This window comes from Trichomycterus rosablanca, chromosome 9 (assembly GCF_030014385.1).
Source record: "Trichomycterus rosablanca isolate fTriRos1 chromosome 9, fTriRos1.hap1, whole genome shotgun sequence".
Taxonomy (NCBI): Eukaryota; Metazoa; Chordata; class Actinopteri; order Siluriformes; family Trichomycteridae; genus Trichomycterus; species Trichomycterus rosablanca.
Window position 1 is genome coordinate 4059522 of NC_085996.1, and position 60000 is coordinate 4119521.

General features: G+C 42.3%; 4 protein-coding genes and 1 long non-coding RNA gene across 5 annotated transcripts in view; 2 read left to right on the forward strand and 3 right to left on the reverse strand.

The window, feature by feature from the left end:
* Positions 1-534: 534 nt before the first annotated feature.
* On the reverse strand, positions 535-16733 carry LOC134320330 (dynein axonemal heavy chain 8-like). Its single transcript, XM_063001683.1, has 22 exons — positions 16550-16733; positions 15645-15817; positions 14913-15039; positions 14356-14591; positions 14161-14265; positions 13052-13165; positions 11805-11867; positions 11081-11181; positions 10785-10922; positions 10458-10698; positions 9620-9819; positions 8092-8245; positions 7849-8012; positions 6642-6744; positions 6461-6565; positions 5044-5205; positions 3709-3881; positions 3459-3637; positions 2403-2590; positions 2058-2144; positions 1866-1973; positions 535-930 (listed from the first exon to the last, which is right to left on the reverse strand). The coding sequence occupies exons 1-22, from the start codon at positions 16683-16685 to the stop codon at positions 679-681; spliced, it is 3309 nt and encodes a 1102-aa protein (XP_062857753.1). The 5' UTR covers positions 16686-16733; the 3' UTR covers positions 535-678.
* Positions 16734-18825: 2092 nt separating this feature from the next.
* LOC134320329 (dynein axonemal heavy chain 8-like) lies at positions 18826-29793 on the reverse strand. Its single transcript, XM_063001682.1, has 19 exons — positions 28940-29793; positions 28722-28856; positions 26756-26840; positions 26227-26378; positions 25948-26137; positions 25236-25399; positions 24525-24701; positions 24290-24403; positions 23360-23467; positions 23158-23259; positions 22933-23079; positions 22649-22846; positions 21386-21462; positions 20544-20643; positions 20338-20457; positions 19880-20015; positions 19615-19799; positions 19436-19516; positions 18826-19089 (listed from the first exon to the last, which is right to left on the reverse strand). Exons 1-19 carry the CDS (start codon positions 29066-29068, stop codon positions 19084-19086), a joined length of 2406 nt encoding a protein of 801 aa, XP_062857752.1. The 5' UTR covers positions 29069-29793; the 3' UTR covers positions 18826-19083.
* Positions 29794-35536: 5743 nt separating this feature from the next.
* On the reverse strand, positions 35537-56618 carry ints7 (integrator complex subunit 7). Its single transcript, XM_063001686.1, has 20 exons — positions 55760-56618; positions 52501-52630; positions 52204-52350; positions 51860-51997; positions 51354-51400; positions 49566-49765; positions 48301-48423; positions 48079-48196; positions 46876-47010; positions 45773-45870; positions 44995-45234; positions 43483-43620; positions 42695-42901; positions 42406-42600; positions 42128-42231; positions 40313-40381; positions 40085-40217; positions 39004-39102; positions 37434-37619; positions 35537-36514 (listed from the first exon to the last, which is right to left on the reverse strand). Exons 1-20 carry the CDS (start codon positions 55851-55853, stop codon positions 36239-36241), a joined length of 2877 nt encoding a protein of 958 aa, XP_062857756.1. The 5' UTR covers positions 55854-56618; the 3' UTR covers positions 35537-36238.
* LOC134320337 (uncharacterized) lies at positions 46911-48472 on the forward strand. The gene is made up of 2 exons (XR_010013691.1): positions 46911-46987; positions 48330-48472. It is a non-coding gene; the product is annotated as an uncharacterized LOC134320337 (long non-coding RNA).
* A 1182-nt stretch (positions 56619-57800) lies between the features above and the next one.
* The window catches only part of dtl (denticleless E3 ubiquitin protein ligase homolog (Drosophila)), an 11145-nt gene continuing 8945 nt past the window's right edge, over positions 57801-60000 (forward strand). The window contains exons 1-3 of the mRNA XM_063001684.1: positions 57801-57953; positions 58954-59079; positions 59444-59536. Of these exons, the coding sequence (XP_062857754.1) occupies positions 57902-57953; positions 58954-59079; positions 59444-59536 (271 nt within the window). The 5' untranslated portion in view covers positions 57801-57901. The remainder of the gene's footprint in view (positions 57954-58953; positions 59080-59443; positions 59537-60000) is intronic.

The window sequence follows — 60000 nt, forward strand, 5'->3', positions numbered from 1 at the left end:
ACACACGCGAGACAGATCACATATACAGTATATATTTATATACATAATATATATATATACTGTACATACACACATACATACACACACACATACATACACACACACATACACACACAGACACACATATACAGTATATATATATATATATATATACTGTACATACACACATACATACACACACACATACACACATACATACACACACACATACACACACAGACACACATATACAGTATATATATATATATATATATACTGTACATACACACACACATACACACATACATACACACACACATACACACACATACACACATATACAGTATATATATATATATATATATACTGTACATACACACATACATACACACACACATACACACACACATACACACACATACACACATATACAGTATATATATATATATATTATACTGTACATACACACATACATACACACACACATACACACATACATACACACACACATACACACACAGACACACATGTTCAGGTGAGTTTACCTGTATGAGCTTGAGGTTCCACGGCGGGTGATTAACGATTCCTGCTTGTTGCACTTGTGTGGCGACTGCAGCCTGCAGCTCAGCGTAGGTGCTGTTATCCAGCTGAATCCCAGGAAACAGGTCACTGATCAGACTGAGAAACAGAGGCTCGTCTTCATCCACCTGTAGCAGCACAAGCAGGGTGCATGAAGATCCCCAAAACCAGGAGCACAACGTGGGTCCTTTCCGTGGCGTCATTTAGTACTGATACTGCAATGGTTACGGTTCTCACCAGTTTGGAGAGGTTCATGTCACGCAGAACCCTCATCACGATGCTGGACTCAGAGTCTGAGGGTCGAGCCCGTTTCTCAGCTCCCAGAGTCCTCAAAACCGACAGAATGTTCCTCAACCCAAAATCATAGTGAACCTACAGAGAGAGAAGAGTTTATACATGAATATTCTGATTTACATTCTTAACAACAAGTGAACAGAATTATATACAATCCAGTATGAAAAAAAAAAATCCTTATTTATATTCTGTAACTGTTCACTGATCAACTCTAACTGACCAGATTTATTTGATCTTCTGGCTGCTCCATATTCGTGGTCACCACAGCAGATCTGGTGTGTGTACAGTCTTTACACTGGATGCCTTTTTTTATTTTATCTTGGCTTGGGACCGGCAGTGAATGCACCCTGACGAGTGCACCTCTCAATGGCTAGGCTGTTCAGCCCCCAATTCCAAATCCCCCAAGGCATAGCCAATTATATCTGTATCTGGATGCCCGACCGGCCGATAGCACCAAGGATCTCAGTGTTAGTGGCTCAGCGCAATTTACCACGAATGCTTTAATCACTTTTATCATTATTGTTTCTTTTTTATTATTTACCACTTTATCCTTTATCCAGGTCAGGGTCACGGTGGGTCCACTTTTTTAGGAGTCACTGGGCGCAATGCAGAAACACACCCTGGTCAGAAACGAACCCTCGGCCACCTTTAGCTTTGAGACATGGTCAATCATGTCTGTATGTAGACGTCCAACAGCAGCGCCGATTTAAACCCTGGATCCCAGCGGTAGTACGCTACGCCCGCGGAATTTACCCCTGCACCACCTGAGCGCCCATTTTGTTATTAATTATAATACAAACTGTATGAAAATATGTTTGATTTAACTACAAGCAAGCATTCAACATCTGAATTTGATCTCACAGATACACCACTGATCAATAATGAAACTGGATGAACTGCACATGCTCAGTACACTGCTGAGTCAGGAAGGCTGCGCGTTCCATCCACCTTTAATAATTAGGATGGGTGTTTCCATACTTTTGGCCATTTGGTGTGTGTTTGCTGACATGTACCTGCTTCGTGAGCTGCTCCTCACACAGTTTATAAAGCACAAAGAACTTCTGAGCCAGTATAACGTTCTCGATGAAACCACAGCTGGCCAGTTTGACTCTCATGATGATCTGAAACACAGAGGGTTCGCTTAGCTGAGCTTCTACAGAAGGGAAATGAGTTCACGTACCAGTACCAGTGTATAAAAACCTCACCTGTCTGTCAGGAACCATCATAGAAACGGTCCTGAACTGCACCTTTAGATTTTCGGGCAGTTCCTGGCGACCGGCGTAGCCCGGGTTCTATAACAAGACACATTAGTTTAAAGTAAAGGACGCCTTTAATCCTGCCCGTGTCATTCACTGTGTTTCTTATATTACTGTTCTTACATGACTGAAATGTCAATGTTGTGTTGAATGTATTTGGGCAAGATGTTGATGACACAACGTTCACTTACTCCATGTCCATTTTTATCTAATGATTGGCTTTTTATACCAAACAATCAAAGGTGCTAAAATATGGACCACACGTGTATATTTGAACATCTGTAAATACGTTACCATGGTAATAAAGAGTCCGAATTCGGGGTTCAGATCCACACAGTCTCCGTCGGTGAAGAGGAACTGAGCTTTGCGCTCTTTGCGAGCGCTCAGGACGATGTGGATCTGCTGTGCAGCGACCGACAGCACGGGCAGGTCGATCCTGTTAAACTCATCGAAGCATCCCCAGGACCCAGACTGAGCCAGACCTAACAGAAAGTCCTTTATTAGAGTGGATATACGTGATCGTTTTATCCTCAGTACCATTCTGAATAAAATCTGGACTGATGGCACACTCAGATACGTCTCTTTAATACAGACTTATTCTGCTGTTACACACTATATGGTCAAAAAGTGTGGACACCCCTCCTAATCATTACGTTTACATGTTTCTCTATACACAATACTAAGAGTGGTAAAAATGCTATATGCTATAATGTTATGCTATAAACATTTAGACAACATTCTGGGGAAGGTCCCTTCCTGTTCCAGTATGACTATTCTTCTGTGAACTATGCACAAAGGTTAAAGTCTCTGGTGTGGAAGAATTCAAGTATCATGTAAATCAGAGTTTTTCAAACTTTTTTTTAAACGTCTCACATGTTCTCTATGTCATGATTTTTACAGCAAGCCAGGCCACACAAACAATGCATTAAAACAAAACACAAAACAAATAATACTTCATTAATAAAAATGGTAGCAATCTGGTCCCACTGTGGTTTACGAGATGTAACGTAAAGCCTTCACAAGGGGGCGTTTATGTACAAGTTAATTTCTGTTAATCTTTTCTCTGCAACCCATTTTTTTGGCTCCCCCGATGTAGAACACCCTGAGCTCAATCTCACTGAACACAAGTGAGCAAAAACTGGAATGTTGATTGTAAGCCAGGTCTTTTCACCCAACATTTACCTACATGGACACAAATTTCCACATGCACACTACCAAAATCGTATAGAAAGGCAAGTCCATATTAAATCTAATGAGTTTGGAACGGGTAACCAATACGCTCAGGGTCAGGTGTCCACATACTTGTTGACCTATAGTGTAGCGCCGTGTTGACTGACTAAATAAAATCACCTTTATAAATCCTGCCCAGTCCTCTGAAGTCCATCTGGTCGGAGCAGTTAAAGACCACGACGTACTTCCCCAGGCAGCGGCCCATGTCTTTGGTGGTTTCGGTTTTGCCCGTCCCAGCCGGACCAGCAGGAGCTCCGCCCATACTCATACCTAACGCCTGAGCTAAGGTAATGTAACACCTGGGAGAAAAACATTATTGTTATTTCTATTGAATGTACACGAGGACCTCCTAAAGGACGAGTAGAAGCACCTGTCTGTAAGAGGAGTGATGACCAGCCTGTCCGTGCAGCCTAAAAACTCGTTCTGATAGATGAAGTCGACGTCCGTGATCGACACTGCGACGTGATCCTGATCCTCCCGGAAATAAAATCTGCTCTGCTTCAGCCATTCAAAGTCACCGAGGGACCTGATGTTCATTTTCACCTAACAAGCACAGGGCTACGGTTAATTCTATTCCTGATACAGACTACAACTGCGCTTTAACCTTGTATTTATTAGTATATAAAATAATAACACGCTGGTAAGGATTTACTGACGCTAGACAAAGTAAACATTCATGTTTGTATGGAATATAAAATGGGTGGGTAAAAAAGTGTGATGCTTTTTTGAACAGATAACATCACAGAGAGGAAAGAGATTTATTTCATCGTAAACTACGTGTGTGTGTGTGTGGTGTGTGCACACAACCCAAAATTCCTTATAATGGTCCTAACAACAACTGGCCGGTCAGAAAATGATCCAGAAGGAAGATCTGAGCCACCGTTTGTTCCGCACTGCTCGGTTGGGTGGAAAATCTTCTTATACACAGAAAAATTCATGAACGGATTTCAATGCTTGATATAAAACTCAAAGTAACATGTCTAGATGATTAAATGTTTTCAAAACATCTTCTGACTCCATTTTTACCTTTTTTGCCCAAGACTGTACAACAAAAATATAAAAAATGATGATAAACAATGATGTTAATTTAATAACTCTCTTTTTATAAGCCAGAATATAAAGATATAAAGATAAAATGAAAGGACTGGGTGCTCGGGTGGTGCAGAGGTCTATCACACTCATGCTGAGATCCAGATTCGAACCTCAGCGGTGCGAGGCGTCTACACAGATATAATTAGCTATGTCTAAGGAGTGTGGGGATAGCTGAAGTCCTGAGATGGGTGGGTTCCGGTGAAAGCGAGCCCACAGCGACCCTGACCAGGATAAAGATGCTGATAAACATGCCATAAAAGGAATCACGTGATTACAGAAGTCATATTCTTACCAAATCATTAAAAATGTCTCTCTGATGGACGTGGATTGTAACCAGCGTCTCAAACTTAACACGCTCGAACTTGGACAAGTCGTGAGTCGTCTGTGCTATCAGCGTGTTCAGCAGATCCAGAAACTTCTGGTTTGTCACAGACATGACCCTCTTGTCCTTCTTGGCATTCTGCAGTGCCTCCTCTGAGTCTCGAGTCCAGAGCATCTGAATGCCCAGCAGGCCCACCTGAAGGAGAGGAACATCACCGGTGCATGTATTTTTAAGGCTGTGCTATATGTTATACGCATTGTTATGATACGCACGCTCTGAGCTGTTGCGTACCTGAGCTTGGACCTGGTTAAGGAAGGTGAGGAGCTGGAAGTCGGGCTCATTAATCTGCAGCTGAGCTGCTTTTATGACTGAGTGCAGTGAGGCTTGCTGTTGCACCAGTAACTCTCCCAACCAGAGTTCCACAGGACCGCGCGCCATTACTGGTTTGTCCAGCTGGTAAACACACACAGCACATCAGAGCAGCTCCATCCAAATCAATTATCATAATCAACACAGAAATAAAAACTTTATTACTGGTTCTTCCTCTTAGTGAGTAGGATGTATATATAATGTATATATAAAATACCACACCACTAGAGGTGCACTGTTTATCTCTATCATCAATTTATTTCATTAACTCACAGGTTGCGAGAGTCTTTACTTCAGATCGTTCATTAAAAAATGTCATAACATAACATCAAATAAGGTAAGAGGCAACTGGATCTACACTGTATGGCCAAAAGTATGTGGACACCTGACCATGAGCTTGCAAAACGCCTCACTAAGGGCAGCTGTAGCCTAGTGGTTAAGGTACTGGACCAGTTACCAAATGGTCACTGGTTTAAGCCCTACCACCGCCAGGTTGGCACTGTTGAGCAAGGCCCTAACCCCTAATTGCTTAGACAATACACTGTCTAAAATAAAGTGACTTTTTCAGGTAGAACAGTCGCTTTACTAAGAAGCTTCTAGGGTTAGACTTTGTGGTATGTCTATGGGAATTTGTGTCCATTCAGTAGTACAGATGATGGCAGCATGTGAAGTTTCATTAAATTGAGCTTTTCTTCATGTAGGGGGACAGTCATGCTGGAACAGGAACAGGAAAGAGAAGTCCCTAAACTGTTGCTGCAAAGTTGAATTCATGACTTCTTGTATAATTGATTTATTACACATGTTATAGATTGTTGTGCCTAAAACACATTAATTAAAAGATTAGAAGGGGCGTCCCAATACTTTTGTCTATATAGTGTTTTTAACACAACAATAAAATAGAATAGAATGCCTTTATTTGTCATATATACATATACACACGTACAGAACGACTAAATTCTTTCTTCGCATATCACGGCTTGTTTCGGAAGCTTGGGTCAAAGCTGGGGTCAGCCATCGTACAGCGCCCCTAGAGCTGAGAGGGTTAAGGGCCTTGCTCAAGGGCCCAACAGTGGCTGCATGGCAGAGCCGGGATTCGAACTCTCAAGCTTTCAGTTGACAGCTTAAAACTCCACCCACTAGGCTCCCACTGTCCCAGCCTCACCTACCGTTGCCCTTTATAATCCTGGCTGATCACTAACTACGACTGATCTCTATTTGACGTGATAAGATGAAGGATTTTGGAAACATCACCCACCCCTACTTCTCATCTGTACTCTGTTCCCCTGTGTGTGTGGAAATAAATACAACCGCACACTTCTGAGCTCCAGCTGATACGTACGGGTACTTTCTCGCCCTCCTGAGAGATCACCGCCAAAATCTTGTCGTAGTCCTTGACATGAAACTCCACCTCACTGACGTTGTCGAACACTCCCAGGAGATGAGCCTGCAATCACGAGTGCAAAGATGGTTATGAAGCTGGACTGACGTGGAGAGCGTTTATACTGGTGCGCCGCTCGTACCTGGATGGTGTGAGAGTCACTGGCTTGTCCGAGGATTTCCAGTAAAGCAGGATCGGACACAAAGAAAAAGCGGGGGAACTGCAGTCGTTTCTTTTCCAGGTAGCTGTACAGAAACAGGTGAAGCCTGATGATGCAGATGTTTTGAGACAGCTGCTGTCACATGTGCTTAGATAAAGCCTCACTAATGCACGGTAATAATACAGGGTTTTGGGATGAGGGATGTGTGGACAGTGAGGAAAATAATAATGTGAGTGTTTTTGTTTGTTTGTTAGCATCAAATCAGTGATTTGCTGACATTTTCTACATTCAATTAAATAAATAAATAAATTAATTAAAAAATAAATAGGACATTTGCTTTGAATTGTATGTCCAGGTTTAGTTAGTTAGCACTGATCTAGTGATTTATCATGTAAAAGACATGGCTCACACTGTGTTCATGCCTACACAGATGCATGCTATATGGCCAAAAGTATTTGGACCGTGAGCGTGTTAGACATCCTATTTACATTTTCAGCATTTAGCAGACGACTTCATCCAAAGCGACTTACAGTACAGTCTACAGTCTGAGCAATTGAGGTTTAAGGGCCTCGCTCAAGGGCCCAACAGCAGCACCCTGGCAGTGGTGGGGCTTGAACCAGCGATCTTCTGGTTACTAGTCCAGTACCCTAAGCGCCAGGCTACGGCTTGCCCTATCTAGTGACCTCTGTGTGATATTTTAGCTCGAACAACAGCCTCTGTTCTGAAGTATGGGAATTTGTGCCCACTCAGTGATAAGAGCATTAGTACGACTGGGCATCGATGTTAATGTTCTGGTTCATCCCAGAGCTGTTGAGTGGGGCTGAGGTCAGAGCTCTGTGCAGGACACTGGAGCTTCTTTGCGCAGTCATGCTGGAACAGAAAGGACCTTCCCTAAACTGCTGCTGCACAGTATTATAGTTTTATATCATGAATTTCAGCGGTTGTGTCTGAAACATGTGAATCATTTGAATAATAAGAAGGGGTGAAACCAGAGTTCTGCAGACCTAGGTTTGATCCGTGCCTTTGGTCAATGGGCAATATATAAGCTGGTTCAAGCTACACCACTGCCACTTGTTGCTTGATATACATCCACCATGAGAAGTTTTGTATGTTCTTCGCTTGTCCATATGGGTTTTCTTCTGCCCTGAAATAGATCGACACCCTGTACAGTGTGGGGCTGTGTTCATACCCTGTGAGAGATTTCTGGCAGAGTTCAAGCTGCTCCTGCAGGTGAGGTAGAAGCTGGCTCATGGTCTCATCTCCCACGCAGCACTGCACCACACTGGGGATCTCATGGGCTCTCTGCATGATCTTTATCCATAATTTATCGATGTTCTGGAAGCGCTTCGCTTCCTACAAGGTAATAATACGTAAATGAAGCAGTTCATGATTACAGGTGAGTAAACATACAGGCTGCAGATTAATGATGTACCTGTGGAAGCTGCTTGGCAATGTCTCCACCCACAAACACGGCCTCCAGGTACACCCACAGGTTCTGAACAAGCAGCCACTGCTCGATGATGTCTGATGATGTGGAGAGCTTAAAAACCCAGTTCTGGATGTCTTTCTTAAAAGGAGTGTTGTATCTATGTACAGAGAAATCAAACAGAGATTACCAGTCGCTGCCACATCTATTCACCTGCCAGTGGCTGAGTCTCATATAGTGCTGCCACGCTAAGCAAATCATGAGCAACGCTAGTGCAGGTGCTTCGGCCAGACAACGAAGGGCACAACCGTACAGCTGCAATGAAACCTAATGTGCCTGTTGGTTGCCCAGCCAGGTTGGTAGCACCACTGCCTGGGATTGAAACAAACTGGTTCGATCGATTACAGCTGTGAGTGTTGGGTTGTGTCCCTTCCTTAAAAAGAGTTTTTTACTAGTCAAGTAAAGTCACATTTATTTATATAGCGCTTTTTACAATAAACATTGTCTCAAAGCAACTTTACAAAGTCCGGGACCAACAGATCAAAAACCCCTATTGAGCAAGCCGAGGGCCACAGTGGCAAGGAAACCTCCCTTAAAAATACAGGAAGGAACCTTGAGAGGAACCAGACTCAGCAGGGACCCCCGTCCTCTTTGGGTGGCCTGGAGGATACTTTAAATAAATAGAATTTACACAAATCGTACAAACACAAAATTAAATTGAACTACACAGTTTCATTTCATTTTTACCATTGCTTTATCCTGGTCAGGGTCTTGGTGGGTCCTGGAAATATCAGGCGCAATGCAGTAACACACCCCCGACAGGACGACGATCCATTGCAGGGTCCTGGCTACCCCCCACCTCAGGCATAGCCAATCATGCCTGTATGTAGACGCTGAACTGACCGATAGCACTGAACCCTGGATGCCAGTGGTAGTAAGCGAGCATTATTTACCATACTTTATTTACCATCATTTATTTGATAATTTCCTTATTTTTTATTTTATTCTACTCTATTTTCATTTACTGTATTTACTCTACTTACACTGTACTGGAGCTGCTGTAACACTCGAATTTCCCCCATGGGGATCAATAAAGGAATCTTATCTTATCTTATTTACCCATGTGCCACCCACACAGAGCGCCCACTACACAGTTAAATAAACTTTAGTTTGATTAATTAAGTTCAATGAAATACTAAACTAATTTACCCTATAATGAATCTGTAGAATCATCAGAATTATGACTTGCACCCCTCAATCTACCAAAATTACCATAACAAAGAAAGTTTTATGTGCATTATGACTATGCTCCAGTGTTTAAACAGACAGAAGTCATCACTGTTTTATTTGTTTAAGCTTGCTAAGCTTACTGAACCCCTATACATCCGTATAAAGGAGAATAGTCTCTATATTTAAACTTCATCAAAGCAATGGTCAAAGCAATACCAAAAAATCTACAAAGTGCTAGTCTAGACTGTTATTTCTAATGAGAACATCAGTGTGTGAGACATGAACAGAACCTGATGAAACTTACCTGTTGCTTAGAAGTGATCCAAGCACCATCAGACTGTCCTCCATGGCAGTGATGATTTCTGCCGTCTCAGCTCCTTTAAGCATCAGCTCTCCTCTGCCTTTAAAAGCCATAAATGTGAGCAACTGACTGTACCATAAATCAACCACCTGTGCCAGCTTGGCCTCGATATCCTTCTCCTTTACTGCTGAGATGCAGATGTCCTAGTGTGAGGAGAAAAGTAAGGTCATCATTATAACACAAGTCTCTTTCAAACCCTGGTTAGACTAAGCATGACTTTAGCACAGGGATAGCTTAAATGAACCCAAAACAATGTATGTCATCTAAAGAGCAAAAGACACCAGTATCTACATACACTGACCAGGCATAACATTATGATCGCTGACAGGTGAAGAGAATAACACTGATTATCTCTTCATTATGGCACCTGTTAGTGGGGGGGGGGGGGGGGGGGGGGGGGGGGGGTGTATTAGGAGGATCTGAGGGAATTTGACAAAAGCCAAATTGTGATGGCTAGACAACTGGGTCAGAGCATCTCCAAAACTGCAGCTCTTGTGGGGTGTTCCCGTTCTGCAGTGGTCAGGAACAGTGGTAAACCGGCGACAGGGTCATGGGTGGCCAAGGCTCATTGATGCACGTGTGGTCGGATCCAACAGACGAGCTCCTGTAGCTGAAACTGCTGAAGAGGTTCATGCTGGTTCTGATAGAAAGGTGTCAGAATACACAGAGCATCACGGGTTGTTGTGTATGGGGCAGCAGAAGGGGGGCCAATATTAGAAAGGCGGTCATAATGTTATGACTGATCAGTGTCTACATACACAGAGCCTCAGTGTAGCATTACCTCTATGTCTTCTTTGTGTTTCAGCAGTGGGGCCTCCATTATGTTTTGAAGGCAGAACGTGTCCGAATCCACGTGAAACTTGTGCTGCGTCAGGTCAGCGATGCGTTCCCAGTGTCTCTGCTTCATCGCTCTGTGAGCCATCATCTCCAGGAGAGGGCACGACTCGCTGAAGTCATCGATCCTTTTCTTCAGATCTAAAAACGCCTGCCAGTCTCTCAGTCCTTTGGGGAGCTTTCGGCATCTGAGTACAATTCAAAACACACAGGAGTTCTTACAGTTCTGAGAGGAGCTGCTGCTGTAACACTGTGCAAGAGTCGCGACGGTTACCTGGTTTGGAATTCTGAAAGCTCCGTGTTGATCTTTTCAATATCCACTTCGGTCCAGAGGATTTCGTAATAGCCGCTGATCTTATTCATAACCGCATCGTAGAGGCCGTACAGCTTCTGAAGAAGCCCGAGCTCTTTCCTAGTTTCAATAACATAAGAGAGAGGAACACCATTATAATAGAATAGAAAAGTGACACGGGAATAATACAGAATTGTATGCATGTTTTAGGCCAATCAGCAGTGAGCATCATCATGTTTCTGGAGAGTGTTTACCAGACAGTGACAGACTGTAATTACCGAGCTTTCTGTAGAACATCATATTCAGTGACGGGCAGGCCGAACAACTGTTCTCCAGAAGAATATGTGGTGAACTTCCTCCACAGGTTATCAAACCCAGTCTGAGATCAATATCAGAGCACGTTTAAGGTGGAATAAAATTATATTTAATATAAAATGGTTAGATGTACAGTCGGCATTAGTCTGGCTGATTTATATATATATAATATTTTGTTTATGCATTTTCTCCCTTTTTCCCCCCTTTTAGCGCGTACGATTGCCCGATTGTGTCACGCTTCCTCTCCACCAATGCTGACCCCCGCTCTGACTGAGGAGAAAGAAGCTACCACACGCCCCCTCCGACAAGCGGGCAGCAGCGGTATGCATCTTAACACCTACACTTTGACGAGTGCAATGCGGATCAGCACTGTGTACGGAGAGACACACCCTGACAGTACTCTTTTCCCATCTCTGTGCAGGTGCCATCAATTAGCCAGCAGAGGTCGTAATTGCATCAGTTATGAGAGAGAGTCCCTATCCGGCTTAATCCCACCTGAGTTATATTCCTAAGTATTGATTACAGTAAGTTTTTGAAACAGTTATAATACATTTGCTTTTGAGTGCATGTCTGGGACCACCTAATGTCACATGAATAATATTTATAAGTATAAACGAGCCGAGGTGTGAGAGATTTATATAGAAAGAATAATGAATAAAAGCATTTTGAATTCTGCATCTGTCATACCTGGAAGATTTGAAGTCTGATGCTGGCCTCCTCAGGTGAAATGCCTGAAACATTCGGGCCTTCCTGATATCAGACAGACAAGGAACCATATATGAATCGCTAAGTGTCATACAACAGGTTATTAAAGCAATAAGCCACGAGAGGCCGTACGTTACTGTGATTTTAGCACGGGGATGACGTTTTTGGTACGACGCGAAGCGGAGTGGCTTATTGCTTTTATAAAACGGCGGTCAACATAAAATATAATAAATGATGTGAGGCGGTCATAGGTGTGAGTTTATCGGGGATTTTACAACGGCTTCGAACGCGGCTCAGCCAATCAGATTTTAGGACCGGAACTATCCGTTTTATAATAATATTCTTATGATCGGCTTTCTTCTATTTATTCTAATCTAATGTGATTCTCACACACTTTGGTCGGTTAATATCACTGGTTCAGTTTTAAATTCACAAAACCATACCAAAGCCACAGCCTAAAGTGACTCGAGGACAAAAAAGCTTATATGAGAGCAGAAACACTGAGAACACAGAGACAGACACAAGCACAAACAAAACAAAAACGTCTGGGCAGCTCCGCCAGCAAGTGTAACTCAGACGATCACTGCAGGAACCAGACAGGGGAAGTGAGAAAACCATCAGCAGCAAACAACCAGAAAGATGACATGCCACACAAGGACAAAACTCAAACCAGACAATTATCTGTACATAGTTGCTGCTTGTTCAGATCTTTGGCTAGTTAATTTAACCTGTCTGTTTTTTTGTCCAGATATTTTTTTTATTATGGCCGGGTGGTGTTTAAACTTTAGTTTGTCTTTATTTTAACAATGACTAGTGACAAATACAAAAGCAGAAACATCAGAGGTGACAAAACATATTCACTTAATAATGTTTATTATTCTTATATTTGCTCCTTTAATAGATTAATTGTGTAGGTATAATTACTTTGTAATTGAAGCTGCTTGCTTATATACAGAAGAATTAACTTTTAAATACATTTCAATAGTTCTTAAATAAATATGTACTTGTTTTATTTGCACATCATGCTTAAAGAAAGTGTTTCAGTTTATCTGCTAGTCAGTGTCTCATTGTCTGCTGTTTACTTCAAACAAAAAATAAGATGATTTATTTAGTCAATTGCATTATTCTATTCCCGAACTCACTTAAATCCCTGCACCCTTACAATTAGATGGACTCGGGTCTGAAACAAAAGTGTCAGTGTGGCCCTCAGGAATGAGTTGATTGCTCACCGTTTCATACTTCTGGCCGAAAGTCATCAAGTCATTCTGAAACGTGCCGACTGATTCCAGGAGATTCTCTTTCAACTTGGGCTGCGCACTGACCAGTTCATGCTGGACTGCTCTCTGTGTAGGGGTTTTATATAAAAAACACATTAGACTTCATCTAAATGCTGTCCCTTCGTCTCCCACATGTTTCATTAAAACACCAGAATATGTAACATGGTTTTAGAAAGAACAGAGGACTCGATTTCAAAGCAACGCTTTAAATGGTCTATAAGGAGTTTGGTATGTTTTCCACAAACATATCTCATGCAAGTAAATGAGAGGGTAAGGTAGTCAGGGATGCCTGGTGATGCACTGGCACACTGTTTAGATGTATTTCCTGGGTAATACTATACTACTGGGTATAACTATACACTGGCAAGGCATAACATTATGACCACTATCAGGTGAAGAGAATAACACTGATTATCTCTTCATCACAACACCTGTTGGGGGGGGGGGCATATTAGGCAGCAAGTGAATGTTTTATCCTCGAAGGTTACATTTCAGGGCCAAATTGTGATGGCTAGACGACTGGGTCGGAGCATCTCCAAAACCGCAGCTGTTGTGGGGTGTTACCGGTCTGCAGTGGTCAGGAACAGTGGTAAACCCGGCGTCAGGGTCATGGGCGGCCAAGGCTCATTGATGCACGTGTGGAGCGAAGGCTGGCCCGTGTGGTCCGATCCAACAGACGAGCTACTGTAGCTCAAACTGCCGAAGAAGTTCATGCCGGTTCTGATAGAAAGGTGTCAGAGTCGACGGGTCAGGGCTGTTTTGGCAGCAAAAGGGGGACCAACACAGTATTAGGAAGGTGGTCATAATGTTACGCCTCATCGGTGTATATATTTCATATAAGCTGGACTGCAGTTAATAACACACTACTAAACACATTACTTAGACCTAGGGCATCACCAGCAGTGTTTTCACTGCTTTCCAGAGCCACGGTGACCCTGACCAGAATGGATAAATGATTGAATAAATGTTTAAATGAAGGAAGAATCAGCCATGAATCATCTGTGATGGATCTTTCATAAAGACAGACACTGTGGAATCTGAGTTGAGAATGAGGAACGTACCTCTTTGGACTGCAGTTTAGCAAAAGAGTATCTTAGTGTATCCACACCCTCGGCCTCCTCCTTCGTCACTTCCACTTCAAACTTGTTTAGTATAGAATAGGCTTCCTAAAAACATCACTAATCAATTTCATGTCTAAAATAAACCATAGATTAGTAAGATAAGGATTAGAAATATGGCTTATCATTATGTCGGACCTCGATGGGCCCCATGGTCATGTCCATTATAATTTCTGAGTCCCGGATATTGGACAGGGCTTCCATAGCGAATCTCACGTCGTCCAGGTCAGCTATAGGGCGTGAGAGTTTTTTTTGCTGCTCACTAATGAAAGCGATCATGTCCATCAGCTTCTTCTTGTATTCCTTTTGTACGTACTTGCACAGCATCAGTTTCCAGGCTTTCGCTTCCACACTCAGGGACATCTTCAGTGGAGCTACAGACATCACCAACACAAACAACAAGCATGTGAATAAATGAAGCAACACTGTAAAATTCTGTAGGATTTAAGGTTATGACTTCAGAGTCTGAGCTGAACCAGCCGTATGCACAGAAGACGTGGAATAGGCGTACCTGGCACATCCCAACCCTAACTTCAATCCACCTATTTTTTCAATATTTAACAGTGCAATATAATTATATTAAACAAAACCAGTGATGCACTGCAGCTTTGATGACATTAATGTGCCATTTTTCACACATAACACATAAAAACCTCAACTGTAATAGCTAATGTGAATATTTGGTATTATTTTACCTGTTGACAATTCCATTCCACCTAAAACGACGATGGGCGTGATGTCCGCGATCTCCTGTTCAACCGTTTCATAGTGTAAAATTTGCTCCTTTATCAGGTATAGGTCGGGGTTGCTACTGATGAATTCCTGACAGAAAACACAAACATGCGTTTATGATTTCATATTAAACAAATGTACACTGTTATAGTGATGTCTTTAAAATGTGATTCTTCAAAATTTGGGTGTTTATTCCACTTATAATCACCATTTACAAACTATTTTCAATCCTCCTTAACAATGTAAAAAACTCCAGCAGAATATCACATTCTATCTGTAACAAGTCCATCTACTGGGAGCTATAATATGGCTAACAGAGGGGGCATGAAGGCGCAGATCAACAGCAGTCACCCGTCACTCCAGTAGGAAGTGTTTCCATTCATCATGGTTTCTTATTCACAGATTTGTCGGCTCCTCAATCATGAGGCCGGCACAATATTTGGAAACACCTGCCGCCTGAGTATTACTGTTGTATTACCGCTGTATTACACCTAACAAAATGTAAACATAACATGATCTATTCAGGTGGCACATCGGTGCCGCTGAGAAAGTGAGAGCTGCACAGTGACATGGACTGATGACCTGGGTTTGATCTAATCAATGTCTGTGACAAATTTAACATGTTGTAATTGTTTATCCAAGTCCAGTAGTTTTGTCCGTTTTACATTAATAAGTTGAGTTGAGTGTTGAGCTACCTTGACTTGGTCGTCTCGGTCCTGATCCCAGATTACTTTGAAGGCTCTGAACTGACTGAGCACATCTCCGGGCTGTTTACCCAGGAGGTTCACCCCTGACATTAGAAGTCCTACAGGCTTGCACACATTCTTGTTTTCAGAAACACTCTGGAAGAAGTTCCTCAGCCGCCCAGCTAGAGAAGAAATTTCCATTTAAACGTTTTTAAACTCAAAATGTCGGATGCTTTCAAATGTTAAAACGAGGAGAAAAAGTTAATAATGTTTTATTGGAATTATTTCACGATCTTTATTTAACATTCACAGCCTTAGTGCTTTAAAAAGCTGTGTTAGCCTTTATAATCGATTAGAACCAATTAAAAACATATTAACAAAGGCGTGTACATTATACTTTGGTTTACACCTGGTGCCCATGCTGCCACACAGATGAAAAAAAAGCCGTCAGTATGTCGTAATAACGAGAAAAGTTCATTTCCTTAAATGCTGCGTAGCCGAACCCAGCTTGAAGACATTTAAGATGCTGTAGCTTGTAACCTTGTAGCTTGCTGTGCCGATCAAGATTCTCCATTAGGAATAGTGCATGTCTAAGATATGTGAGCGGTTTTTACGTCTATATAAAGACTAAGATTTAAGAATCCTTCGCAGTGTTTAAATAGTGATAAAAATATCATCTGTGCTGCTCAGTGACACCAAAACTCATGAAGTAAAAAAAGCATGAAGTAAAATTTGATTCTCTTTATAACAACATACTGACATTTCTTTTCATCTGTGTGGCAGCAATACGCTTCCGGACTTTACAGTACAGAATATGTCTTTCTGTTTTTTGCAGGAAACAAAACAACTCCAAATGCATCAAGCTGAAGGGAAACCGTGGAAGATTCTTAATGATTGTTAATGCCGCCTCTTACATCCAGACTTTCCAACGTCGTCTGAGCGGCAATCCTGTTTCCAGCATGCCACGCCGCGGCTCACCTCCAGCACCAGATGCACCAGGTGAATGATTGCTTGCTGGATCTTATCAAGACTCGGTATCATCACCTTCATCAGAACACAGAACTCTCAATGTGCTTATGGTTCCAAGATTCAGTAACAGCACAGAGTAAAGCATTAGTAATATAAACACTTACCACATTGGGTATGGTCAGGTGGATCTCAGATTTTATTAAAGTTATCACCTCATCTGAGACACTGGGATGGCCGCCAGATGAGCTAGAAAGAAAAAATTACTGCTTTAAATGTTTTGTGTATTTTTTAATGATTTATTTACATGGTGAAACATGTTCATTCTCACCTGGAAATAAACAATCTTCTTTTTAACGTGTCCAGAGACAAACATGTGGCCTTCACCAAAGCGTCCAGAAGTTTTGCGCTGAAGTGAGCATACAGTTCTCTGCACTCCTACAAATAACCAGGAAAATAAACAGCAGGGCCATTAATGATTTAAATCTAAAAATGATTTAAATGTAATTACATTGTTTTTAGGTCTCTTTATCACATGAACATAAAATTGTTATTGTTTGTTTTATACATGGTATGTTTTACATCATAACTGGTGCCCTTGCAGGCCAAACAGAACTAGGTGGAGATTGACGGTGTGGCTCGATTACAGAATAATGTCTTTCTGCCTTTCCAAATCTGGTCGGGAGAGAAGGCATGGAGGTGCAGATGGTTGCCATTGTTTCCGCGTAACAGACAGTCACCTGCGCCTGGTTGAACTTTCATTTGTTCCAGGTGGAGATGTTTCTTTTTATTACAGTTTCACACTTACAGATTTGCTAGCACCTCTGTTGGATCAGATTTGCCAGCTCCTTGTTGGAACTGTGAACTACTTGTGATAATAAAAATAAAAATAATAATAAGAAGAGAATGCTGTTTGCTAAGCAGAAACCAGATTGCTAGTGAAAGCGATGCAGAAGTGTTACTGTTGTGTCTGATGCTCCACGGGAAGTATGAGTACACGATGCACATCACTGTGTTGCTTACCATTTACAGCTAAAGGTTTTGTGTGTGAGACAGTAATACGGTGGCTTCAGGGTATTAGTGGTTAACATTTCACTTGGTGCATTGGTATAACAAATATTAGGTGGAGCAGTGGTCATTTACTTTGGCCTACTATTGCTGAGATCAGGGGTTCGAAACTCAGAGGTGCTACCAGGCAGGCAAGCATCTACAGTGGCATGATTGGATATGTCTTAAAGGGAGATGGGTAGCTGAAGCCATGTGATAAATTGACATCCTGTACTTATTTAACACCGTCCTTGATTTATGTAGAACATGGGAAGCTCTAACTAGAAGGTCTATATATATTATATACATATATACATATATATATCAGTTTGTTTTACAGGCAGTATTTTAGTTATAGATTAATCTTAACTATAGGTGAAGTATTTATTTTAGCTGACAAATAGTGGACCCAGCATTTACGTTTTTAAAGTCTTCGTCTTTATCAGCTTCACGGGCTTCTGCCTTGAACCTGTCTTTATCGTTTGATGAGCCCAGATCTTCTGAGAATGCAACACGTTTGTGTCCTACAAATACAAAACAGCATCATTTTCGTTACTTCTGTTTATATAGAAACGTTTGCAAGGCCTGTTCAGATCAATCTAATCAAAATACCTTTAGGTTTCTCAGCCGGGTCTTTGCTTTCTTTTGGCTCATAAATAGCACTGAAGATTAAAGTCAGTTCCTTCACTGCCTCCTCTACGTGGCTGCTCTTTTGGTTGAGAGTCTGAGCCCACAGCTTAGTCTGAGCCTGTATCAGATTTAAATGTTACTTCATCATAAAGTATTCTTAAGCATCCCGAATGCTGGGGGTAACATGACGTTACCTCGTTGGTGGTAATCAGGTCCTGTAGAGATGAGGCTCTGTCCTCTGGCAGGGTGATGAGGACAGTCTCGGAGATGTTGTGTAAAACACCTTCAATGCGAATCTCGCAAAGATCTGTCACCTGAACATGTTACATGCAGTTAGAAGATACTGTTAATCATGTCACTATTGTTCTCACATACACACTCAGAATGTACCTTCTTTAGAACATGCTGCAGCTCAGCCATGGCAGCATCAAGATCATTGAAAAATGTGTCCAGGATGAGAGACGACCAGCTGAGAAACACCAAGCCTTGACGAAGCACAGAGTCCACCTGGTACACAGAGCAACTGCATTAGATAATATAATCATTCATTCTCTGTTTTACCACTGCCTTATCCTGGTCAGGGCTGCAGTGGGTCTGATTCACCAGGCAAAATGCTGAAAACACCCCAGACAGACACACACACACAATTAGGGCAATTATTAGTAGCTCCAGTTAACCTGACTGCATGTCCTTGGACTTGGACACAGGGAGAACATGCAAACCCCACACAGAAAGGACCCTAGACCTAGGGGAATCAAGCCCAGGCCCTTACTGCTGTTGTGTATTCTGCTTTACTCTGAAGCAATCAGACCTACAGTGTGAAACAAGCCATGGAAGAAATTTAAGGGAGACCCAGCTGATGCACACTGTGATAAGACACTTAATCTAGACCAGGGTTTTAAGCAACCCAAATTCATTTTGTCCATGATTTTTTACACAACCCAGGCAACACAAAGAATGCTATTTACTGTATCTGGTCTCACTGTGATTTACAAGATGTAATATAAAGCCTCCATTTCTCTGCGACCCACTTTGTCTGATTCACGACCCACCCAGGGTTCGAAAAACACTGATCTGGCATTAATTCATATTTACATGTTGATATATTCTATTTAATAATTTATCAGATATAAAAGCCAGTGAGAAGAATATCATACCTTTTTTATTTTTGATATCATCAGACTGTAAAACATAGCAGGAATTTCCTCAAGCGTATCCTCATAACTGCTGATAAACGTCTACACATCACAAACCAAACACACACACACACACACAGTTCACTGTGATTAGCAGGTTTGTTGTAAAGTGAATGAACTGAAAGCTCATTTTTTCCCACCTCTAATCTGAATTGTGTTGTCTTTAGGTGTTTCTCTGTCCTAAACATATACAGAGCCTTCTCGGGAACCTTCAATCCCAGTTTAATCAAGCATTTAATCTCTCGTAATGTCTCGTTTATTGTAGAACTGTTCACCAGCAGTTTCTTTGATTCTGGGTCGCGAACAAGCAGGGTTTCATACAGGGCTGTAAAAGAGGTAAAATCATGAGTGTTTTCCATCATTCCTTTAGGGTTCAAATGTAACAGAAACGCTTAAGATACTTGCCATATTCCAACTGTGGGAACCTGTTCATCCAGGCTGTATAGTAAAGAATCTCAAACTCCACAAACACCGCTGCAGACCTGTTGTACAGCTGCACAACATCCTGCCCCTCAGATGTGGACAGGACCTCTGAGTTTTTCTGCATATTGTTTATACAGCATGTGTAAGTACTTGGTGTATATGGTGAAAATGTTTTTTAATTATTACATAAAACTGAACTGTTCCAAATACACATTTACTGGGACTTCTACTAACAATTCTTATTAAATGATTGAGCTATTTTGTTTTAATTATACTGAATTATTAGCATTAGATTATTTTGCAGGACCTTTCACTAGCAACAAATCATAGTGATTGTATAAATAAATGAAACAGTGAGTCAGGGAGGCTTATGAAAGCAGTGTAGCACAATATGAAATGTTCCTTTAAAAACAAGGAGCGTTCATAAAGTCTGTGTGCACCTCAATGTAACTGATGGGTTCCTGTATTTTGCTGAACAGCTGCCTGACCCAGACAATCCTGCCCGCCACTGGAGGCATGTTTCTGCCTATGGGAGGATCTTCTCTGTAGGTCTGATAGTGCTACACATATAAACACAGGAGTTAATGTTAATTCTGTTGTTCTTTTAGTGTGACAATGATCCTCAGATCTTTAGACCAGCAGAGACCTGGTTTACAGCTTCGAGCTCTGTGACGTAGTGCTGCAGAATCAGGTGGAGGGTTGTGGAGATTTCTGCCTGCAGACACGACATGTTCAGTTTCTGAAACCTAGAAACCAAACACATTCATTAACGACTGAACGTGATCTGCTTTGTCAAACATTAGCTGATATAAGATAACACGGGGGGGGTTAGGGTTAGGGTTAGGGTCAGTCTGTTTGCCACCTTAAACTGTACCATTAAATAGTTCTGCATGAATAATAATTACAATAACAATAACATAGTTCTGAACAAAGTGATAGAAATCAGCTATAATACTTAAAGAGATCAGCAAGACGTGCAGGAGCTAAACCGGACTTTGTAGTAACAAATGTACCAGACTGCCAGTGTAACTTAATTATCCTGCCATAATGTAATCTGGGTTTTTAGTGACTTTTTATACGTCATACTGCCTTATTACAGCGACCGGTTTCTGGCAAATTATTCACACACATTTCCAGCTAAATCAGTCTCTCTGATGTGGGTGTCTGAATTGAGAACTGGTCATCCTGTCTGGAGTGTTTCTGTCACCCACTGCTATAATGGTCAGTCCTTTTTATTGATACTCAGTGTGAATAAAACAAACTTACAAAGACCGGTTAAGACTTTTTACATCATATCAGCCAATGCCTGATTGTATAGATCTCTGATCCAGTCCTTCCTCTATTTTTTTCATCAGACTTTCAAACAATTAACCAGTTGAAGGCAAATTCAAAAGCATTTGAAGCCCCGATTTAACTATTATAAACCCAATACGATACACTGTCTGTACTGTAAGATGTGGATTTGAATAGCTGTATGTTAAAGAGCACCTTTGTAGGAGGTTTAAGGCTTGTTGAGATGAAAAAATCTTGGAGAAACATTTTCTCATTAAATCTTGAAGTTGGTGCTGAAGAAAAAAAAAATGATATGTTTAATTGTATATATGTAAAAGTAATTGTATACATGTAAAAGAGTGCAAACTGCAGCTGAATTAATTATCCTGTAATTATGCTAGACGTTTATATTACATTAATCATAATGATAAATGACGTATGAAAGGATAATCTACTCTGGTCAGACACAACAAATAGAACTCTTTGGTTGGCACATTCAGTTTGGAGGGAGAAGGATGGCACATATCCATAAAACAGCACACCTACAAAGAAGTATGAAGCTGAAAGCATTAGGATATAAGGCTGCTTTTCTGTAAACGCTACAAGAGCACAAAATCTGGGAACATACCAGAACTTACTACAGAAATAATCGTAATATTACGAAAATAACTCGAGACGTGATTCTAAAATAAAATGATAATGCCCGAATCTCCGGACATAAATTATTTTGGAAATTTAACAGTTTTTTAAACTGTGAGTACATCAGAAATACCACAATTGTGAAATGGAACGGGCCAAATCCAACCTGTAATGCTGTAGAACAGTGGTGCCCAACCACTGGGCCACAGGCCGGGTCATTTATTACCGGGCCGCACAGAAAGAATAAATAATTAGAGATCGCTACAAAGGCAATGACAACACTGGGGCCAGTGATAGCTCAGTGGTTAAGGTACTGGACTAGTAAACAGAAGGTTGCCGGTTCAAGCCCCGCCACCACCAAGTTGCCACTGTTGGGTCCTTGAGCAAGGCCCTTAACACTCAATTGCTCATTGTGTAAGTCGCTTTGGATAAAAGCGTCTGCTAAATGCTGAAAATGTAAAATGTAAAACACTGGGTCCATTTCTAACATCCTATCTTTGTGAAGCGGGATTTTCTGCAGTGGTGAAAGTTACGGATTAGACCGAACATAAGGAACAAACTTCAGGTGTTATTGCCTCCTATCACCCCTAGGTGGGGGTGTCCATTATTGGTGAGTAGTATTGTTATGCACTTTGTGTTTTTATTATGCCCGCTGGCCCGTGAAATTATATCTTATATGAAACCGGTATATGGTGCAAAAAAGGTTTGGGACCGCTGCTATAAAAAGCAAATGATGTCTTAGTGTAGACATTCCAACTTTAACTACTAACAACGGCACTGGAAAAAAGTACTAATGAGTTTAGTCTGTTTAATGTTTCTTAAGTCAAACACTCCACTCACCTCCAGGTTACTGATGTGAGACATGAACTCGGTAAAGTCCACCTCAAACACCTCTCTTCTTTGAGCCAGTATGTCGTACTCCTTCTTTTTTATGTTGATGTAGATGTTCTGAAACTTTGCAGCTAGAGCCTCGAGCCCTTCGATTCTTGACTGGCCGAGGGCCGAGAACGATTTTATCACTGTGATCATCTGAGTTATCTAAAAACACAAAACACTTCAGGGATTCAGGGATGGACCAGGACGGCTCTGCTCGGTGTCGTGGTCATGTGAAAATGGCTGGTCACCTTCTCGAGCCTCTTGCAGAAATCGTCAAACTTGCGGAAGATGTACATCTCCGACACCTCGAATGATTTCCCGGGCTGCGTCTCGAGCCTCTGCTTCTTCGTACTTTGGAAGCATGACCGATACTCCTCAAACAGGCAGATACACTCCTGTTGCAAAAAGATAACAGACGATTCGTTTAACTGGATATAAAACGAGGAGAGCCGAATAAACAAACCACACCCTACCTGCATCTTCTTAATGAGATCGTGTGTGTCCTGATCCCAAATGCTTGAGGTGCCATTATTAGTAAGGTAAGCTCTGCAGGCGGTCACCATCTGATTAGTAACCTGTAATGATGTATACACAGTATTTCGGATTCTCTGTATGATCAAATGAAACCACCAGGTAACTAAAACAATCCAATCAAATATACAAGTATGCACGTACTTTAATAAAAAGTGTAGACATTCGTTCAGACGTGTTGTAATATCTTGACACATCATGTATCATGCAAATGGTGGTGATGAGAGTCCGGATACTTTTAGTCATGGTGACCTAAAAATAATATAAACACAGAAGTGATACAAACCTAATAAACGGTGATAGTATTAGGGAAGAGCGATTTAGCCAAAAGTATGTGGACACACAGCATGCGCTAGAGGGAGAAGTACATATTGAAAAGAAACAACGTTCCTCCAGGACCAGGGTGCAACACAGAACAAAAAGGCCTACAATAAATACAAAAGACATTTCTAATCTAAAAAAACAATATATAGAGGCAAGAGTAGTGTTGGCCTGTACATGGTACTGAGAAGATGATGAGTGAGGTGAAAAACAAGTACATCCCATACCAAAACCATGGGTGCAAGTATAGTGTTCCCACCCAAACTGAGGCTGTCACAGCCTACTCAATTCTGGGAAGGCTTTCCACAACATCTTAAAATATCTATAGGAATTTGTGCTCCTGATTTCTTCCTAGCATGTTCAGTAGTGCTAAGGTCAGGGCTTTATGCGAGCCACTTCAGTCCCCTCAGCAAACTCATTAAACCATGTCTGTATTAACCAGGTTATGTGCATGGGGTGCAGTCAAACTGGGGCACCCTCAAACTCCAAGAGAACGATCCACCTCAGAACATACAGAAGTTAAAGGAGTAGCTGATAATGTCCTGCTATAAGATACCACAGGACTCTTTCAGATGTCTGAGCAGGTCAGAGCTGTTTAGGCAGCACATATGGCGGGTAGTCCTAATGTTTTGGCTCATGGGTGTGCATATAGGTCATATACTTAGGAGCACAAAGATTAAATTCTTATTTTCTTTTATTCACTTACCCTAGTGAGCCACTAATTCTGAGCACGTTGGAGTAAAGTACACTTACTGGATCAGAGTTATAAAGAGGCCGACATATTTTCTCCAGGCTGGAGAGATATTTTACGTTGTCCTTAGCCTCGTTCGCACAGTCAGTTATTCTGTTATCTAGCTCCCGCCATAGCTGAAGAACAAAACCATTTTATTAGAGCCACAATAAACTGTGGTGTACGATATCATGCCTATCTCTGTACGTCATTATACATCACCATTAAAAAACAGATATTTTTTATGATGTCTTGTACCTTTATGGTCTTTGATCGGTTTATATGAAGGACGTTCACCACAGTTTTACATTCTGAGCCTTTGATGTGTTCTATGATGGAGCTGAACTTTGCAGACATCCTTTTCCAGTGTTCGAGTTCTGTCAAAGGCCCCAACGCATCATCTTCTCTACGAATCTGATTCCTTTCTGTCAGCACCTACAACCCAAAAGGTCTCACACGGTCACCTTTAAATCTGCACGACAGGATGTAGTGGCAGTACAAAGACCATAGATTTGTGGCAAGGCAGTGTGTCAGACGTGCTAAAATAACTTAATAAATAACATGTATGGTACATTAGTATGGTACATTAATATTACCCAAAGCTGTAGGGAATATCTCTAGTTTCTAAGCTGCTTATTTGCAAGGGGTGCTGGAGCCTATCCCAGCTCTCAATGGGCGCAAGGCACACAGAAACACCCTGGACGGGGCTATTGTACCTCTAGCTATAGTATACATCTTCATGTTCCTGTTCTGTCATGTTTGCTGTGATTTTGATAGCTGTTTTTAATTAAATGAAGCTTAAACACCTTGTTGATAAGAAACCATGTGACGTGATTTAAATTTTAACAGGTCATTTATGGTAAATTGAAAGCTAATGTGACTGAAACACTTTAAAAAGTCGTACATGTGCTGTAAGGGCAAATTTACACAGGTAACATGACTGTACTGTTGTTATGTGAAGGCGCGCACCTGTTCGATCTGCTTGTGCCACCCCATTAAAATCTCCTCGAGTCTGCGCACCATGTCCGCGTCTTCAGCCGCCGCTTTTATATTCTCAAAGGTCACAAGTCTGGAGAAGTCGATCTCTGAGGCTTTTGTTAGTTTAACGGTACCCTCGATGCTCAGCTGCATCTCTGCAGAATGAATCATACATGACCAGCTTAAACACGGGGGGGTCTAAACACAATCTAGTCGTATCCGATTCCTCGACTGTAACTACTCCCACGCTGAAGCACAGACTATCAAGCGCTTCCTCTGACACATGTGCAGTCACTGACCGCTTCTTTTTTCCTGCCAGGAACAGCATATCACAGAGAGGCACATCAAAAAGAACCCGACTCATGCAGATGAAGCGTTTGGCTACTGCACACGTGTCAGAGGGGGCGTGTGTTAGATACTGCCCTCCTCAAACAGGGTCAGGTCTGCAGCAGTGGAGGGGCGATATAATCGAGAGAACTGGATATGACTAGGTTGGGAGAAAAAGGGAAAATGCATAAAAACAATAAAAAAAGAAACCTAGAAATAACCTCAGTTAATTTACATTATCTAAACATAAATTACACCAGTCAGGATTCTATTTGCCTTTTAATTCTTTATCAGAACCAGCCTACATACCACTGTTTATAACCTTTTTAGAATTACAGAAGATATAAAAACACATATTTTTAAAACATACTCTTACCATCCAGAAAGTGCGTGAAGTGAAACAGGTCATCTCTAAAGTTCTGCTTGATTTTCTCTCCATGTTTAGACTGGTTTAAAGCCCCCCAGTTCTCAGTTGTACAAACTGCTGGTATGTACACATTTGATAACAAATCTCTTATTCCTTTCAGCATCCCCTCTGTGGCGCTGAGCATGGATAGATAAATCTCCTACAATAAAAACAGACCAGGCATCTCTGAAATGAGCACAGCTCACTGCAGAAATAATAACAATGTGCTAACTAAGTGCAGTTTGTCACCTTGTGGATGTTCGCTGGGTTGAGTGCAACATCCGCGTTGGTTCTCAGAAAAAACAAACAAAGTCCTTCAAAGCATGTGTCGGACATATCGGCCAGGAACAGTCGCATCATTTTGGTTCCCTTCGACACGCCAGGAAAAGTGCGACCACATTCTACAGCATTTAATATGAACAGGATGAGAAAAGAGAGTGTTCAGTAGCAGAAATTACCTTTGTGTAATATTATAGTGAATGTCCTTAATTGGCCAAATCCTGTTTAAATAATAATAATATGCTTCCTTAACAAATATTGAATCAATACATAACAGCAACACCCTGTCAATAATAAAACATAAATGTATGTAAATAAATGAATTAATACACAATGTTTAAGAGACGTAGGGAGCAGAACATACATGCTGTTTATTACTGTGCATGACACGACTATGCTGTTGTTATAACAATATAGCTGATTTGTGGATATTCTTTAATTTGTTCTGTTAATACAGATAAAAAGCAACATAAAGACGTTCAGCTCTTCATGTCCTCACCTACTCCTGGAACCTCTGATTCCTGGTACGCAAATGAAATAACTTCTGACCCTCCTTTGGCAAAGAAATCATCAAACGGTGCTAACTATCAAAAAAAGACAGAAAGGCCTGGTTATGTGGTGCATTTTAAATGCAAAATAAGTGAAAGAAACTGAGTTATGCATCACTGTTTGGCTAAGCAATACATTTAATTGTAGTTTGTTTCCGTTATTTTGTCCACCTCTGTTGCTTTCACTGTATAAATTAGGGCTGGGCGATTTTCACGATTAATTCGGTTAATTCGCATGAACGTTTTCAATCGCGATTGTTTACATACTTTATATTTTAATGAAAATACCAACATGTCACGAAGCAGAAACTGAGCAGACGCTCGCGGAATATAAATCAGGGAAAGTTTCATATAAAAACAGGGTACAAAACCAGTTGGAGTCCAAAACCAGCGAAAACCAAAACAGTAAACGGAAGATAACAAGGATTATACACGCTAACGGTTAGATTCAGAAATAAGGAGCGCAAACACGATCGGCAAAACGAGACACAAACAGAAGAGTTTCATTAAGATTCACTGAATCAAACACCGCTGAACTGAATCAAAATACGGAGCCGATGAGCGCGATCAGGATTGGCTGGAAAGTAACGAGTTACATTTACTCGCGTTACTGTAATTGAGTCGGTCTTTTTGTGTACTTGTACTTTTTAAAGTAGATTTTACAGCCTGTCATTTTACTTTTACTTAAGTTCAGTTCAGTTCATTTTATTTATATAGCACTATTGCAGACAATAATGTCTGCCCAAAGTGCTTCACAAAAAGTACAAATTTACATGTACACACATACATATACACACATACATATACACACATACACAAACACAACGACATAACCCATCAATCTCAACTATTATCATAGGCCATAGCATAAAAATAAGCTTTTAATTTAGTTTTAAAACAGGTCAATGATGATGCAGCCCTAATCTCTAGCGGCAAACTGTTCCACAATCTTGGGGCCGCAATTAAAAAGGCCCGATCTCCTTTTTGCTTTGATCTGGATCGTGGAACAAAAAGAAGTAGCTGAGATGACGACCTTAAGGCTCGCGCAGCCTCGTAGCCTTAAGTAAGTTTTGTACTAAGAATTGTAATTCACTACATTTTAAATCACATCCGTTACTGAGTAAATAAATCGCGTCTGGGAAACTGCTGCAGTGAATTCTGCGATAGGGAGTCGGATCTTTTGTCTCGGTTCCTTTTAAAGAGCCGTATGTATGTAATGACTCCCAAATGCGCGAATCGGTTCCTTTATTTTGGCTTAAAGGGCCGTTCAATGGAATCGAATCATTCTACGACACATAATAGTGGTTAACACAGTTTGAAGGTTTTATGGGACTAAAATGACACATTACACATCCTTACATGTTTAAAATGTTGTATCCACCCCCCAAATCACAAGAGGACAAAATCAAAGCTGAGTTGAGTGATCGCTTGATGCCCCCCCCCCCCAGTGTAGATACTGATACAGACTCACTCAGTGGTGGAAACAGCACAGTACAGGCTCGTACGAGTTCCTTTTAAGAAACCTGTAAAGGACTTTTTGTAGTTTTTTTTCCTAATGTAAGGAGGTTCTGCTGAACATCATTTAAAATTAAAGTTGTTTGTGAGCTATTCTTAGATATAGATAGATAAGGATATAGATCATTTAGATCTATTTTGTTTTAATTATTGTGATATCGTTATTGTTATAAAGTTTGAGTCCCTTAAAAGGATTATTATAGGTGGTGCTGTTACTATTTTTGCACTTCTGCAGCCTTTAATTACAATGCAAAAAAAGAAATTTGAGTCTTATTTTAATTGCATTATACAAGAACAAAAAAAAATCTAAATCATAATCGACAATCGGGTATAATTTTAAAATAATCGAGATTTTTTTTTTTGCAAAATCGCCCAGCCCTATAAATCTGCTGTAAAACTTACTGATGGGGCATCAAGAATAAAATCTTCTACCGCTGAAACTTCCAGGCCAAGCCCAACAGCCAGGACTTCAAACATGTACTGGTGTGCTGGCGTCAGACTAGCCTTCCTCACCTCCCTCTCCTGTCTGAATCTGGCCTACAGGTTAACAAAGTCCTGCTGGTCAGCTTCACGTCTACAGAACAGGTCTTTCATTATGGTTTAATGTAAATTCATCTCACCTGTTTCTCCATTGTGGATTTGTGAATGGCCAGCATGCTCAAAGCAGACTGGTGATACCTGCCTGGCCTTCGCTTTACAGACTCTGATGGGTTCGTGTCCCCCATTTCTGCCTGCGAAGCTCCACTCATGTCTATCAAAAGCACAAGTGCATTAAATCCATATAAATTTATGTGATATTTAAAGCTGCCATATAAAATGAATCAGTCACATCACTTCCTGTAACAGGACAAACACTGATGTGACATGAACTTTAAAGGATCGTCAGTGTTTTTTAATAGACAATAAGAGTTTTTGTTTTGTACTACTGTATTTATGTGTCACCACAATGGATCTGGATGCTCTTCCTGAGGCGACCCTCCCTACTTAATAGTACACAGACAAATGCCCAACCTCCCCAATTTAGAATGTGTGTGTACTGTACAGTTTAGATTAGCCATTCCACCATCTGCATGTTTTGGATGGTGCTATCAAACCACAGTACACAGTAGAAAACCATGTGGACTTGGGGAGAACGTGCAAAATTTCTCATAGTCAGCAGCCGGAGGGGCGATTCGAATCCAGACCCTCGGAGTTCATGTTGCTAGGCCACATCTACTCGATCTGCTGCGCACCCGTGCACTGTAGTTAGTTACATAACAGATTTGTCGATACCCAGGTCCTTTTTGTGTGCAGTTTGCATGTTCTCCCCATGTCCATGTGGGTTTCCTCCGGGAACACTGGTTTCCTCCCACAGTACAAAGACGTGCCAAGTTAACTGGAGAAACAAAATTGTCCTTGTGTAACGAGTCAATACCGTTTCTGTCACTCCCCTTGTTGGAGCGCGTAAGCGCGTGCTAAGCCCTACCGCGGCCACGCCCCCTCCCCTTGGCGCTAAGCCCTACCGCGGCCACGCCCCCTCCCCTTGATAGAGCGCGGAGCAAACGCGTGTGACAAGCGCTGCTTCTGCCACGCCCCCCCTCCCCTTCTGGGAGCGCGTGCTAAGCCCTGCCGCGGCCACGCCCCCTCCCCTTGGTGCTAAGCCCTACCGCGGCCACGCCCCCTCCCCTTGATAGAGCGCGGAGCAAACGCGTGTGACGAGCGCTGCTTCTGCCACGCCCCCCCTCCCCTTGTTGGAGCGCGAAAGCGCGTGCTAAGCCCTACCGCGGCCACGCCCCCTCCCCTTGATAGAGCGCGGAGCAAACGCCCCCCTTCCCCTCAGTGAGCCACGGCTCAATCGCGGATGCCTGGAACATCTTCCGTCAGTCCCGTGTGCCACCGGCTCATAGTATTAATCTCGTAGTGCCACGCCCCCCCCGGTCGGCCGCTCGCAAAACCCCTGATGAATGTAACCAGAGTGTGTTAAAATCCTAATAAATAAATAGATTTAAATTCGTTCTGAAGGAATCAGTAAGTAAAAGAATCGATTCAGTAGGACCTGCACCGAGAATTCATAGAGGAATCGATTCATTTACACATTGACTAAAACGAACCGACTCACCAAAAAGAATAATTTGTAAATCATTTGAAACCGTTAACCGGTATAAAACGGGTTCATTGCAAAATCATGAAATGAAAATAAATACCGAACGGTCTAAGTAATAATTTATCTAAATGAATATTAAACAGGACTTACTAACTAGCTCAGAGCCAGGGTCGATTCAGTAGTAACTGTCATTAACGTTAGCTTACCTTTTAACGGACTTACCTTAACTTTACCTTTCAAAATAACGTTTTAAAAATGAATTTCCCTCGAATTTTTGGCTAATATTTCAGTTTCATTTCGATTTCAAATATAAAAGTTATAAATGTTTGGATAGAAAATTACCGATAAGAGAAGAACCGTCTGGTAGAAAACCGTTATTTCGAGTCTCGTGAGAAGAAAGGGCGCGAAGGAATGGTCGCGTCCCAAACCGCACACTGCTGTACTAACTAGTGTGTAAAAACACCATAGATACCATGTTATTGTGCACTCGTTAGGCATCCTATATATTAAACCTGTATGAGATAACGCAGCCAGGAATCCGCATATGTTTGGTATAAAACCAGAATGCACTTACAAAATCATTAAAACGATTATGATAGGTCGCTCATTAATAATAACCTGGACACATATGCAGAAATGTAAAGATTGATAAATTAACATAACAGAAATAAAAGTTACATTCTTTTCTTAATTCTGTGTAAGGCATGACTGGAATACACACTAAAATGCGAAACTTTATTAGTCATTTATACATATTCATATGTACAGTACAATTAAATTCTTTCTTCGCGCATCCCAGCTTGTTTGTGCAGGGTCAGCCAGTGTACGGCCCCCCTGAAGCTTGCTCAAGGGCCCAACAGTGGCTGCATGGCCGAGCTGGGATTCAAACTTTCAACCTTTCGGTTGATAGCCAAGAGCTCTACCCACCAGGCTACCACTGTCCCCACTGTCACTGACCCTAGGCAGAGTGCCAATCCATCACAAGGCTACACACTTTTATATTCACTCGTTCACACACCTAGGGCCACGTTAGGGCAGCCAATCCACCTAGTAACATGTTTTGGGAAAGTGGGAGAAAGCCTGAGTGTCCAGAGGGAACTGTCCCCTATGCATACTACATCTGGCTTTTTTTTTTTTACCAGGCTTAAACATGTGGTCTAAATCAATCATCAATTTCCTTCCAACTTCTAAAACCAATGTGCAGGGAAAACTTTTTTTTGACCTTTTAAGGCATATATACAGGCATTTTTTTATGCCAAAAAAGCTTGGTTACATTCTATATCAATGGGCGCTCTTTCCCCTGCCTAAAAGAGAAAAATTATAGCAGTATGTTTAAATATGACTTCTTACTTCTTGGTATTTAGGTTGTAAATAGGGTAGTGTCAGTAAACCCAACACATTTTGACAACCTTTTCCTGCTTTACCTGCTTTAACTTTGTGTTGCAACACCAGTACAAGGATATGGCACTGACACGTGCACCTTCCAATGGGTAGGATGTTTGGCATACCCCAGCCCTCAGACATAGCCAATTGTGGCTGTATAGATGCCAGACTGGCTGATGGCACCACAGGGATTTTAACCCCATATTTCAGCAGTTGCGGGATGGTGTGATTTACCACCGTGCCAACAGAGCGTCTGACTTTAAAATATTAAGACAAGATAAGACTTTATTGATCCTCCTAGGAAAATTAAGTTGTTATAGCAGTACAAGACAAGGGTAGCAAAGAACAGAAAGAAACGACAACTAAGAAGAAACATTAAAAATGAAATAAATAAATAAATAAATGAATAAAATACAGATTTAAGAGCTGACAGACAAAATGCACACATGGTGTGTGGTTATTTACACTAGGTTGAATTTTTTCTATTTTTAATTGCAACAGAATTGACCTTTATCTGTTTTTAGAGTTATCTGTTCTGGTTAAAGTGAAAAAAAAACCCGACTTCAATATTATCTCAGGTCAAGGTTTTGAGATACAAAGTCCATGTGTTAACTGATGCCCCTACCATACCTGTCAAGTTTTGGATTTAAAAATAAGGGAAATTTTCCACCGCGCGCTTCGAGCCGTCCCACCAGCCCAACCGAGGTTCAGTATCCCTTACATTTTAAGACAGGTTTACAAGAAATCTAAAATAACCACCTGTGAACCACAAACTACAATCTGAATCTGATAGGCCTACCTTTGTTGACACTGAAATGCTGTGGACATTCCTACATATGTACTGTAATTCTTATAATACAGCCTAAATGAAAACACAAAAGGGAATTGAAGCACATTTATTTATTTGACATATTTTCAGCATATATACACATTGCTTGTCTTAAAGTGAAACACGTTTTATTTTCTTCTGCTCTTTAGAAAGGTAAATTCGATGTCCCTTTTCTCTAGATATTTACATGCAGTCTTTACTTTTTTTGCAGGAATGCCCTCTCTCTCCTTGCATCCATCCATCTCTCCCTGTTCCAGGTTTGTTCCCGCTGTCTGCACTAACCTCGCGAGAACTGCCGCTTGCAGCAGCCTGGGTGGCAGTTCTCGCGACGTTAGTGACATTTCAGTTTGGAGAGGCACAGGAATGTTTTTGAAAATTATAATATAATACGGGAAATTTACGGGAAAATACTAATACGGGAGGACGGCAGGAAAGAGGCGTAAAATACGGTAGTTTCCCGGACAAAACGGGAGACTTGACAGGTATGGTTGGCTCATTACCTAAAGCCGGGTTTCTATTGGGCGGATTTTTATACCACGCGGAAGAAAGTGATATTTGCATAAGGGCGGGTTTGTCTGAATACGGGTAGGGTGAAGATTGTGGAAACGCCTGTTTTCAGGCAAGACCGTGTAGTTCAGTGTAAAGCTGATCCAGCACTCTGAACCCTGAGCTTTGCTGGGACTGTGAGCACTGTGAGTATATAACACATGATTTCTCATTATTTAAATATAAATGTATATGTGTTTTGTGTTTAATATATAATACAGGTTTGCTCGGGTTTTCCTGCATTATCAGATTGAATGAGCACAGCTAGGCAGGTCAGACCTGATCAGATTCTTGCTGCTTGTGTCTTTCATTGCAGGAACTTTTGCTCTAAAATGTTTAGTTTTTATTGTTTAAATAAGATGTCAAAGCAGCAAGAAACACCACAAGGATGGAAGCTTGAATTTAAAGTGACAATCAGGGGTTGCCAGTCGTTTCCATGTCAAGGTCCAACTTATCTGTATCTTTCTTCTGCATGTTCCTCTCTCTGTTGCTGTTTTCCAGGGGTCCTCAAACTTTTTAACCGAAGGGCCAGATTACTGTTCTTCAGTGTTTCGGGGGGCCGGACCGCAGGTGAAATAGTAAACACACCCAAAAAAGCTATTTTCTATGTATACTGGATGTATTGTCTGTGCTTTGTATAATTGTAGTTCATAATGATAATGCAGAAATTTTTATTTATTTTAATAATTTCCATTATCCTTCCTCATACAGTGTTTCCTTAAAAAAATCAGTGTAAACTGTGAGCCTGCTTTTGCCTGACGAGAGTAAGCGTCAGGTTCCATATTTGTTACTGCCAGTCATAATAGCTAATAAATGTTGATCAGTGAGTCTGGATCTGACTCAGACTCAGCTTTATTGTCATTCAACACCATGTACATGATTAGAACGAAATGCAGTTACTCAGGTCTCGGCGTGTGTAAACATAATAATATATAAAATATAAATAGCAAGAAAACCAAGTTAAGTAAAAATAAAACTTAGGACTTAAAAAGACTAGAAGAAATAACTAAGATAGGAATTTTAAATATTTACATTTACATTCAAGTATTGCACAGAAACTACAGCAGCTTGATGTGGATCCAAAGTGCATGATTCGAACTATATCAGCAGAAAAAGGGCAGCACCAGGTCACAGGTGTTTAAGGTAACTGGTGAATAGACAGTACATGAGGGGTGGAGCAATTTAGCAGTCTGACTGCATCCGGTTGGAGATTTAAGGTGTTTCAACTTCGAAAAAGTCTGCACACAGATGCAGATGCTCCCGAAAACGGTAGTTACTTTGAGTGCATGTTTTATTGAGATCGGGGAGCTCACAATGGAAAGAGAAGCATAAAAATTAAACAATGTGTTTGAGTTTTGATTTTGGATGCGTTGATCTCCGGGAGCAGGTCGTTAAAACATTTCAAAACTCGCCCCGACTCATCCAGCGGATCTCAGTAAAGCACATCTTCAGCTCAGACAAGAATTCTTGAAACTGCCTGTAGTTAAGAGCATTAGCTTTAATGAAACTAACACAGGACACGAGGATTTTCATAACGAAATCCCACTCATCAGAGTGGGCGGAGCTGGTTGAGAGCTCCACCGTACCGGAATGTTCTCCGGTGCTCTTAGGGTCGGGAACTCTTAACGTTCCAGTCTTTGCTGTCGTCTTAAACTACTCTGTGCAGGATACGATCGCTGTTCCACAGACTTAGGTTCCATCTTGGTACCAGAAGTCCTCATGATACCAGAGTCTGTGTTTCCTGGTGCTTCTGAGAACTGTTGGTTGCTCATGGTGGTGGTGTTGAATTTCAGAATGAATTCTGGGACTTTGTGAGCTGAGCTTGATCTTCTTAGATGTTGGGCTTCTCCAGTACCAGGATTCTGGCTTCAACACCTCAAGTGTTGGATTTCTGAAGGAATTCTGGGACTTTGTGAGCTGAGCCTGATCTTAAATGTTGGGCTCCCCCAGTACCAGGATTCTGTCTTCACCACCCCATACAGAGCATCATCGGTTACCTCAGCACCGTCGTATACTTGATGTACCTGCTCATCATGGTTCTACCCTGTGGAACGAAATCATTTCCTCTTGGGGGCAGAACAGTGGCTCCGTGGCTAGAAAAGCCGAAGACGTGACGCCCGCTCCTCACCCAGGTTCTGAAACGAGACGTGGATCTAGCTGAGGACGTGAATATCTCCGACCGGCTGCTTCCTTCTCTTCCCTTTCCCTTCTTCTCCATCTAATAAAGCTGGTGTGAGATGAACGCTGGTTGTTGGAATCGTGTTTGTGATGAGATTTTACGCACAGCAGCGTTTTCTTCTCACGGCAGAATCATCTAGAGAATCGAATCGAACCGTTAGGCGGCGGCAGGACGCCGGTGCAGAAATGTCCAGAACGTTATTATTATTATTTATTAGAGAAATAAACAAAGCAACGAGGGGACTAAGACTAAACACGACAGGTACTAACTAGGGACGAGGAAACAAATCGGCGTACATGAAGAACACGGCAGGAATAAACTGCCGCGAACGATAAACGTAGAACGTGAGGAATAAAACACAATGAACACCATGAACAGAATAAACTAATCTAAACCCTATGCTAATGCTAAACGCTAAAAACACGGTGGTGTGCCAGCGCGTAAGACCAGACCGCTGTGCCATCCAGCGTCTGTACTTTTTAATTACAGTTATAAAAGATTTGCAAGACAATGTGAATCTTGGCTGTGCTATCGACCGGCTGGAAGCCCACACAGGCGGTCGAGGAAGTTACAATTAAAATGAATCAGAATAAAAAAGAAGCTTTTGCAGATAAAAAAAAGGCAGTTTTATTTACATTGTTTTGCTTCTGCCTCAGTTTTTTTGGATTTGAGGTTTGCGGATGAGAAAATGTTTATTTATAAAGGAACAGACGCTCAGACAGACGCCGCACCTCAAATAAACACACAAACGTGCCGAGGTCTTTCATAAGAATATCACAGGTCCGTCAGAGTCTGCTTCCCGAGAGCCGGAGTGCCACGCCCACCCAGATGTGAGCCGTGCCGAATCCGTTCACCGAGATCAAAGGTTCAGTTATTTATTCATGTATGTAGCGACGCGCTCACTGGAAGCGAGCGGCGATGTTCCGCTGGGCCGACGGAGCCCCGGCCTGCTGGTGGCGGAGCTGCTGCGAGTACGGATCCTCCATGGACTTGACGCTGACGGTGCTCTTGGGTCCGGTCTTCCACTGGACGCCGCTTTCGTCCACCACGCTCGCCTCCACCGTCACGCCGTGGCTCCCCAGCACCGAGAAGCTGAGCAGGAACTGGGTGCTGAAGTAGTCGTTGTGCGGCTCCACGCGCTGCTCCATCTCGTTGGACTTGGACTCCAGAGGAACCTGCAGGGCGACAAAAGAACTGACCACTCACGTCTCCACGATGCACTAACATTCAGTACAGACTGGTAATCAGAAGGTTGCTGGTTCAAACCCCACCACTGCCAGGTTGCTGCTGTTGGGCCCTTTAGCGAGGCCCTTAACCCTCAATTGCTTAGACTGTATACAGTCTCAGTATTGTAAGTCACTTTGGATAAAAGCGTCCGCAAAATTCCTACAATGTAAATCTAATATGGACAAAAGTATTGGGACGCCCCTTCTAATTATCAACTTCATGTGTTTCAAGCACAACAGTTGCTAACAGGTGTAATAAATCAATCATATTAAGGAAATTATATGTTTCCAGCTTTGCGGCAACAGTTTAGGGAAGGCCCTTTCTGTTCCAGAGCCACGACCTCAGCCCCACTCAACAGGTCTGACATGAACCGGAACATCGACTGATCAATCAGCCTTCTCAGAAGATCACACAGACGTCACTCTATTTTAATACCATTTGTTTTGCTCTTGGTCAGGTGTCCAGATACTTTTGGCCATGTAGTGTATCCTTTGTGAACACCAAGCCCACAGTGAAGTATGGTGGTGGTAGCATCATGCATTATAAAGAGCTGCTTCTGGCTCACTGTGCATCACTGAAGGAAACGTGAATGGACCCGAACATGCTGCAAAAGTAAAGCACAAGATTTTGGAGTATGACTATGGGCATTTGTTCCTTTACAGTCAGAAAGAGTAATCTGAGGTGAGGTCTGAAGTCTGGCTTTCAACCAACATTCCAATTCATCCCAAAGACGTTCAGGGGCAAAGTCATGCTAAAACAAGCGAGGGCCTTTCCCAAACTGTTGATTCTGTACACTTGTACGTAATTCTGGCTGAGAGATGCGTGTATCTACAGTACCGACATCATGAAGAGACGCGCGACCCTCACCTTGAAGTCGGGGGCGGGTTTGGACTGCAGGGCGGAGCTGACGTTCAGGCACACGGCCTGGATCTTGCGGAAGAGACCGGGCGTGGAGCCGTGCTGGATCACGCCCTCCACCTTCAGGGTGAGCTGCTGGGTGTTCTGCACCGGGATGGGCTCGCTCGGGGTTCGAGGGGACGGAGACAAGGCCAGCTAGGAAAACACACACACACAGGAAATTACATCACAGATTCTCGTTATAATACATAATAAAGATGGAAAATAAAAGGAAACCAGCGGTTTGGCGTAGCGGCCTGTTACAGGAATATCCTAAACAGGGCGCCGATCAGTCACAGGGCTCTGTCCGTCCCCTCCCTTTCCTCAGGCAGCCAGTCGTGTCTGTGTAGACGCCAGGCCGGCCCATAGCACAGTTGAGATTCGAACCCGGATCCCAGCAGTGGTGGGCTAGAGCGGGCGACCCACTTTTTTTTTTTTCAAGCAACCCACATTTTGTCCAAGGTTTTTTTATGTGACCCACAAACGATGCATCTTTCTCTCTCTCTCTCTCTCTCTCTCTCTCTGTACAATCTGGTCTCACTGTGGTTTACAAGATAAAATAAGATAAAATAAAGCCTCCACAAGGGGTGACCCACTTAAAAAAAAAATAAATAAATAAGAGCAGTCTGCCTGAAAATAAGTGGGTCACAGAGAATAATAATAATAATAACATTTAAATAAACTTGTACGTGAGCGCCCCCTTGTGGAGGATTTATGTTACATCTCGTAAACCACAGTGGGACCAGATCGTACAGAGAGATAGAGTACGATGCCTTGTTTGTGTTGCCTGGGTGGCGTAAAAAATCGTGAACAAAATGTGGGTCGCCTGCTCTAGCCCACCGCTGCTGGGATCCGGGTTCGAATCTCTGCTGTGCTACGGGCCGGCCGGGCGTCTACACAGACACGACTGGCTGTCCGAGGAAAGGAAGGGGACGGAAGAAGCCCTGCAATGGATTGGCGCCCTTAAGGGTTTAGGATATTCCTGCCTTGTGGCCAGCGTTTACAGGTGGACCCAAACCCACTGCAGCCCTGACCAGGACGAAGCGGTTGATAAAAATGGAATGAGTGAGTTGATGTGTGATAGTGTGTTGCTTAGTATTGGATCGACACCCTGTCCTGATATTTATGACCCTTTTATTAACCTTATCAAAAAGCTTTATCCTGGTCAGGGTTGCGGTGGGTCTAGAGCCGAGCCTAGCCGAACAGACCAGGCAGAAGGTGTGAAAGCAAACAGAACAGAGCATGGTTTAATGGAATGATTTAACCTAGTGGTCAAGGTACTGGACTAGTAACTGCCAGTTTGTCACTGTTGGGCCCTTAAGCCTCAATTGCTCAGACTGTACACTGTCACACTACTGCTTTGGATGAAGAGCGTCTGCTAAATGCCAAAAATGTAAATGTAAAGGGTGATCAGAAGGTCGCCAGGTGGCCACCACTGGACCCCTGAGCAGTGTAATCGCTTGCACTGTGTTCTGTCCCTTTATATAAAGGCGTGTGTGAAACGTGACGGCGGTAGTGGACAGACGGAGCGGAGAGCCACCTTGATGCTGGTGGACTGAAGCTTCTGGAAGAAATATCTCTGGAAGCTCAGCGGCACCTTCAGCAGGGCGATGACGGCATCGCACAGACAGTTGGTGTGCTACAGAGAGACAGGACAGAGAACACCGGGCATCAACACCGGGCATCAACACCGGGCATCAACCGGAGAAAACCACGATAAATCTGCTACATACAGTATGTGGTCAAAAGTATCTGGACGCCTGATAGTGAGCTTGTCGGACATCCCGTTTCATAAACAAATGCTATTAAAATAGAGTGACTGTGTGACCTTTTGAGCTGGAACAACATCCACTCTTGAGAAGGCCTCTCACAAGACTTTGAAGTATGTCTGTTGGAATTTGTGCCCATTCAGTCAAAAGGTGACAGCATTTGTATTTGTACAGCTGGGCACTGATGATATGTTGGTGTTCCGATTCATCCCAGAGCTGTTGAGTGGGGCTGAGGTCGGGGCTCTGCGCTTTTCTTAGTTCTTAGTCGTGCTGGAACTGGAAAAGGACCTTCCCTAAACTATTGCTGCAAAGCTGAAAGCATATAGTTTCCTTACACCTGTTAGAAACTGCTGTGGCTGAAACTCAGATTAGAAGGGGCGTCCCAATACTTTCGTCCATACTAGAACCGCAAGTGCACTTTGGTTCTAATATGAACAGGCACAAATTCCCATACACAGACACACTTCAAAGTCTTGTGAGAAGCTTATATGAAGGAAACTACATGCTTCCAGCTTTGCAGCAACAGTTTAGGGAAGGTCCTTTCCTGATCCAGTACAAAGCGAGCTTTATAAAGACATGATTAAAAGCTCTGACCTCAGACCCACTCAACAGCTCTGGGATGAACCGGTACATCTACATCAGCGCCCAGCCATACAAATGCTGTCTTATTTTGTTTGAATAGGGACAAATTCCCACAGACACACTTCAAAGTCTTGTGAAAAGCCTTCTCTAGGTCGGCTGTTGTTCTAGCTAAAAGGTCACACAGAGGTCACTCTATCATAATACTGTTTGTCAGGCGTCCGAATACTTCTGGTCACACAGCGTGGGTTTAAACGCCGTGTCTGTGTTTACCAGGTAGGAGACGGGAGGGTGTTTCCTGCTCAGGGCCTCCACCTCCTCCAGGACCAGGTTGAACACAGCCAGCATCCCGCGCTCGTACTTGCTCTCGGCCTGAACCGAACCCGCCGCCCCGAAGTCCTGAAAACTGGGACAAAGACAAACAAACAAACAAAGCAGTCAGTGGTTGAACTGGAACCTTGGTTCTGCGTGACGGGAGATGGTTACTGGTTCTGTTGGTACCTGGCGCTCTGAGGGTCGAGTATTAAAGCTTCAATCACGTAGGAGATGAGCAGGCAGCTCTGCTGTTGCCTGGGACGCAGGTTAAGGAAAATCTGTACAGTAATTTAACAGTTCATTAAGTACATTAGTTAGGAATCGTCATGCATTGGAACTAAATCTAGTTTAGGTGGGACTGGGGTTGCAAATTTCACCTGTTTCTTAACCTAGTTCAGTCTACACTAGCCCAGAAGTCTCGAGTTGGAATCTCAGCTCTGCTATCAGTCACGCTGCCCCTTCTAATCTGCACAGACACACAACATGTGTAGCTGTGTGTATTTGTTCGATTCGCAATGCCATGTCAGCTGCTATTGAGTTTATCACAACTGAATAAAATGTTCCATCATTAGCTGCGTCCGGAATCACATACTTACAGAGTACGTACTAGATTGGAGGAAGTATGCACTACTCAGCCGGTAAAAAAGTACATACTCTCAGTACAGAAGTGTACAGTATGCACACAACACCGCTACCTACTACATCCGCCATCTTACCAACATCAAGTGATGACGTGATGACGTAATATCACCATAGTTACAGACTCATTACAAACCCCACTTACCAAAATTTTAGATATTTATCGTCTTTTTGTTATTTATTCGTCTTTAAAATTTTTATTTTATTTATCTTACTTACACTTGTGAACAGAGGACTCCGTTTTCCGCTATCTTTCTTGTTTCTTATTACGCTTCGGATGCCTACGCAGCTCCAGTTGCATTATGGGATACATTAGCGGACCACAAGTGTGCATCACTTGCATACTCAAACATGGCTGCCCAAGAGGTACGTCATCCGGGCACTTCTCGCGTACCTCTTTGTGTATACTACGTATTCGGACATACTAACCGCTCTCGCGTCCTCATTTCGCGTACTATTGAGTATGGAAGTATGCGATTCCGGACGCAGCTATAGTGGGGACAATATGTTTTTTTTATAGGAATTAATAACTTAATATGGATTAGGGCACGTTTTTTCAAACCCAGAGAAGCACGCTAGCACACCAGCGCCGAGATTCTGAACTCCTTGGTTTGAAACTCGGCATTGCCACCGGTCGGCTAGGCGTCATCTAGTGGCCACAATTGGCAGTGCCTGCAGCAGACACTGGGTGGGGTCTTCAAACGCTGTGTAAGGACCCTGATTAGCAGATAGAGAGGCGTCTGTGCAGAATGAATGGGTGAAAGAGGGTTCCGCTAAGGGCTGCCCGCAGGTCGGAGGAGGCGTGAGCAGCAATATACCCACCTCGACTGCAATCAGGGATCCACCAGCAGCGGAGGACAAACTGACTACACTAAATTGGGAAAAAAATGCATCAATAAAATAGAAAAAAGTAAACAAGAACTTGTAAACAAGAACTCTTCCTTGTGGAGGCTTTACGTTACATCTTGTAAACCACAGAGGGACCAGATTGACACAGTTTTTATTAATTAAGTGTATTTCGTTTTCTGTTTGATTGCATGAAAAGAGGGAAAAGGCTCAATTAAAAACAAACAAAACAAAAAAAAATCGATCAGCTTTTCCCCCTGCAGACACACGCGCACTTTCTGACCGCTTCTTTTCCCCAACCAGCAGCAGGTTCCCACACGTAAGATATACGCAGTGCTGGTAGCACAGAGCACAAAGAAACATCCGCGAATGAAGCAACGTCACCCCCCAATACAGCACACAGTAACAGCACATCCAAGTGGGTCGGGACGCAACCAGAAAATCACTAAACAACATTCACCAGCTCTCAGTATCATAACTCATTCTCTCTTATCATCAGTGCAGCAGAAAGGATACAGCTCGACGTTTCTGAGCGTGGCCGAGTCGGCGTCAAAGGAGGACTGGTACAGGTCAGAGTAACGTCCGGCCAAGCTGCGGAATTCATCCATGCAGCGCTTCATCTGCACAGGAGCAAGATAAATAAATAATAATAAGAAAAAGTCACAAGAGAACCCAGACGTCCTCAGATGAGGACCAGGAACTATGAGGTGTGAGAATAATCATAAGGACACAATGATGTCACTGGTCAAGACTGATAAAAGAGTAAAAAATAGCCAAACGGAATGCGCTCGTACCTGCTGGGAGATGCGGCCGCAGCGCTGCAGCTCGTTCCCGGAGGACAGCACCATGCTGGCGGCGATGGCAGGCGGAGGGCTGGTCTTCAGGCTGTTACAGGTACAGACCAGCTGAGCCAGAGCCTGCAGCATGTTGATGCGCAGCTTCACGAAGTCACACTGGAACGTCAGAGGACTCAGTGGGGTGCTGGCAGCCTGGACGCACACAAACACATAAAACCATGTCAAGTATTATTTTATCACCATGCACAGTGTGCGCTAATCCACCTCTAGTCCCTCAGACGCTGACCGTGAGAGAGGTGAAGCCTTTCTGGTAGGACTTGAGGGCCTCGGTGATGGCGCTGACGGCGGCGCTGTAGTCTCCGTCGGTCAGGCCGCTCAGGCAGCACTCGGCCTGTGAGAACTCCATCAGCGCGTTCAGCCAGAAGTAGAAGTGTTCGGAGGCGACGCGGGTGCGCAGGTTCCGATACAGCTCACCGGAGAACTCGTGGCAGCCCTACGACAACGAAAAGACGCGACGCCGGTCATGGCACGGCTGGTAGCATCAGAACTGTTAACACGAGGCAATAATTTGTGTTGGAAACGGGGGTGGCACAGAGCTGGGAGGGGTGGTCGGGCAGGGTTTAACCTTAGTGCCTCTTAGGTTCCAGCTCAAGTGGTAAAGGATTAAAATAAGGGCATAGTGTGGCTTTCGGTGTGAGAATCCACCACTAGCTAGGGGGAAAGAACATGCCATGGGGCAGGTGCTAGTGTGCAGCTCTCCTCAGCCAGCCTGTGGCTGGTCCAAGCGGCATAGGTGCTGCAAAAAGGGAATTGGAAATGACTAAACAGAAATGAGTGATGAGCAATCGAGACTTACAGTACTGTGACAGTATACAGTCTAATCTATTGGGAGTTAAGGGCCTTGCTCAAGGGCCCAACTGTAACAACCTGGCAGTGATGGGGATTGAACCAGCGACCTTTCGATTACTAGTCCAGTACCTTAACCGCTAGGCTACACCTGCCCTCATTTCCATCACATCTGGGTACTCCTAAACACAAACACAGAGCAGGTCCAGTCCCGGGTGAGGAGCTCACCATGCGCGAGGCCTGGCGGGCCACGCGGTACACCGTCCAGCCGTTAGCCGAGGCCTCCAGCTGCTGCTGGATGACGGATTTGGCCTCGGCGCTCAGAGACGCCTGACTCGCCACGAACACCACCGTCGCCAAGCACACCTGAAAAACACCAGAGACCACAGAACTGCATCACTGACCACGAACAAAATGTCCATCTCGGGCCAGACAGCCGGGGGCGCAATTACACAGTGGGCGGTGAGCCCCCTCCCACAGACACGCCCAGTATCAAGACCTGAGTGACTTTGATAAGGTTCGAATCATGATGGCTAGACGATTGAGTGGAAGCTTCTCCCAAACAGGCGTGGGAAGTACCCACAGGCAGCGGTCCGAGGAGGGACGAGTCGCAGGACAAACCGCAGACATGTTGCTGGTCCACCGAGACGGCATGCAGGCTGGTACATAGAGACGAATCCACAAAGACTCGCAGCTGTAATTGTTCCCAAAGGGGCTTCCCCAAAGTGTTGAATTAAGGGTTTACTGCAGAAGGGCCATTCCACTGAATGGTGTAACTGGACTGCATTCACATTTAGCAGACGCTTTTATCCAAAGTAAACAGTCTAAGCAGTTGAGAGTTAAGGGCCTTGCTCAAGGGCCCAACAGTGGTAACCTGGCAGTAGTGTGGCTTAAACCAGCAACATTCTGATTATTACTCCATTACCTTAACCATTAGGCTACAACTTAAGTACTCAGAATGTGTTTTGGTCGAATCTCAGGCACCTTTGTTCATTTCTACAAGGTTTCTAAGTGGAAGATGAGCTACATATGAGTAACAGGACGGTAACTGGAGTTTTTAACCTAGAATTAGTAAATACACGGAATATAGCAGCATGGAGAACATGCTAAAGCACGAGAACACCGAGCACAGTCTAGTGGTTTATCACAAAATGTGTTATTAAAATAACTAAGAATAAATGGAGGTAACAGGAATGAACTTGGAGATGAATCTTCTCAGTTACAATATTATCAAACATACAGGGGGAAAAAGGGAGAACCTACTAATGCTCTTTCTGTGAGCTTCAGTAGACACAGAGAATGTACATTTATGTTCGAAATGTGACCTGATCGATGTGATTATTTCCACATTTTTTTTATCAGAAGGATGAATATGTGAGGGTAACAGGACTGACTGAGTGAAAACCTGGGGACGTGAGTAAAACATGGATTTTAAACACATTATTCTACATTTCTTATGGATAAATAAAGATTAAAAACATCGATGGGATCTGGAGTCACCAAATACTGCAGGAAAAAAGGATTTCTGACAGGTTTTACTCTTACATTTCATTCTAAAGTGTCAGGTAAGAGAGAGGGGACGTGAAATAAAAAAAAATACAATTTTTTCAGTCTTGGGGGGGTTTTTAATGAACGTTTTAAATTATATATCCTAAATTTGCAATTAGATCAACGTGCAGGACACTTTACTCATATAATGTCCTGTTGACGGAAATGGCACCAATACCCCTTAACACTAACCAGTAGTTCCTGCTGTTGATCCGAGCTCCTGAGGGTGGCGTTCCGGTACAGCTCCAGCAGATCTCCCAGCATGCTCTCTCCCAACACGGGCAGCTGGGCGACGATGGCGGCCAGGGCGTGACAGATGACCACGCGGGCCGAGTCGCAGGCGTGGTGCAGCTGGGACAGCAAAAACTCCACGGCCACCTGACTGAGGTGGGGACGCGCCCGCAGCATCCTCACCGTGCACGTCATCGCCGTCTGAGAGGCGGAGAGAACGCGGGTTAGGTCACGTGACACGCAGAACCGCCGGTTTAACCAAACTTACTACCGAAAAAAAGTTGGGACGGGGTGCGATCCAACAGGGGTGAGCCTGTATAGTCTAATCTAGTCACACACTATATGGACAAAAGTATTGGGACGCCCCTTCTAATTGCTAACAGGTGTATTAAATCAATTATAATCAATTATTATGCTTCCAACTTTGCAGCAGCAGTTTAGGGAAGGCCCTTTTGCCCCTGTGCACAAAGCGAGCTCTATAGTCCTGGATCCAGCCATACAAATGCTCTTTTGACTGAATGGGCACAAATTCCCACAGACATAGTCAATAAAGCCACAGTCGACGTTCCGGTTCATTCCAGAGCTGTTGAATGGGGGAGCTCAGGGCTCTGTGCAGCTTTTCTTCATGTCTATATAGAGCTCACCCATGCTGGAACAGGACAGGGCCTTCCCTAAACTGTTGCTGGAAAGTCCGACACAGCACAGAACACACACACACACACACACACACTGGACTCACTTTAAGCGTGGTGTGTGCTGTAGCGCTGTCCTCCTGGCTACACAACATCAGCAGTGATTCCATCCCAATCATCGTGTTCTGCTCCAGCTCCACAACATCTGCACACACAAACACACACAAACATCTGTATAGATTCACATTCACAATATGGCTAAAAGTATGTGGTCACATGACCATGACCATGGTTCCCTTTCAAATGACTGGCCAAAAGTATGTGGACAATGAGCTTGTTGGACAGCCTCCGCTTTGTGTGTGTCTGTGGGGATTTGTGCCAATTTCTTTGTAAGGGCTGGCTGGCAATCAATGTTCCGATTCATCCTCATGGCCACAGGAAGTCCTCCTCTTTATGGACCTCACTTTGTTTACAGGGGTACAAGAAGAGGTCTGCCCAAACCTGACCCACCTGTTGTTAGTACGGTGTGGAAAGGAGTGAGACTGTTTAGGGCGGATTCTCATGAGAACAATTGTGGCCTAATGGGTAAGGTACTGGACTAGTAATCCAAAGGTTGATGGGACAAGCCTCACTACTGCCAGGTTGCCACTGTTGGGCCCTTGAGCAAGGCCCTTAACCCTCAATTGCTAAGACTGTATACTGTCACAGACTGTATACTGGATAAAAGCGTCCGCTAAATGCCAAAAATGCTGTTTTGTGACATTTTCAAAGCTTCTCCAATGAGACGAAATGTTTGATACAACATGGTAAAAGCGATTTAGACCGGACGAAGGACGCTAAACGTGACTTATTGCAGTAAAACAGCGAGTGAGGAATGTGATTAGTGGAGGAACTTATGAGCAGTAATAATGAAGAGAAGTTTAGTGCTCCTGTCTCCTTCTTTTACTACATTAAACCACGTTAAGCTTTATTCTCAACCAGAAGCGTTTTAGACTCTGGGAGAAGCTGATTCTGATTCTCACCATTTCTCAGAAGCTGGAGCTGTAACACAAGTTTAAAAGTGAAACAGGGAGGAGAATCCAGATAAACACAGATACATGTGGAGCTGTAACCCTGGATCTGACGCTTATTCCACACTGATGCAGATTCAGCTCAGATTCACACGCTGGCAGTTTAAATGAAATCGTCTCAGACCCGGTCCTGTGTCTACCTTTTTCTGGACAGGAGACGGCGATGTTAGCCAGCACGGTGATGCCGTGGGCCGCCACGGCCAGGTCGCTATGGTAACAGCATTCCTGCGCCAGCTTGACAAGGTCGGTGAGGTGAGGAGCCGGAGAAGGTTCACCTGAAAGAGAGGAGAACATTTATACTCTTTATTGTGCCCTCACAAAGTGAGGTCCATACACAATACTTATAATAAGAGTTTCCATAAAAGCTGGGACACTTTGTAAAATGCAATAAAAACATGAATATGTGATCCACAAAGTTGAATCAGTTCATCTGGACACAAGTTTGTTGTAGAGATACGTTTCGTCACTCAATCCGAATGACTTCTTCAGACTGAAGAAGTCATTCGGATTGAGTGACGAAACGTATCTCTACAACAAACTTGTGTCCAGATGAACTGATTCAACTTTGTGGATTTGTGTACCTGGATTATTGAGCATGCATCAACAAATGAATATGTGATGTGTTAATTATGTTGAATCTTTATTTAACTGGAACAAAGGAGAAAGAAAAGATTTCTAGTGTTTTCACCTATCAACTTCATGTTAATATCTTGTGAACACACTCAAAAAAGTTGGGACAGGGGTGTGCTCCCCCCTGTGTTCCATCGGCGTTCCTATTACCGAGACTTTTTAATGCTTTGGGAACTGAGGACACTAATTCTTGCAGTTTTGTGAGAGGATTTTGACATTGAGACTTGCAGGCAGGCCAGTCAAGCACACGCACTCTGTGTCTATGAAGCCACACGCCTGGCATCGTCTTGCTGAAATAACCATTTGCTGAAATAAGCATTTGTCTCAACTATTTTGACAAATATGGTGAGCATAGGGGGCATGGAGGCGCAGATCAATGACAGTCACAAACAAAGGCGCCTTGTTAAACATTAATTCGCTCCAGGTGGAAGCGCTTGTATTATGGTTTCTTCCTAACAGACTTCCTAACACTTTGTGCTCATTTTGGCTAATTTGGGGTGTCGAACTTAACCTCCCTGGATGAGCGAGCCACCCCAAAGGTGGCGTTTGGATCCACACTGACCACGGGCAGTGCCAGGTTGTGGGGTGAGGTGCCGCTGGTGTATTCAAAGAATCCAGACAACCACCAAACCACTGATACATCATACATATTTTATTTTGTGCTTTGATGTGGTTTCTGTATCAAGAGTGGGGCGTGTGTGGGGGATCTTTACCTGTGGGGGGGTTAAAGTACTGCTTGATGGCGATGGTTCCAGAGAGAGTCGAGAGGACCGACGCCATGCCCAGTTTTACACCATTGTACGGGGTACTGAGGGCACACTCGCACAAAATCTACACACACACACGCACAGGTGAAACGTGAGTGCTGACGGCTAATCAAACCTCTGCTTTGTATAAAAGTGTGTATTATTATTATTCTGTGTGGCCGTTCTGACCTGGATGTTCTTTCTGGTCCACATGTGAGGAGCTTTCTTGGCGAGCAGCTTCAGGTCCTGGATGGCGAGACGTTTCACGGCCTTTCTCGCGTCGTCCTTCAGATACTGCAGCAGCAAATCGATCTGCGGGAGAAATAAAACCGTCCGTCATTATTAAATACATGAAATATTACTGAAGCACTGAAACGTCTTGATTTTATACACAACTGATCATTTTCTACCTTTTTTATAAAGTTTTCTCCATACAGTGTATTAATAAAATATAATAATTTCATTTCATCTTCAATACAGTCACTTGATTCTGGTCAGGGTTGCAGTGGGTCCAGGATCAATAAAGTTAAAATGGATTTAAAAATATATTACAAATAATAAATGATTAACTAAAAATATAATTTAATAAATTAGAACAATTATGAATAATTTATTATTAACAATGTAAATAACTGTTATTAAAATATATAAATAAAATAACATTTAAAAAGAACAAATTAATTTCAATTTAAGAAAGTAAATTAATCAGAAATGTAAAAGTTCAAAATAGATCAAAAAATATAGTTAAAATAAAATGAGTTACAAATGACATTTTAATAATAATTAAATACTAACAATTAAAATTTATAATAATAATTTAAATTAAATAAATTAATCAGAAATGTAAAAGTTTAAAATTGATTTAAAAAATATATTAAAAATAATAAATATTACCTAAAACATAATTTAATAAATTAATAAAAATTTAATACAATAATAATTTAATATCAAATCAAATAAATGTTATTAAAATATATAAATACAATAACACTTAAAATAATAATTTAATTTAAATTAATCAGAAATGTAATTGTTTAAAAGAAAACCCAGAATTTAAAATCTTTATAATCATATTCAACCAAAAAAATCCCCAAAAAGATGCCAAAATAAATATAATATAAACATTTGATATAATATTAAATATATTCAGATTACTCAATGCGGCAACTTCCACAGTAGCAGCCGAAAGGCATTCTTGATATGCCAGATTAAAATCATTATTTTATGTGTTAAATTAAAATCAGTCGTATTTAAACGGACAGAATCTGTTACTGTTGTCCATATTTAACCACTAGAGCAAAAATGTCAACCAGCCAAACATTTCATTCTGTTCCTATAGAAAACGTATTACTGTATACACGTATTAATGTCAGTGTGCAGACGTTACTGATGTTATCCAGAGATGATCAGGCCGTTTCTGTGATAATGAAGTCTGAGAGCAGAACAGGACTGACCTGTTTTGGAATGTGCATGAGGGCAGAGATGGACAGCTGGGTGAAGGTGTGCAGGGTAACGATCACCATGGGCGTGGACGGGTACGAGGACACCAGCTCCTGCAGCAGCTCCCTGCTCCGAGAGGCCAGAGCTGCGTCGTGATGCATGTACTGAAGCATCGGGATCAGCTTCAGCTTCAGCTCCACCGGGGTGGCCAAACCTGGGCACACACACACACATGCACACAGACACACACACACAGACAGACAGACACACACACACATGCACACAGACAGACACACACACACACAGACACACGCACACAGACAGACACACACACAGACACACGCACACAGACACACACACACAGACAGACACACACAGACAGACACACGCACACAGACAGACACACGCACACACACAGACACACACAGACACACACGCACACAGACACACACAGACAGACACACGCACACACACACACACAGACACACACAGACACACACACACAGACAGACACACACACAGACAGACACACGCACACACACACACACACAGACAGACACACGCACACAGACACACACACACAGACAGACACACGCACAGACAGACACACACACAGACAGACACACGCACACACACACACACAGACAGACACACGCACAGACACACACGCACACAGACACACACACACAGACAGACACACGCACACACACACACGCACACAGACACGCACACAGACACACGCACACAGACAGACACACACACGCACACACACACACGCACACAGACAGACACACAGACACACGCACACAGACACACACACGCACACAGACACACACACACAGACACACGCACACACAGACACAGACACACACAGACAGACACACGCACAGACACACACACAGACAGACACACACACACACACACACAGACACACGCACACAGACACACAGACAGACACACGCACACAGACACACACACAGACACACGCACACAGACACACACACACAGACACACAGACACACACACACAGACACACGCACACACAGAGACACACACACACAGACAGACACACGCACAGACACACACACACACAGACAGACACATACACACACACGCACACAGACAGACACATGCACAGACACACACACAGACAGACACACGCATGCACACACACACAAACACACACAAAGACACACAAAATTATGCAGTTTATTAGAGGGCTGGTGCAGATATGCCACATTGCTTTTATTGCATGCAACTGAGTGATAAGGGCCTTGCTCAGGGGCCCAACAGTGGGGCTTGAACCAATAACCTTTCATCAATAATCCAGTACCTTAACCACTGAGCTACCACCCCCCACGTCCTATAGTTTGCTAATGGGAATTTTTAATTGCTGCAGTAATTGTGAAACACTGAGGTTGGTGGGGGGGTCAGTATTTTGGAGAAGAGATATATACTATATATGTATACTGTACCAAAAACACTGTTATTCAAAAATACACATTATTTAATGCCCCATTCGATGGTGAACACATGACACACCACTGAGTGTAAGACTCCTGTATTTAAGGGTCGATTCAGCGGATCTGCTCAGTTTTTATGCCTGATTCCAGGCTTGGGAGCAGCACTGAGAGTGCACTGACAAGTGCACCCCGTAATGACTCTGCCGTTTTAGCCACCCACCACCCTCAGACAACACCAGTAGTCGATAGCACCGTTGAGATTCGAGACACCACCTGAGTGCCAAGTGTGAAACATTTTAATCATCTATATAATCATTTACAGCATGAATAATCGTTTACCTTGAATCATTTCACTGATTTTGTTGCAAATTCCAGCTGCAAAGTCCCTGAAAAACAGAAAATCATTCAGCTGCAGTCAAATCCAACCACAACAACAACAAAAGCTCAGAAATAATTCATAACTGTTGTTTATTTACAATTAGATTTCTTCATTCTGTCAAACGCTTCTATCTAAAGTGCTCACAACTGGGACAGGATTCAATCCAATCCAATCCAATCCAATCCAAGCAGCTAAGGGTTAAGGGCCTTACTGAAGGGGCCCTGGGGCCAGCTGGGGTTCAAACCCTCAGCCATCTGATCAATAGTTCAGTACAATCGTCCATCAATATGGATGGACTAGAGTAATCACTCCCATCAGGCAACTGAAGATTAAGGGCCATTCTCAGGGGCTCAACAGTTTAGGAAAGGCCCTGTTCTGTTCTAGCATGACTCTTCCCTATGTGCACAGGTATTACCAATGCTGGTTTTTCAGTATGTGAACAGTGCAGAAATCTGAGAGCTTGTACTTGGACTGGGATGAGAAACTGGCCGCTGCGAAGATGGCAGCCTCCACCTCAACGTTGTCATGGGAGTCCAGGCTCTGGCGGATGCTGTGATGGGCGTTCTTCCTCTCGGGAATGATGGACGCCAGGCTGCCCAGCATCCTGCAGATCAACATGAATGAAGACGTTTGTCATCATATGTACAGTAATGAGCCAAAACATTAAAGCCACGCCCTTCCAAAAATGCACACGGCAATGCCACACCCACTGCTAACAAGCGTTTGAAATCAGTATGTTATGTGCTATAGCTTTGCTGCAAGAGTTTAAGGAAGGCCCTTTCCTGGGGCATAACACGTTGCTGTGCACACCTGAGGGTGATGGCTCTGGCAACAGGATCATTGCTATGGATGACAGAAAAGATTCGTTTCACAAACTCGTCCACGTTTAGGATCTTCTCCAGATGTTTCTCGCTCTGCTGCGTCACTTTCAGCACACACAGCCGCAGGAAATTGTTCCTGAAAATAAGGAAGGAGTGGGTTTGAGTTCCCCATGTAACACTGAGCTGTAAGAATATAATAATGATTAAGATTCACATTTCCAGTTTATCTTTTAGTGATTTTATTATTAAATTTGTAAGTATGAGCTACAGGAGACTAAATACGTACCCAAGTCTGAATATGTCGGCCAGTTTGAGGAAGGCGGAGTTGATGAGGATTGGGAAGGGATATTTTTGGAAGAGTTTGGGAAAGAGGACCACGGCTTCACACTGTTCTCCCAGTTTGCAGGATCTCAAGCCTGGGTTTAAAGACAGCAAAGAAAAATGAAGTACAGTCATGTTCCACATACAAGACTTTAACAATTACTGAAACTATTTAGCTGATTTCTTACAGCCACATCATATTGGTCATATTGTTCTAGTTTTGTTCATGGCTTTGAAGCCCAGTACCATCTCCAGTGCTTTTTTTGATTTTTTTTTTAATGATTTTTATTAACTGCACAATAAATAACATTAAAGGACATTTTGGTGTAACACGATGAATATGGTAAAATGAGAGCTGATCTATTTTGTTGTTCCCTCAAGTTCATGGCCTGAACTAGGCAGTGTGGCTAAAGTTTTATATTTTATTATCATCCTTAAATAATATTATAACATTGCATATACTATGTTCAGTATGATGTTATTTCTATGATATTTTAGAAGTGTGAAGTTTAGATACTGTATTAAAAGGAAATCTATGATTTCATCCTATTAAAGAAAAGCGCTGGTAGATACAGTAGTGTTCAAAAAAATAGCAGTGATTTTAAAAAAGTGAATAAAGCACAAAATCATTATAATAACTTTTATTTCCATAAATGCAAACGCACTGAAAATACTCCACTTTCAATTCTAAATCAAAACATTAACAAAATTTTGCCAGTTTGTGTTCATCCTTTACAGAAAGTTAAGAAAAATGAATGTTAGGCTGTTGAAAAAAATAGCAGTGCAGCATTTTTCTTTAAAAACTCAAAAAAATGTATCTATAACATGTTTGAGGTTTCACTTTACTTTAAATTACTGAACTAATATTTAGTGGCAAAACAATTGTTTCTGAGATCTGTGTTGCATGGAGTCGACCAACTTCTGGCACCTCTGAACAGGTATTCCAGTCCAGGATGATTAGACGACATTCCTCGGTTCTTCTGCTATTTTGGGTTTTGCCTCAAAAAAACATGTTTCAGACGTCAGAACACAAGTTCTCTCTGGGATTGAAGTCAGGGGATTGGGCTGGTCACTCTATTACCTCAATCTTGTTTGTCTGTATCCAAGATGTTTTGGGTCATTGTCATGTTGAAACACCCATTTTAAGCACATTTCTTCTTCGACATAGGGCAACATGATCTCCTCAAGTATTCTGATATATTTAAATTGATCCATGATCCCTCGTATGTGATAAATAGACGTAACACCACGGTATGAAAAACATCCCCATATCATAGTTTTGTACCACCATGCTTTACTGTCTTCACAGTGAACTGTGGCTTGAATTCAGTGCTCGAGGGTCGTCTGACATACTGTCTACGGCCACTAGACCCAAAAAGAACAATTTTGCTTTTACCAGTCCACAAAATGTTAAGCCATTTCTCTTTGGACCAGTCAATGTGTTCTTGGCAAATGTTAACCCATTCAGGAAACGTCTTTATCTTAACAACGGAACTTTGCAAGGAGTTCTTGCTGGTAAATCGGCTTCATTTAATCATCTTCTGTACTCACTGGTAACTTCAGATGTTCCTTGATCTTTCTGGAGATGATCATTGGCTGAGTATTTGCCATTTTGGCTATTCTTTGATCCTATCGAACAGTAGTTCCACGCTTCCTTCCGCATCTTTCAGGTTTTGGTTGTCACTTCAAGGCATTTGAGATCATTTTAGCTGAGCAGACGATAATTTGCTGCACTTTCCTGTATGTTTTTCCCTCTACAATCAACTTTTTAATCAAAGTACGCTGTTCATCAGAACAATGTCTGGAACAACCCATTTTACCCAGTATTTCAGAAGGAAACGTGCTATGACCAACCTGTGCAACATTTGCCCCCCTCCTAAATTAAATAAGGGCCAAAATTGACATTCGTTCTTCTGCAGAATGAATGATTTCACCAATTGAACTCCTCACTGCTATTATTTTGAACAAGCCCCTTTCAATCAATGCTTCGATTACTCAGAATGAACGGCATGCATGTCCTAATTGTTGGGTTTGTTTTGTTTTCATTACTCTACTACACTTTCAAGTAAATTATTTGCTATGTAGGAATATCACTTCTACTAAAAACAGTGATTCATCAGGTTAATGGTGTTGGACTGCTATTTTTTTTTAACACCACTGTACTCAGCCAGAACATTTTTCCATGCTTCTAATTCACTGTGTTGTCATTGATGCTCCAGTGTTTGGGCTGTTTGCAAGTGTGTGGTCATTATACCATTATACCTTATTTATTTCCTTTTTAACTTCTGCAACATAATCTAAGGCTGTATGAAGTGTTGTACTGGTGACAGTAATTAATTCTGAATTGCCATTAAGGAACGCAGCTGCAGTAGCAGACATAATACAGCGCTTGAAGCAAAAGCAGTGTGTTGGACAAGTATTACTAGTTAAACACAGTCCAAATATTTTAAGATGGGGATCTGAGGTTGCTTGACTTTGGGTGATACCCACAGATTCTAAAAATACATTTGGAACGGCCTGAAATTAGTTGAATTAAAATGTCTTTATTTGTTATATAATATACACGTGTACAGTACAACAAAATTTGTTCTTCGCATATCCCAGCTTTGGAAGGCTCAGAGTGCAGAGAGTACAGAGCAGAGAGGGTTAAGGGCCTTGCTCAAGGGCCCAACAGTGGCTGCATGACGGAGCTGGGATTCGAACTCTCAACCTTTCAGTTGATAGCCCAAAACTCTACCCATTAGGCTCCCACTGTCCCAAAAATTAGCAGTGTGGTTGTAGTTTTATATGTTCTTCACTCCTAGAATGACCTGAATTGGGAAGGGTGGCTGTAGTTCCTAAAATTATCTTCTTTACTTCTTGATGATGAACTGAACTGACTTTTGAGGAATGTTCAGCACATTTAAGACGTCTCAATAAGACTCAAGTTTAACATAATTAATATTAAATGATAAAGTTCTGCTCTGCGTGGTGTACGGAACACTGTGAAATTACTGCCCATTCCAATACATTTAGCATTGTTATTATTTGGCTAACTCTTTAAATTATTCCTGCTTTTTAAGACTGTATATAATAAAAAATAGCTGCACAGAAAATGAGTTATTGCACGTGTACACGAACACAAAATGAAATAATGAGCAAAATGATATTAATTTACAATAAGGCAATTTTGTAATAGTTAGCTAGGTAGCAGCTAGCTCTGTTAGCATTGATAAACCCCACACCTTTGTCCAGCTCCATGAGAGCAGAATTAGCATCCAGCTCCTGTTCTCCATATCCAGCCTCCGATAAGAACGACCGCGCTGTAGAGAGAGACATTTCTATTCACAATAAAAATATAAATTCTTTAATTTTGTTTACGAGACTTTAAAAACTAGCTGTATTGATGAGTTACACCGGGTTGTTACTTTCCTACCCGTATTACGGCATATGCATAACAGGAGCGACGATTCGCTGGTAGAGTTAGAGTGAAGAATATAAACCAATCATTGCACCGAATGCAAAACTGTTAGCCAATCCGAGATCGGAGGCGGGAGTTGTCGCAATACAAGTGTGAATACACAGTATGTAGACTGCACGCTTTCTGTCAGTTTCTGTGTGGAGCAGAAGAACAATTATAAGCTTTTTATTAGGAACACCTATCAGAAATGTACATTCAGTGATTACTGTATAAGCTACAGCTAGTATACAGATGAACTTTGTGGATATACAGTTACTGACTGTAGCCCACCTTCTGTTCTGTTAAACTTTGTCACCTACTGTACCCCATTTATCAATAAAAATGATGTTCTGGTAAAAAAAACAACAACAAAAAAAACAGTTGTGTTAAGTTGTGTAAAACCAGCTCTGTCAGGGTTTGTGTTCATAATAGAGAGTCTGGTACATTTAAACAGGATTTTAAAATGCCAACAACACTGCTGTACCTGTTGCACTTCTATCAGAATACCTACTTAATTACCATGTTATTACTATGTTAGTGTTATTGCACTGGGGGTAACAATGTACAGAGCAACAAATGGACTACAGTCATTAATTGTATAACCACAAAGTTCATCTGTATGCTACATCTTATCATAAAATATTAAAAAACCAGATAGGTCTTCTTAATAAAATGCTTAGTGAGCTCAAAACACACATTATGCATCAAACACCACTGGAGAACTCAGGCAAGACAGAACAAACACAACAATTAATAACTAATAAATAATTTCACAAATATTAAACTTTTTTATTTGTATTAAATACACTTCTAGTTTATGCGGATAGATCCATTTCATATTTAGGTTTTTATTTCTACATTATGTTTTTTTTAATTAGTACTTAAATATAAACAAAAACATGTATGGTTATCAATAAATACATGCTTATATATAACTATAAAGGGAAAAACATTTTAGATACCACAACTAAATTAAATTAGTACTTTGTTCAGGGACAATTTGTGGTTGCATGAACTTTTCACTTGTGGGTGGTTATTGAACTGATGTGTTTTCTACTGCACAATACCCTATGGTACATTATTAAATCTATAATCCCAAACGTAGTGGTTGTTGTCATTGCCAAATGGCCCTACACTTCAGTGCCTGTGATAGCCATCCCACCCACCCAGGACACAGACTGTACAGGACAGTAAAAACTCGGTCTAGCAGGCTGAGGAACTTCTATACACCTTGGTTAATCTTGAATCTTGAAAGAACAGCTTCTTCCCCAGAGCTGTGGCCTCCATGACTCCCTCTGTACACCCCTGCCCAAACCCTTAGGAACTCACGCATTTTTGCACCTCATTGTTGCATTTTTGCCACTTTGCACCTTAAATCTGATATCTATTTTATTCTATTCTATTCTATTCTTGCCAAGGCCCTGTAGTCCAGGGTGTTACTCCATTGCATTCAGTATCTGCAGTACGACCAGGATAAAGTGGTGGTTAAACATAAAATTGACATGAAGCATATTTACGGCACTGCTATCAATGTCTGGTTTTAAATATCTGAGTTCAGTAGAGATACTATTTAACAAACATTCTGCCATGATTCTTGTTTTACCCATGCAGCCCATTTCAGTACGCCTGGTCCCTGGTCAATAAGGGTAGCCAAATTTAGTACTGGTACTAACTAGGTAATGTGGAATCAATGTTTAAAACTGAACATGATCATGTTGTGTACCACTGTGCATGATGTGACGTAACAATAAAGGCGTGGTCCCTGTCCGTGTAGACCAATCAGAGAGCCGGACGTCACGTTAGCGGGAGTTTTGGTCTCGTCTCTGGCGGTGATCAGTTTCGCGGGAAGCTCGGAGCCGAAGTTTCTCCCTCAGGACTCTAAATTAAATAGATTTTATCCTGAAATCTTAGCGCTTCTACACTCAGGATGCTTTTTCAGTGTGTAGTAGATCGCGGGGCGAGTAAAAGAAGACGGAACGGTGAGTGGATTCGTGTTTATGCTCCAGATCAGCGGGTTTTTACAGAACCAAGTGTAGTCAGGGTTGCGTCTCAATCAACACAGTGCTCATCTTTTAGTTCACTACATAGTGGCGATAATAATGGCGGCGTGTGCTTAATGTAGGGCACTTCTTCTTATTGTGGATGTCATTTGGGATGTGGCCCAAGTCTTTATGTCTGGTGGTCAGAAAAACAAGTTAAAAGATCTTATTATAAATTATTATAAATATTCATGTTTTAAACGATCAAACACGAGTTTTAATACAACAGCTGTAGAAATGTTACATAAATATTAGATTTGAGCATGTTTGTGCTGTATTCTTTTTAGATTAAAGGAAAACAATGTTGAATAGCAAACGAGAGTTGGGATTGTATGCATTATTTATTATTATTATTACTACTACTATTATTATTATTTTATTATTAATTATTTGAGCTTACATGGAACGTTTATTATTTTATAATAAGATAAAGAGGAACTGTTTGTGAACTGATTTGCATTATTAAAAAAGGACTTTCTAATCACTTCATTATTAATTAATTATTATTTATATATTTTTTAAATACACTTAGCGTTATTTTACTTGATTCAGTGGAATGGGGTAATCAGACTCGAGATTAAAAAATTCTACGATACTTTAAAACCATATTTAACTTTATTTTTCAAATTCTAAAGCTGATCAAAAAATTCTCATAATAAAAACCTTTGTACTGTATTAAAAAATGCAAAATAGCAGTCCTCAGACTTTTGGCCTCCACTGTATGTAAACATGTGATCAATTTCCTGACAGGCAGGCAGATAAATCTAAGGCTGGGTCAGAATTTGGCATAACTGGCAATCTAATGTTCTAACATGCACGTGTGGAGTCACTGACCTGTCAGGGCGTCCACACAAACACTACTGGGTGTGTCGTAGCTCAGGAAGGTCTTCCTGTATCACGTCTTATTCACTGTACATGTATTGTTTATTTCTTCCTGCAGATCAGCGTAGAGAGCTTCCGATATCATCCCTGCTGAAATGTTTCCACTGTGTTCGTTCTGATGAGCACACATCGTACGGAGACTCCGGTGTGGCTGTCCCTCCGTTCGGATGCACCTTCTCCACAGGTAAACTTACCTTAAAGCTTCAACACCTAGTAATGATGCATGGTCATAGTATGTGGACACCTCTGATAATGAGTGTGTTAGTGTTTCAGCCACATTCACTGCTGACCGGTGTACAAAATCTAACTCGGTCAGTCCCATCCTTTTCAGTTCCCCTTTGTAGGATGCCCGACCAGGTTGGTAGCACAATGTGTTTAACTGTCCATTCTTTGTGAGAACTTTGTTCCTGGATACCAGGACTGTAATCCGGCGGTATATGATGCTTATTTGAGACAGAATCTTGTGGGATAGGCACATTAGAGGTAGTGATGTATGCTGTTTCCCTAATGTGTGTGTGCGTGCGTGCGTGTGTGTGTGTGTTGTGTAGCTCCAGGACAGGGCGGCACTCTGGCTGTAGCGAATGAGGAAGGAATCATCAGCCTCTACACGACTACAGAGAGACGCAGCGCTGTACTGAAGGGTAACGTCACCCCCAAAATCACCATCATGATCACACTCGTTCCAGTCTAATACACCCCAAAATCCTCCCTGGTATTTAATACTGTTCCATAAACCCCATGTCCCTCTGGCACGTGTATTTGTCAACCGCTTCTTTTCACCTGCATGAAGCAGGTTTATTCAGGGATCAGTATTGCGTACCGAGTCAGGCACTGCTCTCCGACGTTCGACCAGCCAACAGAGGCCGCAGTTGCAGCAGTAATGAGAAATCCTTCTTACCGTCCCACCCTCAGACACAGACAATCTTCTAAGCTTGTGTATGTGCCCGCCTGGTCAATACCACAGCTGAGATTCAAACCTCGGATCTCAGTTATGGTGGGTTAGTTAATTAGATACCAGATTAGATTCTGTGCCACCAGATTGCCCAATTGCATAGACGTTCTAATGCGTATTTGACAGACATCTGTACATTCTTACACAAGACGT

Bases quoted from the DNA above. Each gene is read 5' to 3' on its own strand.
- LOC134320330 (XM_063001683.1), bottom strand. From the start codon at position 16,685: ATGAAGGTGATGATACCGAGTCTTGATAAGATCCAGCAAGCAATCATT. The intron at 14,592-14,912 runs GTAAAATAATAC...TGATGTCTGTAG, and splicing joins TGGAATGGAATTGTCAACAG to CTCCACTGAAGATGTCCCTG. The intron at 3,882-5,043 runs GTACGCAACAGC...TGTGCTTGTTAG, and splicing joins TTAACCAGGTCCAAGCTCAG to GTGAAAATGAACATCAGGTC.
- LOC134320329 (XM_063001682.1), bottom strand. From the start codon at position 29,068: ATGAGTGGAGCTTCGCAGGCAGAAATGGGGGACACGAACCCATCAGAG. The intron at 24,404-24,524 runs GTACAAGACATC...TTTGTTCTTCAG, and splicing joins ACCGATCAAAGACCATAAAG to CTATGGCGGGAGCTAGATAA. The intron at 23,080-23,157 runs GTAGGGTGTGGT...TTTTTGCAACAG, and splicing joins ATCTCATTAAGAAGATGCAG to GAGTGTATCTGCCTGTTTGA.
- ints7 (XM_063001686.1), bottom strand. From the start codon at position 55,853: ATGTCTCTCTCTACAGCGCGGTCGTTCTTATCGGAGGCTGGATATGGA. The intron at 51,998-52,203 runs GTGTGCACAGCA...GTTGATCTGCAG, and splicing joins GCCAGAGCCATCACCCTCAG to GATGCTGGGCAGCCTGGCGT. The intron at 43,621-44,994 runs GTTAGTGTTAAG...GGTGTTTTTCAG, and splicing joins ATCAACAGCAGGAACTACTG to GTGTGCTTGGCGACGGTGGT.